The sequence below is a fragment of the Bactrocera tryoni genome, chromosome 5, assembly GCF_016617805.1.
Source record: "Bactrocera tryoni isolate S06 chromosome 5, CSIRO_BtryS06_freeze2, whole genome shotgun sequence".
Classification (NCBI taxonomy): Eukaryota; Metazoa; Arthropoda; class Insecta; order Diptera; family Tephritidae; genus Bactrocera; species Bactrocera tryoni.
In genome coordinates, this window is record NC_052503.1 from 3,260,987 (window position 1) to 3,333,075 (window position 72,089).

Consider the following 72,089-nt stretch of genomic DNA (forward strand, 5'->3'; position numbering starts at 1 on the left):
CTGCTGAAATCGTTACAAATGAGCATGGCAGTTTGCAACTATTTTGCCGCTGTTGCCACCAACCAAGCACAGCGCTTGCATGTATCACAGCAAAAGCAAAAAAAAACTACAACCGCAAATAGAGCGCAACTGCCAACAATGAGAACAAAACACGCAAAAACAAAAGGCAGAGGAAAAATAGAATGAAACACCGCCACCCAGTTGACAATAATTTGTACAAGTAAACTCGTTTACACTGATAATTTAATTTGCATAGTGCAAATTTATTGCGCTGTTATCCTTAAGTATCGCCTGGGCGATATCGCCAAAGTGCATGCCACCACCTCCCACCGCATACACACAGCATCCAACAGCGCCACGGTGCGCGCGGCATGTTGCATGTTGCACTATCGTACCTAGTGCCACAGATAGTTGCAAGTATCCGTATCTCTCACTACTCGGCGTATCAGCGCGCACGTATCTCTCAATTGCAACGCCGTCGCCGCGCCGCTTGCGATGATGACTGCTCACACACACACAAACGTGTATGCTTCGCTCATTCGAACGCGCTGACGTACAGATTGGCTAACACGACATGCCACCAGCAAATTGCGCACCAGCGGCAGCACTGGCTGGCTCGTTGCGCGCGTCCGCTTGTGTGCTGCGCGTCAGCGTCGCCGCGTGCTGCGCCTGTTGGCTGGCATTGCATGGCGCTTATCAATTTGCATCTACACTCGTGTTTATTTATGCACTATTTGTGTTTGTTTGATCGTTATCGCCGTCAACTTGTTCATCGTCGCTGCGTCGCCGTGCCGCATGCGCATGAGCCGTGCTACACAGGCGCTCACTTCCTCTTCTCACACACCCTCAATCGGCGCGCGCTGTCCGCCACAATCCAAGTGGGTTCAAGTTTATCTCCATTCATTGCGGACATAAAGTTCCAACTCGACGTCGTCGACAAATTACCTACACCTCGTCCTCGACTCTACTAGTTTACGAGTTTGTGTACAGTTAGCTGCCGCGTGCATATTGTGTGTTCTAGCGCAGCAATCGATCCGCTCTTCCATCACCACTTACTTTGTGTAATTTAATTGTTGTTGTTATCTGCGTCTATATTGTAGCTGATAAGAAGATTTGATTTGTTGTTGGATTTGCATAAATGCCACCAAAACAGCTGCTTTTGCTGTTCTTTGTAACGGTAATAATTTGTATAGTCATTGCGATGTTTTGATAAAGACAAAATTGTTTGTTATTGCATAATAATAAATAATCCGTTCATATTGATAAAGATTAGAGATAACGTTGATTTAGCAAATCACACTGAATAATTTAATTTTTTAAAAAAAGCACATATCAAGTTTTTTTGTAACATTGTGACCTCTCTCCTTGTTCTTTATTCATAACACCGAAATTTTCCGTACAAAAAGCGAGATGAGAGTTCAGCAATTATATTTTTAGAATAAAAGCAAAGCCTCATTTGCATTATACCAAATTGATCAATAAATTTTGTCGTATTATAAGAAAAACACAATTTTATGATTCAAAATACACTTTATTTTTCAGTTCATTAATACACTTGCTCCAACGTCCCTCCAATTTGTGGATCCCATCCCAGAAGTGAGAATCCGGAAGGAGCCGTTATCACCGTTTTATTTGATGAAAAACGCTCGCCACGCATACATTTTTGAGGTCTGGAAACAAATGGAAGACGCTGGTGGCTAAATCTACTGAATACGGTGGATGCTCCAACAATTCGAACTTTATTTCATGGATTTTAACCATTAAATGCTCTTGTGACACGATGCATTGTCCTGATGAAAAAGATTTTTTTCTTTAGCAAACCGGGTCTTTTTTTACGAATTTTTTCCTTCAACTGATCAGAAAGGTTGCAATAATATTCAGAATTAATTATTTTACCAGTTTGCAAACAAACCACAAACAAAATTTCTCTCGCATCCCAAAAAACTGATGCCATAACCTTCTTGGCCGATTTCCGGACACGCACTCGTTTCGAAGTCAAACAACCAGGTTCACACCACTCTTTACCTTTCGTTTTGATTCAGAATCATGGTGATAGACTCAAGTCTCATCCATAGTGATGAATCAATGCACAAAATCCACTTTATCCTTTTCAACACGCTCCAAATATTGCTGAGAAAGTCGCATTCGAATGTGTTTTTGTTCCATTGTTAGCGAATGCGGCACCCATTGTTCACACAGCTTTCTAAAACCCACTTCACTTAAAATATGGCTCTCACTGCTAAATGAGATTTGTAGAGCCTTAACTAAATCTCTCTCAGTCAATCGACGATCTTCCAAAACCATATCCTGTATTTTGGCTATGATTGTCTTCAAGGCTTATACGACCATGTTTAAATTCAGCAACCCATCTATCTACTGTTCCAAATGTAGGTGAACAATCGTTATACACTTTTAACATTCGTTCGTGAATTTCTTTTGGTGTTACACCTTCCAAAAATAAGAATTTTGTCACTGCACGATGTTCAATTTTTTCCATTATAAAAAAAATACTGTGACACGGCGTCACCAAATGGCTTGTAAGCAAAAAATTAATTGACAGATTGAAATGAAACTTCACATACGTTCATATGAAGAGTGTGCCAACAAAGCAATAACGTTTTGGCTAGTAGTAACGCCATCTCTTATCGACGGACAAAACTTATTGAACAACCTGGTAAGTTCGTGTATTAAGTCTTCGTTATTTTCAGATTTATGGCTTCCTAGAAAATGTTGGGCACCGTTAACAAAGAGCGGACAGGTTTTCTTGATCATTCAGTTTTACTTCACAGCTTTTATCCTTCAGAAGTTGGTAGGCCTAAAAATATTCTCTATTTACTATGTTTGGATGGGTCCGTTGGTCAAAGACAAGTTTGTATACTGGGTAGTGTGTTTACATTCGGGTTTTAAAGCATTTTGATTGAGTCAAACAAAAATTCCATGTTCCTTTGGTTCCCTCCATTCATACGTACTGAAAATGCCATATGGCCGCGTTCTTGTTTAACTCAATCTAATAGCAACCTCACGCACGTTGCACAATATTTATGTGAAACCCAGGATTGATCGTGATTAATTTAATAAATTGTCTCAAAACTGACCATTCAACCCACTTAAATTATTTCAATCACAAAAAACTTTTCGAGAATTTCTACAATTCTTCATTTTATATTATCTTTCACAATTTCATCCCAAACCTGAGACATTTCATTCAACTTTAACAAATTTTAAGACTTGATCCCTTCACCGCCTATGTCAATGCTCTCTTATATTCAATACTAGCTGACCCCGCAGCCGTTGCCCTGCGTGAAATTATGTGTTTTGAAATGAAAAAAAGTTGAAATTACATATATTCTGTCGAAAATGATTTATTTACGATTTTCTACATTTTTTTTATGTAGCGCAACTTAATAAACATAATTTTTTGATTTCTGTTCTGGTGCGTAAATGTATAGAGAAGATGGGTTTCCAACTCGTCAACACACCACATATATATGTGAAAAACATAGCATTTCCCGATTTCCTTGTGTCCTGTTGATTGTCAACGCAAGGGCAATTTTCCCTGGATACGTTTGAACTGAAATGGCTGTCCCTTGTATTCGATAACTACGTCATAATCATTCGGGTTCCATTACACAGTTTCGGCGCATGAAAATTGTGAAACATAATAATGATAGATCCAACTTTAAGACGCAAATGATGCTGGGGCAGGCTTGGTATGGTATTTGGAAATTCCACTTGATAATTTACGGTTTCGTCTTCCTTGTCAAGACGATTGATCGATTTATATGAGCGCAAACCTTCCGGAACTTGACTTTGAATCTTCCAGTTTAAATCATTAACATTGGTAATTTTGGCAGCTAAAATTGCTCGTGCACTCAAGCTATCGCAGTTACGATAATTTGGCCAATGTTCGGATAAACATTCGTGATGAGTTCATCTTCCGTTGAAGTGAATTGACAAAAGGGAGGTGAAATTGATATCAAACCACTGGAAGTATCAACCGAAATTTGCCCATTTCCAATTCTTAGCGAATACAATGTAAAATGTCATCGGCAATGTCATTTTTTCGTATCCCATAATTAACGCGAATTTAAAGGCGGATATGTCGAAATGATCTTCGCGAAAAGTGTATGCGAACTTCAGTGGCATGCGAAGTACTATCGCATTGTCCTTCGTCTGTTTCCAGTGATTATCATGTTCCAGCAAATGCTACTGCTGGCATGCTTCTCAAAATGTTGCACACACTGTACCATTCACAATACGCGATGACTTAAATGAAGTTGAACCGCCAGAAGCAAAACAGTCGGAAAACTTTCATGAATTGCAAAAGTAAATATCCTACAAAGCACTTTATTGCATATCGACCCATTTGATACTGCTGATCTCATATCGTTCAAGGCCAATAACAAAAGGGGCGAATATGGTACGACCCATGTGTTGTCAACTTCGATGTGTTGTTAACGTCGATATTCACGCCTCTAAATGCTAAATGTTCTGCCATTGTCGTCTGGTGAGTGACGCCGATACAGTTAATATCCATCATTTCCCATTCCCGTTTCCGAAAGAAAAGCACATGAGTAGTGTTTCGTGCATTTATTGTCAAACATACAAACCAAAGTGGAATTGTAAGGTTCGCAAGGTCCATGAATCATATTGGTTTTCATCACTTCGTATAATTCTGGATCTATCTCTGAATCAGGAATTTCCGCTGAAATGATTTTATCAATTTGATCTGGTGTAATCACCATCCGCATCCAAAGAAGAATGTGTGCGTGCGGCAAACCTCTTTTTTGCTACTCAACAGAACACATTCAGCATCTAACAGCATCATATATACCATAGGTTGCTTCAAGATGAAGACCATCAAACATCGCAGCTATTGTTTAAAAAGTCATGCTGTGATATCGTTACGATCGCTAGCTGATTGACCGCGATCCATAATTCCGCACGTCCATATGTCATCGCATTTTGGGAGGGGCTGCCATACGTTGATGGCAAAAAGAACGCCGACCAATATTAGCGCCACCTCTTCGTGGCTTCGTAACAAATTTCAATTGATCACATCGTCTCAAACATACATAAAGTTTTCACTGAATAATTTTCAATAATTTTTCCTTTGGATAGCCGGAATAAAAAAGTAAGCGACCGCAATTGAACGATTCAAATAATTTACAAATCAAAATATTGAAAAACAAAACAAACAAAAATTGAAAAAAATGTGTATGAAAAATGTTACTTTTTGGAATTTTCCAATTTTCCGACTTCTCCTCATGAAAAGTATAAGGTATTTTGTTTATAAACCTTTCCCGATCCAAAACAAACAACCTTTAAAAATTTCATTAAGATTGGTTCAACCGTTCTCTTAGTGTTACTAACAAACAAACATTCATATTTATTGTAACGATTGTATGGGGGAAAAGAAAAGGGCTGTTTTTAGGGGTTTTACGGAAACTATTCGAATTTTTCTCGCCGTAAAAACCATCCTTGAACTTCAACAAACATTTAAGAAAAAGAATTGGCCAAATTGGTCCAGGCGTTATTGAGTTATGCGCGTACATACATTTTTGGTATTCATTTTTATTTATATAGATTATTTAAATCATTGTAGAAATTAAATTAGGTTAAAAAAGAGAATATCCAAAAATGAAAAGAACAAAAGCCTACATATATAGAAGTCTTTGAGTTTTTTGTTGTCTTGACAAAAGGAGGAATAGAGAGCATGAGTTTCTAAATCGTGTATCACTCAGTCGTCTTCTCAATTCAAACCAGCGAAAACTTGACTTTAGTGCTAATAAAATTTGCTATTTTAATCCGTCAAAAACAGGTGAAATAATAAAAGGCTATATTGACAATTATCACTAAAGTTGGAGACAGGTGAGCATGTGTTAAGGCATATTTGATCACAGGTGAAAAGAAGTAATGTGTTCTTAATCCAAAAACTCTCTTGCTTCGCTTCCTAAATAAATGTAGAAAAAACTGAATTAACTCCAGCTTTGAGTGGTCGGTTTTTGTCCTTATACAACATTGTATAACCCAAATACTAAACACAGTTAATCTCGTTTACCTTCACAACTCATATGAAATCGATTTGCTGCCCTACAAAAGACTTAAGCAACGAACTCGTGGTGTAATAACCACCAAAATGACATTGTAATAAGTTCACTAACCATGCAACATAGCGAGGGTTACTAATGGCGCTGCACTACAATTTTCGCTACTTAATGCACACTAAGGCACCAGTGCAAGCACATATGCAACATAGTGATATAACTAATGAGGTTTAATTGCCATAACCGCTTGCTACCACGCTTCCTCGGCTAACTCTGCACTTCCTCAAAGCGCTGTGGCTACTTTGCCATTAATAGTGACATAAAGGACACATTAAAAATTTGACTGGAATTGCTCAGCTGCAGCACAGGCAAATGTATGCCATGAATACGAATATAAATGAACTGAAAGCACTGAATGAAGTGAATGAAGTGCTAAGTCGTTAACACCACACGTGCATAAATTACAATTTTTAATTACATTTTGCCGCTATTAAACTCGGCCAATATTTATTTGCCTTTTGGCTGATTTTGTGCACGCGACACCTCGGTTATTGTCTGCATTTGTGCAACACACACACATTAACACACACGAATAAGCGGTGTTGAATTTAATGTTTGCTGACAAAATGACACTTTCAGCAAATTTGTTGCATGCCTTACCGTAGCAGCGACAGCAAATAAAAATAACAACAACAATAGCAGCTCTGAGGTTGACCAAGCAACAGCCACCTGAACGGTGTGTAACTCGCATGAGTGGCTCCCGTTGCACTTAGACACTTGCTTGCAACATTTTGGTGCAATTGTGAAGTTGATTCTAGCAGCCGCTCAAGTAGACAACGCGCAAAGTCTAACATCCGAACAAATTGCAACATCATTCAGGCGCTTGGACACACATGTATCTAAGGCTGGAGGATGATCTTACTTTTGCACGGCAACGCTAATTAAAAAACACTCATTTCGTAACGATGCGCATTAATTATGACGTTTACGAGTGTTGACCCGTTCACACTCTCGCGCAGTCGCTGTGTAACCAAGGCGCTTGCGGCGCTGATGACTTCGAAAATACAAGTGTGTAGCTTGTATATAAATGTAAGTGTGTTCTTGTAATGTGCCTGTGTTGTCGTCATATTAAACGCAGTTGCTAATTGCCTCATAAAAGCCCTAGGTGACAAAATCTATTTAGGTGTAAACGAATTTTGTGGTGAAGAGATACACACGCGTCTTTAATTAACTGCAACTTTGTAGAGAGTTCAATGCACATGTCTTACAGAAGGACTGAAAACTTCGTGGACTGATACATAGATGGCACTAGAAACATTAAATCTATGGGAATTTTATTCAGCCAGTTCCTTTATAAGATACGTGTACAAATTTGACAGCTGTCGAACTATTAGTTTCGGAGAAATTGCATTTTTAGTGAAGCAACTTGTGTTAGTCAACAAAAAATGAATCAAAAGAAATTTCGTGTGTAAATAAAGCATTGCGTTTTGGAAGAAAAACATGCTGACTTTCTCTTCCGTTTGACTTAAAGAACATTATTTGGATTTTGCTCCAAAAAATCAACCATTGAGAAGCGGTTTATTAAGTTTAAACGTCCTAAAGAGGCATCTTACATCTTATAAACCTCATTACATGCTGTAGACGGAATTTCCGTTCTAGGTTATTACAAGCTTCCTCAACCATCGGATGAATTTCACGAGAAACAATAATGTTTGAGACAAAATCATAGAATACTTGGTGTTTGCGTTATCCATCGCTTTCAGTTTAAGGGGATTACATCAAAAGAGTGAAAATGTACTTGGAAATCTTCGGTCTTCGTAGCCTAGATGAGAAAGCAGAAATTCCCAAAATATATAATGGTAGGTACTCATCCAAAAGAGTTAGTTTGTTGAAACCAAAAGGCCAATAAAATCATTTTTCAAGCATTATTTATAATAGACTGGCATTCTAATGTCCCAGAAATCTAAACTCACTTTAAAAAACATCATTGAACGGAGAATTCATAACTTTCAATTTTTTCTTATTAGATATATTTATATAAGTTAAAGGTTGAATATTTCCAATAGAAATGCTAAGGTTATAGTCAAGTAATGTTATTCTCATAAAAAAGAAATGCTGGATACTGTTAAAAATATTCACTTCAATATAAAGTAATCGATTGAAACCCCATTCTAACGTAATTTTTTGCTTCAGAACTATATAAAAACACTGACCAAATGCAACTTACTAGCAAGAAATGAATACTGCAACAATAATTTCCTAACAACAATTGTAAAATACACTCACAAGCACAAGAAACTAAATTAACCATAATAGTAAAGCATTTAAATTTAGCTCAGAACCAATGATAATTTCGAATAATACACTTTTATTATATAAGCTCATTCGAGAAAAGGCATTATTCATACCCCAAACTGCATTGAGAGGCGCTAATTCTGCGCTACCAAGCCATTAATTTAGTAGCAAACATAAGATTATTTCATTATTATTAGAAATCCAGAAACTTAAACGGATCTGCGTGTGCGCCACACTCCATTCCGGCATGCACATAACTACTAGCACCCAGACACATTTATGAGTGGTGGTGCCGCAAAACCTTCAAACAGCGGCGTATCCCCTTCGGCGGGCAGCTGATTCTGATTTCGTGTTATTGACAATTTAATTGCAAACAAATAATAATAACTTTGCTGCGCTGTGCTTTACAAGCGGACAATAAAATTAAAAGCAAATAAATCAAGCATATAAATATCTCCGAAGCACAAAAACAACCATAAAAACAACAAAAACACGAAATAAACTACAATTATGCTTATCCACGGTCACCGATTGACAATTCTATTGTCTTGCAGCGAGATTATAATTGTGGCAATGTGGACAGACAGCTGAAGGTTTAATATAGTAGGAGGTTTTCAAGTCGACGGTTACTAGTAGTTTGAAAAGAATGAAAAATGCTTTATTTGCAACTGTTTAGTAGTTTTTCTTTTCTTTTTGATAGTGGTTAGCCCTCGATAGACTTAGATATGCACGCGTTCATATATCGGCTTCTCATCTAAACCTAATTCGACTTTTTCAAGTTAACGACAATGTGTTTGTGATTTACTGAAGGAAGTCATCTGCATCATTAGATCACGAATATAGTTTTTCTACACTTTCTGAGTTACTGTCATCTTTATATATATGATCCGTGCATACAGGAAAAATCTCCATTAGCACTAACATCTATAACACACAATATAACAATCTAGATCGTTCGATGCCCTTTGCAATGATACAAACAGCTTATCGATTCTCTTTTTGTACATACAGCGTCTACCAATAGGAATGGCGTAATTTTGACAGCTCGTGGTAACCGCGCCTGTTTACGGATTTGTGTCAAATTTCGTCAGTGTTCTGTTGTGTTCAGTAAGGTTAGTAAATTCATCATGTCACGTCTCATCTTCCCCATAAACACGGTCTCTTCAGATGAGGCCCCTTTCTGGCTTAATGACTTTGTTAATAAAAAAATAGTCGGGCTGAGTCAAATCCTGTCGCCAAGATCATGCGACTTAATGCATCTATATTGTTTTCTTTGAGTGTATGTTAAATTAAACACTTACACCAATCAACCAGCAATGCTCGAAGCGCTTTAAAGTCGAAACTCCAGCAGAGATATTGCACCGGGTCATCGAACATTTGCGTTTACTGGTGGAGAGTGGAGATGTACAAACTGCTTTGTCGTTCGGCCGACATTTCGACATTTTGTTCAAATCATAAGACTTGACTTGACAGCAAAAACAATTGAACTTAACAGTATTAATTCGAGGAACAATTTTTAACCCTTTCATGCCCGAATTGAAATGGGCGGAGCTAAAATAGAGAGTTCTCGTCTTATTTCTCTGGTATGATCACCGGGCTCAGAATAATCGCAAATGTTGGGTAAAACTTCTACAAACCGATGTTAATCGTGATAAAAATTTACAAGCACAATGGAACTGCTTCGATATGATCTGACTCTACTTTACTTAATTTATAAAGTCATTTATCTGCAGAGAATTCTATAAAACTAACACGTTCCCAGTGAGTATCCCTTCGAGCGCAAGTCGTTTGCTACACTCTAAATATATTTAAATAGCATTTAAAAACAAAATAGTGTGCCTGGCCAGACCCGAGGGTCTCGATGAGGGTTAACTATTAGCTTTAATTGATGTTTATAAATATATTTGCTATCCTTCTTGATATCATCCAGAAAAGGACCGGTTAGAAGCTCAGCCGGAACCTTCACGTTCACTACTGGATCGCATCCATGCAATCTCAAGGTCCTTTTTCCTAGAGTAAATAGCAAAAGATCTAAGGAGCTCTTCATCTGCAGTAAAGTTCTTCTTTCAATGGCTGCAGGAGTTCAAATAGAGCTGTTTTCGGTCTGGATTTACGGTGACAGCGGAAAGTTTAGCTTCTATTCTGCGTTTAACAGACTAAGGCTTAAATACTTTGGGGAATCACACACTTAACCTAAACAAACCACATATTATCAAATAAAAGTAATTTATGTTAAGTCTTAAATCATCCCCAAACTACTTACGGAGTTTGTTTAATACACTTTCGTATGAGAATTGTGAATGAGAAATACTGAAACTTATACCAGCCAAAATTTTAACCCACGAATAATAATAGTTGACGTCCGGTGGGCATTTTCAGTTTCAATAAGAGACACCCGCATCGCTTTGGTTACATTTTTCTTTAGAGAGGGTAGTTCTCCGAGTATTATTTATGATTCTTTGAAATATCATATCAGTCATGCACATAATTTTATTTGCCAGCCGCATTGAGATTGCGATTTTTTGGATTTGTCTTTTCTTGTTTCCAGCGCCCGCAACAACAGCGCTTATCGCAAAATTACAATGCAATGCAGTCAGCGCGGCCACGAGCAGAAACCGAAGTATTAATGGACAATTTGTTGTTGTAATATTGAATTGACGTGCCGCCAAGGAATAATAGCTGCGAACCTGGTTTTTTGCACGCGGCAGCAGCTACCGTTGCATTATTGTTGCACTGCGGCCGCTGTTGCGCGCTGTTGCTACTGGCGTCGCCGTGCAGCGCTTTCGCTGTTCTTGCTGCGTGGGTGTAAAGCCAATGGTTTTTGTTGTTGGCCAGCAGCACATGTTCCGACACCATTGTTGTGGCACTTACCAAATGAATTTATGGGTTATGTACGTTGCTAAACGTTATATAACATTTAATGTGCAGCATTTAAACGCGCTTGCCACAACATGGTTGTGTGTGTGTGTGTGTGTGCTTTGTACTGCTCGGTTTTTTTCTTGACGCACGAAGTTTCACGCGCTCGAAAGCGTCACGCTTAAGTCATTTCGACTAAACATCAGCGGCCAAGCGTTGCTGCGCACTCGCCAACTGAGCGTTCGACACCAGAGAGTGCCAAATGGCGACGCATGCGCACAGCATGACAAGTGCGCGCTTTACGTCGGTATTTATGATGTGTGGCATGCAATTGTTTGCGGCATGTTCTACATGCAACAATCAAATATAATTAAATGCTTAATTTCTTAATGTGCCAGCAGTTGCTGACAGGTCGCCGAACGGTTGCATTACACGCTGCTCACTTAAGTGCATGACAACAACAACGCGCACGCTGAAAATACTTTGAACTGCGAAGTGACATTGTGCCAGTTATGAAATCGAGGCAATATATGACACAACAACATTTCACAAGAAAAATTGTCCGCCTTTTTGTGTGTTCTTTTTGCTTTTGCCTTGATTAGTTGTCGTGCAAATATGCCGCTTATCGATTAGTAGCGATCGCTTACGTAATTTGTTGTAATTTTCACGCTGCAAATTTATGCATAACTCCGTTCGACCGCTCACCCACTCACATCGCCGGCAAATGTCACTTGGCGAACATTTTCCAATTCACCTCAATATATTTTATGTGTTTATTTATTTCGTTTTTGGCCAGCGTTCATGCCACTTGGCCAATAAATTTCTTTTATTTTGCCACATTTTTGCCGAGCGATGAAATATTTTGGTTAGAAAAATGGAAATTCCGCTTGCAAATATTGTAATTGCGACCTGTTGCCGAGGTGAACTGCTGCGCCAGCCATCACCGCCACCGCCACTCCGGCCGGTGCTTTCCACCTCCCTGGCACTGTCGTGGTTATGCAACACATACACACACAGCAGTGATGCTAAGCAGTTTGGTTGCGCCGGCGGCTGCACATCAACCAAAGCAAACACCGAGAGAAGCACACACACACACATTCGCGTGCCACGTTACCATCGAGGTTGCCAACGCAAAAATCGATTTAGGCGACGACCGCATCAACTGTAGTTAAACGAATGAACGAAAGTGAAATTACATAAGCTTTGCTGCAGCCCAAATTTGTTTTGCATTATTTATGTCTGTGTTGCAACAACACTTTTCCACCAACGGCCGGCATGTAAACAGCAGTCCCAGCAACGGCAGTGGCAGCGCTAACAACAGCAGCACCCACAATGCCCTCGCCAAGGCAACAGTCTCTACAGCAAGCGTTCGGCAATATTTTGGCACCGGCAGCAACATGCTTGCAACTGCCACCACGAACACGCTCACCGTCGTCCTCGTCACCACATAACAATTGCAATCATAGCGAATTGATCGCAAATGGAGTTCAAAGTGCGCATAGACAAAATATTCTGTAGCAACAGTTGGTAATATGGTGAATAATTTGGTGAACTGCAGGCGGCAGCAAGTGAGATGAGAGCGTTGTGGACCCCGTCGGGAACTTGGGATTTATTTGGTAAACTGTATTTAATTATTTATTTTTAATATTTGGGTTAAATAGAATCAATTGCATTTTAGCTTCCTACTTTGTTGATTTTCCAGCAGTTGGATCGCAAGCACGTTATCATGGTTCTACAAGCGAGAGAGGTAACGACTGCTTAATTCTTCTATAGTGTGTTTTACAGTAGATATTTTTAGATCTCGATAGAGGACCACTATTTTTCGAAAAATTTTATTTTGAAAGACATGATGATTAACTTTAAAATTACGACCTGATCGGGATGAATATTGTTTTATATATGAGTAACTTGTTCTTTAAACTGAATGGGGATCTTGCCTTAAGAGCCAGTAAAAATGCGCAAAACTTACTCTCAGCTTGCTTATTTCAATTTTTTCGTAGTCACTCTATGTACGCCGTTTAGCACTTGAGTGTAATGGGAGGAGTGTCAAAATTCACAAATAAGGCACAACAACCCAAAAGCGCATTCTTAATGAGAAATTTCGTCGAAACTTTGTTTCCAAAACACCACAGTATTTCTTATGCTAAGCCTCGAACCGAAGTCATAGAGCCACCACTGCTAGTTAGTGAAGAAGAAATATTGGCCATGGGCGGAAAAATTAAAAGCAGCAAAGCGCCTGGATTAGATGGCATTCCAAACAGAGCCCTAAAGGAAGCCATGACTCTGAAACCTAAATTTTTCGTAAAAATGTACAATGCATGCTTAAAAGAATAAATATTTCCCGACCCATGGAAAGTCCAGCGATTGGTTCTACTACCTAAACCAAAAAAGCTTCCTGAGGAAGCATCTTCATATCGACCTGTGTGCATGCCTGAATGCCTGACACTATTGGCAAAGTATATGAAAGCATAATTAGAAACCGCTTGGAGTTAGCAATCCAGAAAGCCGACGGATTATCAGAAAGACAATACGGCTTTATGAAAAAGAGTTCCACCATTGACGCACTATACGATGTCGTTGACACCGCGAAATGAGCAGTAAGTGGCAAGCGATGCAAAGGCGAAACAAAAAATATTGTGCGCTGGTCACCCTGTATGTGAAGAATGCCTTTAACTCAGCAAAGTGGGCAAACATAATCAAGGCTCTGTCTGACATAAGAGCTCCTCAATATCTGATGGAAATTGTTATAAGTTATTTCGAAAACAGGCGACTTTTATTCGATACAGATAAAGGCACCAAGAGCTACTCGATTTCGAGTGGAGTACAGCGAGGCTCGGTACTAGGCCCCCTTCTATGGAACATAATGTATGATGGAGTGCTAAGGAAACACCAACCGAAAGCTATTAAGTTATTTGCATACGCAGACGACCTTATTGTGGTAGCAGTGGCTAAACACCTCCACGACCTCCGGAGCAAATGCAATGAGTGCATAAACGGCCAATGGTTCTCGTCAATGAGTTTAGAACTGGCTGAGCAAATAGAAGTCTTGCTCATAAGTACAAGAAAAGTGGAAGAAAAAATATGTCACACCATTGGAGAGTGCGAAATTCATTCACAGCCTCAACTAAAATATCTAAGAGTAATAGTAGACTCACGGCTCAAATTTAAGAATCACCTAGAATACACTGCAGGTAAAGCGAATAAAATCCTGAATACCTTATCAAGAATGAAGGCAAATAAAGGCTGCGTGCGTTCCAACCTGCGTTTTTTACTCGCAAAGGTAATGAGATCGGTTATGTTATATGCGGCTCCAATATGGATCCAGGCGCTAGGCATCAAAGCATATACCAGACAAATAAAAACGGTGCACAGGTTGTCGGCACTAAGAGTTTCAAGTGACGCTGCTGAAGTAAGAGCCAGTATGAAGCCCATTGACATTCAGGGTGACGAATACGAATACTAATTACATATACAAATGAAGCGGCGGCTTCAGTCATGACCAAACTTAGACATATAGAGCAGAATAGGCGTCCGTCAGTCCGTGTCATAGAGGAGACTTAAATGTCTTATCACTCCCACGAAGTAATACCTAATCAGGTGGTTCCATGGGAGAGTCTGGAGTTGGGAGTAGGTTAGGTTTAACCTAAGTTAAAGTTCCGCACTTGGCTTTTGATGCTTCCCCCTACTTATAAAAAAAAATTATAATAATAACAAAAAAGGCCACTTGTGAACATTTTCCGTGGTTTAATGCCAATGTTCCATTTGGTGCGCCACGGTTCTAGGACGATGAATTGCGTTTTAGGTTGCTACTTTACGCCATCGGTGCTTTGTTATCGACATAAGTGAGGACCCCAGCGCATATGGCCTCTTAGACCCGACTCAGCATTACGACCCCTAACGTAAAATGACGGATTATGTAAGAAAAACTTTACCAGCAGAGACATGGGCAAATGCTTGACAGTCATCAAAGAAAACTTCAGAACAGAATTGATTCTCCTCCAAATCAAATATTTCTCAAATAATACTCTCTAGGCTAATTGGTCGACATGAATTAAAATAATTCAATTTGGGGTACTATGAGGTAAACGGACTTGGCACAGGATATTTTTCGAAAAATTTACCACAATATGAAATTTAGAGAAAATATATACTTGCCTCTGTGAAAAAAAATCGCGTTGGATCGGATAATTAGACACTGAAATGAAGCCCCACCGTTGAGAAAATAAACTGGTAACATAGAGGATACAGGTTCAGAATTTAATTAAATGAGAATATTAATTTCATTTCCTGCTGGTAAGCTCACACTCAAACACTAAATATTGGTTTGCATATTAATACAAAAACGACGATGGCAGTTGGTGTTGAAAGGAAAGAGCCTCCAATAAATCGTTGCTTACTTTATTTATAAATGTTTATTGGAAAATCGCCAATAAAACTAAGCATTTGCCTCTGCTACAGGTAGTACCGTTTTGTAGGTTTTCTCAATTTGCTCAAATGAGCAGTGGACGCGCGCGTCACAGGCAACGTGACAAGTGTGACCTAATGCTCCAGTCTACACGCTCCACGCTTTAAACTGTAAGCATGCACAGCCTGCTCCAACACATACTAATATACACACACACACACACACAAATTAAACAATATTTAAGTTGCAAATGTAAGCTTGTAGTCACAGATAAAAGCCACTTGGAGTAGCGCAAATCAGCCGAAGCGTGCACAGATGCCACTCACCACAAGCGATGCTCTTAACCTCTGTGCCCGGTACTCGACTAAGCTGAGTAATCGGTATTGGCAGTTGGTTTATCGGTGGTTTTGACGTAAGACCACTTATACAAGTTTAGTTGTATTTTAATTTAGCTTTTGAGCGTGCACATCTGCCATAACTGCGACGGACTATTGTACGTATATGTATATATTAAATATATGTATATATACATATATAAATCAGGTGGTACGAAATTTTAACTTGAAATTATAAATTAATTACTAATTTGAATTCTGAATCTCTCTTTCTAAATAATCCATTTATTAAGATAACAATTGCCGACTATATGATCATCAATCATATTTCCCATTTTGTGAAGTTAGTTTTTACAGTAACCATGCCCGAATAATAGCCGACGTAAAAATTTACAGTTTTTCCATAGTCTATATCTTTCATTAGCCTGGCCGTCCATATGCCGCGACTTTCATTCTCCCATCTTTGTTGTCATGCTGTTATTGCGTGTATCTTTCTTTATTTGTTGGCGCTTTTGTTATTATCGGATGTTTTCTTTAGCTCTCACAGCTTTTTCCTTACATATGCTAGAAGGTCGGTTAGGGCATTGCCGCTTATAACTAATATTGCATTGCCTGACACAGTTCGGCAGGCTGATGAAACTCTGAGGGCTGCGGTGCACTCTCCCACTACCTTACGTCGGTTTTCCTTTTTAAGCACGTCTGCCCAGATCTCAGCTCTGCATACATAATAAGGCACTGATTGTCGTCGCCATTAGAAGCTTTTTCTTTTCTTGACTGGGGCCTCCTGTGTTGGCTATTAGTTGGTTCAGTTGGGAGATGATCTTCGTTGCCTTTTCTACGGCGTGCTGGATTTGTACCCAGAAGGTTAGTCAGAGGTCCACTCTTACGCCTAGATAGTTTACTGCTTTTTGTGTCCTCAGAATATCCGTAGTCATTTGCATGGTTATCTCGAGGGGTATGTGCCCAGTAGTAGCTCTGTTTTTTCCGAAGAGAGCTGAAGGTTGTATGAGTCGAACCATGCTTGCGTCCGTATCATGACTTGATCAAGCTTTCTTCGCGCTGCTTCTGCATCTCTTGCTGTAATTACTGCTGCAATGTAGTCCGCTTAGCCAATTATGTACGATTCGTCTGGCGACGTGACCGCTATCTGTCGCGATCCCTCTCTAGTTTGGTAAAGCAGTGCTAATCCGCACCACAGCTCTGGGGTAGTCAGGGATCTTAAATCCACCCATCTTTAGCTGTTGAAGGCGTTTCAAACATCTAGTGTCACCAGCACCACTATTCTTTTGTATTTATGCCATCTACGCTACGCAGCTTCTACGCTATCAATGACTCATTTTATAGTTCCTTTAGTTGATCTGCCTGGGCTAAACCCGTGTTGTCTAGGGGACAGTCCTCCAGCTTCGTTGATAGCCGCTTCGAGTCTGGGCTTAAGTAGTATTTTAAAGAGCTTTACCGCTGTGTCAAGCATGCATAGTGGACGGTATGTTGACGGTATGTTGCGGCAAGTTTTGGCTCCTTTTTCCTATCTTATTAGCACTATTCAGCTTCGAAGCAGGCGTTGTACATACTTTTCCAGTAGTACTGTCGGCTCTGCAGTGATCATTTTGAAAATTTCTACTGAGATCCCGTCAAGACCGGGTGGTTTGTTGGCCTTGAGCTTACCAGTGGCTAGTTTCATCTCTTCAAGAGTAAACTTTCATTGGAGCCATTTAGAATGCCAAAATTTTTCTAAATCTATAGAACAAATCTAGTTAGTAGCTATACATACTCCTTTATTATATTGGGCTAGCCGCACAATTTCAAATTTTTCTACTTTTCTTCAGTTAATTTCATGACACCGATTTGAATACCATCTATACTTAAAATATCATATCCCATATTTCATTCAGCATGGCTTTGTGGTTCCAAGGATTTCAAAATATACTTATACTTGGTTTTCAACATCTAATAAACTTCTTAAAATACTTGTATATATATACATACATTTTTTAGTTTCTACAAACTTTTCATTACTTACAAAAACTCAACATAAAATTTAAATAAGCCTCATCTAAACACTCATAACTGTAAATAATCTAATTAAATGACAAATTTATTACTCGAATGCATTTGTAAATGGAATAATCGGACAGTTGTCGATAGATTTTATTGCTCGCAATTAAAGAGGTGAAAAGCGCAAGCTCAAAGGGACCTGTCTCATAAAAAGCGTACTTACAAGCCAGAGTGAGTCTATCACACACGCGCAGGTCAGTGGTAATGAGACTGCAACAGGTTAATTGCGCTGCAATAAATTTTCGCTTAAACAATCGAAGGCAATAAAATGATCGATACAGCATGTAGTGGTAATTGCAGCGTAATCGCATTGTCATGAACTCGATTAACATTCCAACAACCGCATTCATGCTGCAGCAACCGATTGGACTGCGACAATTTGAGTTTAAATTTGAAATAAAAATTAGAAGAAATAAATAAAATAGAATAACAATGTTTGAGCTACATTGTAAGCAGAGACAACCCTTTGCACGGCGATAAATATTAATAAATTTAATTTATTATGTGTGTAAAATGTCACACGAACAATGCGACATGTGCAGCAAACGAGGCAAACCAACTGCGGCACAAACTATAAAAATGCATGAAGCGAGCAACGCGCCGCGGGCAATATGCAATAGAAAAATGTCAACTGCTTTGACATATGCAGCACAACAACAACAACAGCAACAGCGGCAGTAACGATTGCCGCCAATCACCCACCCAAAGCCGCCATAAATGGGCAAACGCGCAGCGGCAGCGGCAGCGTCGCTTTTATGCATATGAACCGGTGACAGCGGTGCCGCTGACAGCTATCCACATATGCATGTGCGTGTGTGTGTGTTTATGCCTGCATGTGCATGCGTGAGCTTGTGTCAGTGTGTCAGCGCGCCGAAGGCGTGACCGAAAACCCATTGATAAGATCGGCAGCCACGGCGAATTTGAGAATTGAATGACAAATGTAACAGAAGTGACAAAAGCCGTGAATTTTATCGCTCAATTGGTGCGGCACAGCCGCTGCATGCACAAACACACATACGCAGAGCAAATGCCAGCGAAATTCATGCAAATCAGTGACTGAAGTGTGTTAGCGCTGAAAGCCATCTTGCGGCAGAAAATGGCGCTTTTAATCAGTGCCTTAAAATCAAAGCCGTATCTTCAGCCGATTGCGCAATATGCATTTCGAATATGGCAATTATGCATCTAATTGAACGTGGGAAAACCAACCGTCAACCAACGCCACATTGTGGCACACACACAGCACTAAAGCAGAGCCCGACAACGACAGCCGGCGTGCTCACTCGCTAAACGACAACATCTCGGCAATCAAACGTCATCGCATGCTGTCAACGCGTTGCCAAAGAACCGTCAACGGTCTGTCAACAGCATCGGCAGCATTCGCGGCTAGAACGAAAATGTGTGCCACCAAATGCTGTGGTCTGACTCATCTGGTGGCAATGCGCGAGTTTTGTCTATTTTTGCCTACGAATGTTTGTACAAATGCACGTTTAGCAAAACAATGACAAGAAGCCAAGGTGACGGCATCCAGAGTCAACAAGCTTAACCCAATTCTTGCGGTTATAAAAATAGACACAAATACATTTGCAGAGTTCTAGGCAGCTAAGGTGTGTGGTGTGGTAACCTACAGTGGATTTCATAATGTTTGCTAGAAAAGTCAAAAAAACAGTAAGCTATATCGGAATATGTAGGATGAAAAAAGCTATATGGATACAATTTATATTAGAAAAATGTGTTGCAAATTTCGTTAGGATATACATATGCATATTGAAATTTCTGATAGATCATTAGTTTTTTCACAAATAAGACTGACAGTGTTTATTAACTAGTGAAAATATTTTTCATTTCCATAACTTTGAATTACGAGGCTTGTCATTCACATTCTTTCAGATAATTAGTTGGTTCAAATGTCTGAAAAGGCTGACAGACGAGATGGAATGCCTTAAGGAGATGCAGGATCGCCAAGATAATATAGAGAATGCGCATAAGTAACGACGATGCATGCAGATAGTCAAGGGAAGTAGGCATAAGAGAAGCGCTGAAATACCTTCTATGTTTCTACCCAGCCTTATGTATAACTCGTCTTAGGAGCTTTGCAGTTCAAGGGAATAGATAGAATTATCAATTAGATATCAAACCGCTCTTAAAGTTGGCAAGAAAAGTTGGCGTTCTGTATGACGAGTACTTCTTTAGAAATTAAGCTAAATGTCCAAATGACATTACTAAGGACCAGTGGGTCTTCTGAATGGCCTAACCTAACGTACTATTATTGGAAATATCAACGAAACTAGCTGATATTTGGTCACGTCGTGGTCTGATAATCGAATATACGTAATTTATTACATTTGCTCTAGTTCGCTAAATTTATGTATTTCTTTCCAGACATGGAATTCAAAAAAAAAAAAACAAAAAACCTTTCTAATAGTTTTATATTGCACATAATTTCATGCTTTTTATAAAGTCCACCAGATCTTTCCTTTAATTTCGATTCTACAGGCATAATATTAAGTCTGAAAAACTAATGGAATTTTTGAGAACCTTTATCACTCCATAAATTCGTACCGAAAATTAAGATTATCGCCTAGAGACCGCTATTAGAAAAAAAACCGATTCTGTAATTATGGAGCTGGAGGTATCGTTAACTCAGGGACTTATATCCACTTACTAGCCAGAAAAAAATTAAATTTTTATAATTAATTTTTTTTTTTGAGTAAGTATTTTAGTTAATAATTCCATAAAAATATTAATTTACAAAATTTAATGTACTTTGGAAATAGATGATTTATTTCTAAAAATTGTAGATTATCTTGTTCCCTAAGTCGATCTAGAGGAAGACCTCAGAAATCCGGTTTCTGGCAGTAAGCATGCGAGTCTGCTTGAAAATTTTTGGAATCAAAAAAACTTGTACATTATTTGTATAGCTAAATAATAATCTAAGGCCTAGTCAAGATTTATACTTTCGACAAAATAGCGGCTTCTCGAAAACAAATAATTTTTTTGATAAAAGCTGCGCTTAGAGTGGATTAAAAAATTAAGTCAAATTCTTATTTTTTCTATCATTATCTTACAAATATATACAAAATGTCTTGCGAAAATTTTATATCTTTCAGTTTAGCCGTTTTGGTGAAATTTTGCTCACTGGCATTGAAAATATCGTTCGAAGAAAAAACACTTTTTAAATTTTTTGAAGCCGATTGCACTAATTTAAAAAGTCTTACAAATTTACTTCTCTGAACCCATTTACCGGATCAATTTCTCATTTTCGGAGAATATTTTCAAATATACATACATATGTACATTCGATATATACATAGTATTCAATAGGTAATTAATCATATATTTTCTTATTATCCTTTTTATATGATTATTTTCTTCGGCCAAAACAATTTTTTCTTAAATCAAATCGTAATATGTTATTATCAATAATTAATTGTGCAAAAATTGGTAAAGAAGCTTATAAATCACTTAATCAAAAATTAGAAATCCTTTCCGACGGCATATTACCAGGTTAAATAACTAAATAGAGCGACTATATGAATCGCTTACCACATTCACTATAACACGTCCAATGAGAAATTAAGTGAGGACCACTAAGCCGATTTTAATGAACAACATTGCTTACAAGTGAGTGGGCCTGAGTGGCCACTGGAAACATTTATATCTTAATCTAAGATTTGCATACAGTAGGGTTTTTAGAAACTAAAAAAAATAGAAAATTTAGTTCTTCGAAGAAATTTGAACTCTCTCAAGTACTTTTGGAAAAGACAATACATAAGTAGGTTACTATATAAGAATCAGACATTGCAAAACTATCGGATTAATATAGATATAAATGTTTCTACTCATCGTTAAAACCAATCTTCTGTCTTCTTTATTGGAGTAGACACCGCTTACGCGATAACCGAGTTAACAACAGCGGCCCAGTCGTTTCTTCTTTTCGCTACGTGGCGCCAATTTTAAATTCCAAGCCAGGTCCTTTTCCACTTGGTCCTTCCAACGCAGTGGAGGTCTCATCTTCCTCTGCTTCCCCCGACGGGTATTGCGTCGAATACTTTCAGAGCTGGAGTATATGAATATCATAATATCATAGTCAAGAGAAAAATGTAACAAATATTTAACTGAAACTAGTTCAGAAATAACCTCACTTCAAGCACTACTCACATATACATTTATGAAATTAAACTTCTTCAAATTTTCAAAAACTCCTTTCGGATATTTTATATTTCACATAAACTAAAAACATAATATATTTACTTAAACTCCGAATCAAAACAGATTAAAATTGTTACAACGAAATCATGTGTTCAACCAAAACAATAACTCAAAATTATGCGCAGGCGTTGCATTTACTCAACGCCCCAACGCAACAACAAAGTTGAACACAAAATGAAAAGACACGCTGCTGTTGCGCAAATGAGTTCACACGCTGCCACACTGTGACACTACGGCGGCTGTCCGCACTTAAGACCTCGCTCACTGGAACAACGGATGCGGCAGCATTGAAAGCAACTGTCGGCGACGCCGAGAAAAACCAACAAGCGGAAGTTCTAAATGTTGCTACTGCGCAACAGCAATGCAAAGGAATACAAACAATTCAACCAAAACAACAACATTCATAATTGCCAACACAGTACGAACGTGGCAAATTCGATGGAGGAAACGAAATGAAGAAGCAGCAACATCAACAGCAACATAAAACAATTACCAACACCTCATCTGCGTTTATATAGTAGCCGCGTGTAGTGAGCGCGCGCACCAACTAATAGCGACAATAACATTAGCAACAACAATAACAACAATGGATATCTCAGGCGATTAGTTGGCGGAAAAACAATTGTGCGCCTGCGCATTAAGCACAACAACAAGAGCAAAAACGAAAACAAAAACAAAAGACAAAAAAACGATCATAAATGAGAATCGAGATCGCTTGCACAACTGATGAATGCAGTCAAAGCAATAGCAACAACAAAAACAACCAGTGACTCACAATGTGTTTTTGGCACAGCGGTGGGCGCAAGGAGCGTCCAACTGGTGGCAACAATTGACGTTGCTCCAACTACTGCTAACTGCCATGTTATTGTTGGTATTGCTTTTCCTGCCGTCGCCGCTGTTGCCACTGCTGCAGCGCCGCTTGGCGATGCTCGTCTTTGCGCACGCTGATAGCCAAACAAGGCAAATGAAAATTGATGGAAAACACACGCGTGGGATGTCCTCCTCCGCCTGCTGCACATTTATTACAACTCCAAACACATATATTAATAAACAAACAAACTGTACACATGTGAACATAATGTTGAAGCTCGCTTTTGCCGCGGCTCGTTGCACGCTCCTTAAAGTGTTGCTGTGAGAAATTACAGAAGTCACATTTGACGCTTCGAGCCACAACAAACACATTTTCCGCTACAACAACACTACATTTTGGTTATATTGATGGTTACAGACAGCTGCCAACGGCATTTTGCATAGATTTCGCAAGCTCTTTGCTTTGAATCGGTTTTATTTTTGGGTATTGGCTGCCATTGCGTAAGAGTTGCGCAAAGTTATGACCTGAAGGTTAGGCAGCGACACTTTTATAACTGCAAAGCTGCAAACACTAATACCATTCGTATAAATATATGAATAACGCATAACTATTTTATTAGTTTTGTACATTAACTCTTGATATTTAGTATAATATATTATATATTTCCTGCCAATAAATTTTCTTAGTTTAATTATTTCAATGAAAATATAAGAAGGAAGTTTAGAGCTACGGCAAATATGTATATCTATAGTATATAAAATTACAAACGCATGTTAATGCAACAGCAATTATTGAGTTTTCCGACAACTAGGTGATTATCATTTGCTAATGATATTTACATATATATGATTTGGTGATAATATCCAAAATCATTTGAGAAATAATATATCGACGTAATCCCCAGATCGTTTTCAGTTCTACAAACACCTCTTAGACGAATCATTAGTAACTCCCCTTTGCTTTTGTTTGTTTCTGACTCTGCAATACACATTCGTGCACTGCCCAAATCTCTGGAATCATTTTAAGGTACCTCTTTACATATCTAACTCTTTTCTTCATATGTGTACATAGGTACATTTCCTTAGCAACTAAAAAAGCATTTTCACATATCCGTAAGTCTCTCTGACAAATCTTAAATGTGATAGTAATTAATAAATTGTATGGGAAACAGACCAAGTAATCCAACAAAATTATAATGTTTGATAATTTCATTATTCTTACTTGTCTGGATGTTTGCCCAAACTATACAGTCAGTTTTATTTCTACTTTCCCCGAACCTTTACTGTCTGAAATAAGTAAAATTATAATGGCAATGTCCTACAAAGACTATAATATACTCTTTTAAGGAAAGCCTTAACTTAAAGTTTCTTGAGGTAAATAGAGGCAACTTGCAGGGTGGAACTCTAGCTCTCTTGCTCTGAATCCTTGTGGTGAACACACTATTTAAGGAACTGGAGGAAGGAAATGCTCGAGCCTATGCGGACGACACAGTTCTTTTAGTGTATGGAAAATCCAAAACACTGTCTAAGATCTTACCCAAGGGTACTAGAATGAGGTAACCAAATAAGCAGATAGCATTTTTGTTAGATCTCATACCAAAAAAAACTTGAGCCAGGCGCCCAATGCAATTCTACATGTAGCAGTTGTGAACATAACTGGCAGGTGAAGGCTACTATAAGACTCAGGGAAGCCGGGTATATGAGGGACTCTCTGAAACCCTCAGCTACTTCGATAGCATCGCTGATAACTTTGCTCACTGCGTCCGAAAGCTTCGCCTGGCAATTTATTCTCTTTTCCCGTACTGGGCTGGAGGGTCTTACAGCTTCGGTGCAAACTAATTAGCATTTTTTCTTGTCTTCTTATATTGTTTTTTTTATAATATTTTAGGTTTTAAAAACTGCAGTATTATTTAACCGTTGTGCCTAGCAAATAGTCGAGAACACCAAGTAACTCTTAAGCCAGCACATACGTCACAAAAGCTTAGTCAATTAACAACATTTTGAGCATTCATCCTGCATTAACGGCTTTAACGAGCAGCGGAATGACAAACAGCGAACAGAAATATGTTCAATATTTAGTGATTTATTGACACATTAAATGCGCATGCTTAATGCGATATGTGTTGACTGCCTGCTTATTAAATCATTTGCGGCCAGCACCGAAATCTCAAAAGCACGCGTGCACTATTCGCCATTACAAATACAAGAAAATCACCACGCGTGCTTGCCACGCTGAGGCACATGCATATTTTATCTCGTTTATGATTTGTATTTTAAGCGTGGTGGGGCTGAGCGCTGAGCGTTGAAAGCATTTGCTGTAACGGCAAATTAAGCGTAATTAAAATTTTTGAAAAACTCTGCGCGCCACACACTCGCAGTTCAGCAGGAGCCCACAGGTGACCGGGTGTAAACACTGCAAGGAATTGCTTGTTGTTGTTTTTATTTTATGTTAATAAACGAGATATGACTCGTAGCAATAATAACTCGTTAAATGCTGACAAAACGATTTTAAAAATTTATTAACCAATTGCTGCTTCCATTAAAAGGCGTCCGAAACTCGGACGGACCACGGCAAGCAGCCCCTATGGAATGTCAAAAAGAAGTTATGCATTACACACACACACATACACGCGCGCAGACAGACATCAGCTGCAATTGCATTGCTCTTGGCTTCTGCTCAGCTGACCATTCGAGGCACTGTGCCAAGCGCTTCGTCACTTGTTTGTAATACGTTTTTAATAACTTAATCAATGGTTCACGGCAATGCAAACGCCCCGCGCTCCCTTACCCACCATCTGTCATCCACACACATACACACGCACACAGTCACAACAAGTTTAAGCAGGAAAACTAAATGTCTGCTCCGCACTTCAATTTATGTATGAAACCAGTTTGCAGTTTCAATTTGTTGTTGCCCAGTCGGTTGGCCACACGCCATTACCTTGTAGTCCTGCGGCTACCGCGTGCGTTGTGCAGGAACTGCCCGTGCCGCAGCGCCAGCCGGGTCATTAAAAATTCTTTATGCATTATTGATTTTTTCTATTGAGAAATGCATTAATTTATAATCGCGATTTTTTCGAGAAATCTGTATTATTTCTCCGCCTTGGCCTGGCAATTAATTCTGCTCTTAATTTGACGGCTTAAAAACTGGCTGACTGGCTGTCAGCATTGACGAGATCGTTGTCGTCATCGGCGCAGCTGACATGGCATGCAATCGCTGATTGAATTGCTTCTGTTTGATTTGGTTTTGAGATCTTGACATGTTGCCAACATGCCGTGATTGCTGATTGCAAATTCTTTGCGTGCAACACTTGCAACACTTGCAACACATACACACGATGTTGCTTTGAATGTTTAGCTGCCATAATTAATTTGTTATGTACCGGTATTCTTCTACTTGATTTCAATATATGGAAATTTTACCGTTGATTATCCGAAAATAGCACTGTTCGGTAAATCGTCGAACAATAAAGTACTCTTTGTATTTTGGGTGAGGCATCGAGAATTTGCATAGCTTGATATTAAGTGTGTCACGAAATTTTTAACATCCAGAATGAAACGTCAGAGAACCGGTCGGGGAACCTGTACACTATAAACATTAAGGTAGGTCGTTCGCTTTTTTAATTCGTACTATGGAAAAATGGTTGATAGACACCCCTAAATAAGACTTTCCCAAAACGAACTTTTAATTATAATAAGAAGATCCCCCGCATAACGTTTCTCTATTTATCAGATCATTTAGAAACATCCACATCTCGCTTTCAACTACTTCAAAAAATATCTCGGTTCCTAGATTTTCTAAGAAATTTAAGGATCAATAAAATGGTAACGTACGGCCTTTTGTAAATCCAATCGTTCAAAAGTTATTTTCGGTTGAAGTTTGGCTACTTTAATGCAAATTGGCTTTTTCCTTTGAATTTTGTAACCCAATCAAAAAAATATGATTATAAATGCTATTCTTATAGTCTGGTAGGTAATTTAGTTCACTAATAAAAATACACAAATGATCATGTGATAAACTGAGTCGTTTACTCATGCCGATCTGGTTTTTCGTCTGTGTATTTGCGAACTTGCCTCTAAGCTTTTGAGATATCGATCTGACACAGGTACTTTTCTCCCAAAGAAGCTGCTCATTTGTCGGACCCGCTGATATTGGATAGATTAGGATAGACCAGGCCAACCAGACTAAGCTAATAAGCCACGTATAGACCAGTTTTGATCCTTCTCGATGTCAGATGGAGAATATACTATACGTAAATGATCCATTGTTTCCCTGGTGCCTTGCTCGTGACATTTCTTACAGCCTTATCCATCTATCAGCCTAATTCTGCGATCACTGAGTATGCTAATTATATTCCCTTCTATCAAATGCCACCGGTTTACACTTAATATTGCAGTTTTGTATATGTATATTGTATGTAGATTTTAGTATTAAGTAAATTTAATTTAAATTAACAGTCGTTCGAAACACATCTCAAAAAGCATAATACGTATAAAATTGATAACTCAAAGAAAAATTATCCAACTCTCATAGCTGTTGAAAAGCCGAATCACCCGATCACCATTCGATAGAGTTTAGTCCGACGCGCACTAGTGGTAACTTCTCATATGATGATGCTTTGACTTCTCCAAGATGACACCCAGAATTCTCCATAATTACTTTCGATAATTGAGTTTGCTTACCCAGCATCGAGAAAAAGGAAAGGCTTCGTCGAAATGTAAGACTTTTTCGAGAAACATCGTTCCGTATTGTTTCGCTGCGTACTATTATAAGCCAAAACTATATGATCCGATTTAGTTATTTATTGAACAATGCAAGCGAAGGACGTCAAGGCTTTGTGGAAACTTCAGATAACTATGAACTTTCGTTTTGTTAGCTCGACGGCGAGATAATGCTACAAAGGTTAAGCCAAAATAACTGCAGTTTTGGATTATTGTTGGTGAAGCAGGCCTAGTGGTGCTAAAGCATATTATAAACTCTGCGATCATTTTGTCTAATTAAAATAAATCATTTCATAAACTTTAATTAAAGTTTAGCGTGGAAGAAGCTTTATATTGAAAGCAACAAAATGCGAAAAAATGCTTCATAAAGCTAAACAATTCTTCTTTTATGGTTCGATATTTAAATATAGTGTTTGAAACGATATATTTGCATAAAATGACTAGTAAAGTAATCAACTGCTCTATGTCCATACTAATCCACACAAAAATAAATACGAGTATTATGCTAAAAAATCACAAAATTACACAGTTTTATAAGTAGTTGCTTGCATTCTTACTTTCATTAGTATGTTTCTACAGCTGACGATGCTCACTGTAATTGCTGTTGTTCCAAAAATGTATGGGAAGATATTGAAGCTACTACCAAACAGCAACCAAGTTTGTGTCTTAAGGCTTTGGTGCTTCGCTGGCAATTCACATCGGCAGCTGGCCATTGCTCTCATCCAAGCGCCGCAAGATGTCCATAAAAGGCTTTGCATGTGTTAGCGTTCATGTTAAATGCAGCGATTGCTACAAATTAATTAAATATCAATTGCTAGTCAAGTGGCTGGCGCTTCTGTGGCGGCAACACAAATCTCTTGCCGTACACATTGCGAGCACATGAATCGCAGCACATTTTCGTTGGCGAAAACAACACAAAAGTTCGCTATGTTAGCTGATTTAAAAAAGTTTTGATTTTTTCGCTCTTTGCTGTTGTTGTTTTTTTGTCTTTTCAGTTTTGTTGCAGAGTGGCGCATATGAATCACAATGCGCTGCACGTTCGCTACATTTCATGTCCGCTGTCAATTCAAAAATGTACCTTTGGACAATTTATTTCACTTCATAGCGGTTAAACTAGAGTGTATTACAAGATATCGATACATATGTAGCTGCAAACACATGCATATCTTTATGTGTGAGTAGTTAATTTATATAGTGTTTGGTCAGTATGTTGCATGTGTCAGTGCACATTTATTTAGAGCTAGAGCACTGTCCGCGGCAGCGCCACATGCGCTTATTAAAAGAATTATGTTGTTGAAAATATTAATACAAAATATTTATGAAAAATCGAAATCTTTTGAAATCAAGTCAAGAACGCTCCGAACGGACAACAATCATAGCACGCTGCTGCAACACGCTTCACCATTAGCCCACTTAGTTAGATCCGCCTGCAGCGCCGCACACCACCGTGTTTGTGCGGTATATGTGGTGGCGGGCGTGCGTGGTGTCCGTCAGAAAATGCTTGAGCTATGATTGCATAGACTTTTTCGCCTTCTGTCTCAGCTGGTGGTGCAAATAGAAATCCATTTATCTTCCTCTGCCGGCATTGATGCAGTAAATTAATTAAATCATTTATTATAAATTGGCTCAGTTAGATCGAAATCAGTGCGCAATTCATAGTCTGTGACATATACTTATGCATGCATGTGAATGTGCTGTGCGAAGCTGCGCCTGCGCCTGTGCTTGTACCTGCATTTGGGATGATAAATGGCGCAACAGTAGCACCTACAACCCTCAGCTCTGATAAGTGCGTCTCTGCTTATGGCTGGAAAGTAAAACCTGTAAATATATATGTATGTATATATAAATATATGTATGTAAAGTATACTATAGAAATGTAATGAGCGATCGAAAAATTAACTATTTTTAAATTTTTTTCTTTGACAGTTTTAATTTTTTAAACAACAACTTTTTCTAGTTATTAAATTATTAAAATTTTTAAATTTGGTGTGGTGCTGTTCGTGAGACAAAACGACAAAATCAACGCAAAAATTTCCAAAGACGCAAAAATGTTATTTTCAGGGTTCACCTAGGTCACCATATACTGCTGTAATAGTTTGGTAGGGTGTCTGCTTTACAAACTTCAATACTATCAGAAAAAGGTTAAACTGGGACAAAAGTGTAATAGAAGGATGTTTGAGAGGGCTAAGAATAGATCTTCCAGTAAGTTTTTGTACAGCACATAAGACATAAGTCACCGAGCAGTGGCTTAAAAGCAATATTCCTAAGGTCAAAGCTGCAGAGAATTGGTCAACTGGAAGCTCAAATTTAAATCTATTACACTACAGTTTGTGCTCATTGTTCGAGCACCTGGCCTTCCAAATAAACCATAGAAATTTGGAGAGTCTCAAAAAATATTAAAACTAAGTAGCGTCGTCAAAATCAATAAAAATTAAGCGTACTATTGATAAATAACCGAATCGTTTGAGAGCTTGTGGAAAAGCAAAAGTCATATTTTGTACATAGCTCATTTAATATATCCATTATTAAATAAAATTAATACCAATAAAAAATGTATGATAGTTTCAATTTGCAACAGAGTTTATGGCATATTTAAATATGAACAGGGTCTTCCAATAAGAGTGATATGATTTCTTAAAAAACAATACAAAAAGTACAATCGATACAATTAAGTCCTGAATATAACATCATTCAAATGGCCTCTACTACACTTTTTTCAGGATTTCGATGAACCGGATTTTCGAGTATTTTTTCCACTCAACCAAGTCGTATGTCATGAATGCACGTTTAGTATTATTCGTAGTTAAATCGCATCGTCTTGTAGGCCATTCACAATTTCTGGAAATAATCGAATCTCCAAAATTTTCTCGTAATAATTTCGTTGTTGTAGGTGCTGTGTGGCACGTTTTGTTGGAAGAAGATGTTGTCAAGGGCAACAACTTCCGATTCCGGCCGTAAAAAGCGGGTATGATCGATCTATATTTTTCTCTATTGACAGTAACAGTGCCGCCAGCTTCATTTCGAAAGACGTACTGACCGATGATTCCACACTAGATCAAAAACCACAACAAACTGTCAATTTAGGTGAATGTAATGGTTGTTCATGAATTAGAAGCGACAGCTTTGTTCACTTACCGCACTACTCAGATGAAAGTAAGCCACATCCGAGATTATGATTTTCTTAAAAAGATGGTCATCCTTTCCATATTGTTCCAAAGCAGAACCAGCAAATTCACGACTTTTATGGTGATCCAGTGGCTTCTTTTCTTGGATGAGAACAATTTTATACGGATGCAATCCCAAGTTCTTTCTCAAAATCCGCCAGGTTGTCATTTGAGTCAATCCCAATTCTTAAGATTGTCTTGGAATCGAGCGGTCTTCTGCAACACTTGACTAAACGGCAGCAATATTTTCATTACTTCGAGAAGTTCTTCGTTTTAGTGGCACTTGAATGTTATGCAAAGAAAATGTTAGCTCGAAATTTTCAACAATTCCAATCCAAAGGGTTTTTATATTAAAATTAAAAATGGCCGAAACGATGCTTACAGATCATATCTTCTCTATTGAAAAACCCGGTATAATGACTGTTTAAAGTATCAACAATTTTCCTTAAATGCTTAATATTTTGAAGTCTCTATAATTTATTTCATGACATTACATTAGCATTGCAAAAATTATTAAAATATCTCCACGTATGTTCAGTGTATATTCCGTCACGAAAAATTCAAAAACAATAATTTGAGTCAACCGATCACTCGGAATCGCTACATTTCCTAAATGATGGATCCCTCGCTCTTTAAAATCCTGCCAACGGCAATTATATTAATATGTTCTGCCAATAAAATACATGTGACTACAATAGCGCACAACCCACGATAAGCAGCAGCCATATACAACCAATCAACCAGCGACCAGACCGATCAACCACGAAACAGTGACAAGTGTATGACAAGATTACTGCTGCAAGAGAAAAAACGTTAAATTAATCCAAAGAATTCGATATTAATCACTGTAATGCATTGTGACAGAAATAATTTCACAGGAAATCATAATCACTTATGAAATAAAGACACGCTGCAGTCCTGCTTCCTGCCACGCAGCGCTAAGCAAGCTGAAACGCAAACGCCCGCGCAGAATCACAGTAGAGCACGGACTATCTGAAAACACTGCCCACACCAATGGAATGTATTGCGCGGTGAGCGTGGCATGCTGCATGCAAGTGCGAGTACATAAAATAATGGAATTATCAGCGAGCCATCACACGAACTGCCAACCACACAGGCACGGGTAACATATGTGAAGATTGAGCACGCGCACCACGCACTTGCCGCAATACCACGTGAGCAATCACATCCAACAGCCTGACAGGTACTTCATTACACCACTACTAGCTATGCATGTATATATGTGTGTGTGGTAACTGGCATCAGTGCAGGCGGTAAGTGCCAACAAATCTATCAATCTCAATTAAATCGCTTTCCGAAGCAAACATCCTCCATCATTTTGGGTGACAAAAAGTGCTTCACTACCACCAATCGGCTATCGCTCAGCTGCACCGCACAACTGCGGTGGCAAGCGGCTGCAGCTCGCACAAAAAATGCCTTACGCATGCGCACTTTTTTCATATGAACCATTCGGTTTTTGTAGAAGTCTTTCGTTGCATTTTTTCTTCATTTTTTTGTTTTTGTAACGGTTGTTGCAATGCACTCCTCGTGCTTCACGCTGTTTGCGGAACGCATTTAATGCACGCACTATGCATGGAGGCGCATGCCTGCCTCGTGAGTTTTTAAGCCACACAGCGTGCAATCAGAGCAAACTGCAGCATTTAGTTATCGCTGCAATAAGACTTGTTAAGCCGGATCGTGGGCACTCACGAGTTGACAGCGACGGAATTATACCCATAAAATATGTATTAATCATAATCTAAGCGTTTAAATTTGGGATTATGTTTTAATTTGTATAAAAAAATGGTTACAAAATGTCGAATGGGCACTAAAATTGTTATTGCTAAATTTATAAAATGTAGATTGCAATTAATTGTGTGCTCTTTCAATGCCTCAGCAAAGCAAAAGCTGCAACAGTGCACTCACAAGCTGGTAAAGAAATGAATTATCCACATAACTTTTACACTATTTTCACCAAAGCGCTTGTAAAACAGCAGAAACAAACAAGCAGTAGTAAAACAACAACAAAAGCAAAACGTACTCATAACAATGCTAACAGACGCCTGCTAAGCGCAAAGCCCCACTCACACACGCACGCTGTGTCTGACATCTGCCGCGTTCGGCGCTTAAGTCTTTTGTTCAGTTCACACTTAACAGCGCATGCAAGCGGCGGAGCACGTTTTCCAGCGTATTTATGCAACGTTTACTACTGCTTTGCCGCGGCTGACGTATGTATGCAGCTATCTAAGTAGATTTCCCACGATTTAGTAATTTAAAGAACAAAAACTATAATGGCTTATTATATGCATTACATGCTAACCGCGCGTTTTTGTTGTACTTTATCATATTGCGATTCGTTTCGGTCTTGCCAAGGTTTTGTGTGGAAATATATATCTATAAATATAGCTTTATTTTTATCCATTGCTTTTGCGTGTGGCAATACAAATAATTCTCCTTATTATAATATGCAAAAAGTTGCTTGCATTTGCTGGCGGCTGGCGGCGAGCAATGTGTTCGCATGTAAAATAATCATTAAAATTGCGGCAATCACAAAAGCAACTACAACCAACTGGACAGAATAGCAATGCACAAGCAATAGTAATAGCAATAATAACAATAATCATAATAGATGAATGAAATATGGGAAATAAAAAATGTGGGTTTCTAGCAAATAACAAATAGAAAAGTTTGTGCAATGGCAAATGATATTCGCAAATGTGAAATGTGTTCAATTTTTTTTTTTTTTATATTTTAGAGATTGCAGTTTCTTAGAAGAAAAGAGGGCATTATAGCTGAGGAGTGAGTTAAAAGCCAAGTTTTGTTTATATGATAAAATTAGGTAATAATAATAAATAACTGATTTTGGTATACTTTTTTTCGTTACCTACTTTTGGCATGTTTCACATTTTTTTTTCATAAAACATACTGAAGTTACATTTTTGAAACACAGAAACTGTAATTTCTTACCAAAATAAGCGACTCTTCTAATAAAATAGCAATTAAATTTAGACATATCGTCTCAGGATTATTTAAAATCTTAAAGCTGACTTACAGAGACTAATTAGGAAAAATAGTGAAAATGCAAATACTGAAAATCGTGAATATGAAGTTTTTTGAGATTTCAATAAAAAATTTAACTTGACATGGAAAGGAGAAAAACACTGTTACAACTTCATAACACATTTGACAAAGAACAAACAGATGGAACTTAGAATAAAAGCATCTATTATTGTTGGCAAAAAATAGTAAGACTTTTTAACTTAAATTTCGCGCGAAAACCAATTCGTCGAAATATTTTGTTCTTGGTTGATATGACCAGAACTGATTCTTGAGAACTGTCAGTTAACAATCAGAGAATTTACTGACAACGTTTGAATATCGGAAGGATCAGTGAAAATCCTTTTTAAATATCATTTGAGCCTAAGAGAGGGGAAGCTAAGATTGGTTCCAATATTACTCAATATTTTTGGAAAGCAGAGTCATATTAACCTCTGTCAAACAATGCTTTTCGACTACCAGGATGTCATGAGTCGAAGCCAAAAAACCACGTCAAAGCGAGCAAAATCAAGAATATGTTTACAGTTTTCTTCGATTATCGAGGTGTGGTTCACTCCGAATTCCTTCCGCCTGACCAAACCGTCAGCAAGGAATTCTATTTGAGTGTTATGGGCCATTTGCGCGAAGTTATTCGTAAGATTAGATCGGAATTATAAGCAAACATTTGTTGGCTTTGAGTCAATTGAAATCATTAAACGTGAATTGATATATGTATAAGTACATTGAAGGCTATTCCAGAAATTTACTTTAACAACTGTTTCTAGGTTTGGCAAAAGCGTGGGGACTAGTGTATTGGGGCTACTCTTTTAGTATACTGAGATGATCAATTTATCTCTATTTCCTGTTAAATCAGTATACTCTTTGTTTGATCTCCCTCTGTTAGTTTCATATTAAAAAGTACAGATGTTTCTTCGAATTTTTTACTTGTTGTTCTTTATTGCATCCTATCTGGCAATAAAAAGTTCTACTCATGACTATAAATTTTGATTTAATGGAAAAAATTTTAACAACGACATAGCTATAGCATAGTATTTGAGTGGCAGAAAGTATCAGTGAAGGTCGTGAAGTCATCAAGTCACCTGCTAGTCGTCCATCCACCTCCCTTAATGTAGATAATATTGAAAAAGTTTAAGAAAATGTGCTTAGAACTAGAACTGGTAAAGGATATCAACATCTCATATAGATTCACCCAACACATTTTAGATAGTATTGTATTTTAAATATGAAGCAAGTGAATACCAGAATAGTAATAAAAGACCTAAGAGTTTTGCAAAAGCGACGCCGAATTGAGGTCACAAAGGAGAAGCTCAACCACATAACTGAGGACCGTACATTTATCAAATGCATATTTGCTGGCGGGACGTAGCTTTATGAATATGACTTCGAAATTGTAAATTAATCTTGCGAATGGCGCTCCAAAAATAAGCCGTAAAGTAAAAATCCAAAATTGACTGAAAGCTATCTCAGGCGAGCTTGGCATGTTTGGAGCAAATATTTATATTAAAATATATGCAATTGTAGTTGTTTTGTCAATCTGGATTTAATTTGATCAGAAAGTTTATAGTAAAAACAAATTGAAACTGAGGTGTGAAACTTTAAGTAGAACTCTATAGAATAAGTCCATTCCAGCAATAATGGGCAATCGAAAGTTGCCAATAACAGAAAGTAATAAAGTCGTGTCTGCCAGGGGTTCTCATCAAACTGTTGAGGGGAGCACAAACTTAGGTAGAGTTTGATCTGCTCAAATCTTCGCGAAATATATTGCTTTTCGGCCGAGCTGTTAACTTCTAAATTACAATGTAACTCCTACTTCAAAAATAATTTTTCACTAATTTTCTGCATTATCTTTACAAATTTGCAAAAAACCTCTTTCATATCCGCTCGTCTTTATCGTTTCTTGATCACCCTGGTTCAATCGTCACTTGGATGGCTCTGTAAGTAACACCTCCACTCTTGAGCCATTCTTGAATTAAAATGATGGAATGCCCAGTGGCTTATTCTAAGTAGCTCAACAGCCATTAACATTGAAAAGAACAGGCAACAAACAGAATTGCAACAAATTAACGCTTGTTATATGCGCCATAAGCACCAAAAGCAACAACAACAACAGCCAAGTGAGGCGGCGCGCAGCCATCTCAATAACAGCAGGCAATGGTATATTCTTGTCGGCCGTTAATGACCACCAACGAACTCATTGGACGGCGCTTGATTATGGTAACTCGCGTGTTGTTGTTGCTGTTTTATGCAGTGCAGCTGCACACAAAAGCCATGAGTGGCGCACAGCAACACAAGCGGCAATGTTGCAATCGGTGGTAATTTATTTTTGTAGGTGTTGTATTAAAAATGCAACATGCCGTGGAGCTAAAAACGAGCACAACAACAACAACACAACAATAACAACGAGAATTAAATAAATTTTTGAAAAAATATAATTTGTGCAATTTTCAAAATGCAACTTGCCACTTCTGTGCAAACGCTGGCAGCTTGTTTTCGCTGACCGTTATAAATAATAAAAGAAAAGACGTTGTTGGTGTTGGTGTGGCGTAGTTGCAGCAGCGCTGGTGGAAAAAAATCAGAAAAAAAAGAATGGCAAATTGCACATGCAAACCGGCGGCGCTGAGTTCAAAGTCAAAATCTCGCAAATGTGTGTATTTTCCATCACCAGTGGCAAGCGCCGCCATGTTAACGGTTTCTTTTTGGCTTGGGCCCGCTCGTAGGTTCTTTCGATTTTAACAAAATACAAATTCAAATTTCAATACATACTGTTTGTTATTGTTGTTGCTTTTTTTTGTTGGCTTGCTTTGTGCAACAAAAGTTCATTGCTAACTGGTCAGCCTCGCTGGGCTCTTGGGCGCTGAGTAATTGAGCCTCTGCGCAACCGCTTGTTAACCAGTCGCCGGTTTGAGCCTAACTTGAACGCTGCGCCCCCGATTGCCGCCGCCACAACGGTATTCATTACGACTGCGCTAGCCACAATGTAGGTGGCAACATTGACCGCCCGCTTGTTGCTACCAACAGCCGTGGCGGTGGCAACGTTGCAACGCTTTCTGCGTGTTGCGCGCCCCAAAATCAACACAATTAAAAACCGAACGCGGCAAAATGGGACTTCGCCGCTTTATATGCGCGCAGCTGATTGCGGCTGATAAGGATTTATTAATTCATTGCTGGGTGCGATTGCGCGCACGTTGGGGGGGTGGTGCGGCGCGCACTTTTGACACCTTAAAAAGTGTTTGGCTGCCACATTGCTGTTGTTCTACAATTTTTTGTTGTTCTTGTTGTTGCTGGCAATTGCTTGTGCAAGAAAACATGAGTTATTAGTGCGCGCTTACAACTCATACAGGAAAGTTTGTTTGCGCTGCCGTTGTTAAGGCCGCAAGCCGTGGTAAGCATGCAGACAAATATGTCTGTGTGTGCGTGTGTGTCAGTGTGCCGCGTTGCTGTTAATTAAATTTCTCAATTGTAATGCCACTGGCCATATTAATTTATGCATATGCCAGAAAAAATCAACAACAACAAGAAAACAAGCACAAAACTAAAAACTCACCTCCCTTGCCTCTAACACTTTGCTCTGTTTCTTGTCTTCTTTGTCATTTTTGGCATTTATGTTAGTTTGTAACCGTTATCTGAGATTTTCCTTTTTTCAGCTCCCAAAATACTGGCCGGCGCAGTGCAACAGCGCAAAAATAACGGCGGGCAAGTGCATGCCACTTTGATATGATTTATCAATTACTCGCCACTGACATTTAATTTGTTTAAGTTTTGTATTTTGTTATTTGGATTATTTTGCATTAGTTCGCGCTTGCTTGGGAGTTCGTGTATTTTACTTGTTGTTGTTTATTGTTTGTTGTTGTTGAACACGCGCTATAAAATAGGTTAATTAAAAATGCAAACCTTTTGACCTGCAAATTGTGTTGCACTCAACTGTCTTGAGGACTGCCAGTGGGTGAAGTGGCCATGTGGCAGGCAGTTTTGGTGACTAAAATGTTTTGTAGACTAAAATGAAATTTAGTTTTGCTTGGCTGATGTCCAAGAAATAGAGTCAAAAATAAGAAATGTAGATTTGGCTTATATGAGTTCGATGTTTTTTTCTGGTCCAGAATAAAGAGAGGCAAAAACACAGTCACTTCATCTCTGCAAGGATACGTTGCTCCTTTAAAGGCTGTTTGAAGAAATTGATGTACGAGGGTCTAGAGAAACAAAGGGTTACAATTCTAGAAAAGAGTACATTGAGTAGTGCATAAGGCTTCATCGCAGCGCACTTAGATCTGAAAGGTAATTTTTAGAAAACTGGTGACTACTAAATCGACTTTTTTTGGATTAAAACAATTTCTAAAAGTTAAGTAAAAAGCAATCACCTCCGTTTTTCGAAGTTAGCCTCCAAACACGAAATATATGACTGCGAAATTGGTATATAACGTTTTTTGGTCAAGCTTATAATACAGATGTCATACAAGGTCGATTTTTCAACAAAAAACTAAACTTAACTTAAAAAAAAAACAGAAAAATGATACTTTTACTTCTGACTTTGTGACTCGAAAAAAATTGGTTTGGTTATATAGCTAGCCCAATGTCCTCAGTGTTATATCGCCAATTTATTGGATTCGAAAATTGTTAAAACTAACCGAGATATTTTGGGTCGTACACTATGTACTTACTTTTATTTGATGACAACCGCTGATCTTTCTCGCAGCCAATTATATATTGAACAACTGGTATAGAAATTGTCTATGAAAACAGTTCTTAAATTTTTTGGAATAAATTTTATTTGGTGTCCTGCCGAAGATCGAAACCGCATTTTCGGCATAATTTACTGTTTTACTATAAAAAAGGTAAAAATGCAGTTCATGCAATGCGAAAGTTATGTGATGTGTAAGGAGAATGTGCTCTGACCGAACGTCAATGCCAAAATTGATTTGCAAAATTTGGTTCAGATTTTTCAATTTTAAAGATGCTCCACGAACTCTTGAAATCAATGTGGATAAAATAAAATCGTTGGTCGATACAAATCATCGAAAAACAACTCGAGAGATCCATTCAAGCATTTTGACTGGTAACTGGCGAATGATACGCGTGTTTTGCTGTTTCGCTCCAAAGCCTGAATCGAACCGGGATTGTCCACATTAGACTTTACATATACCCACGGGGAAAAGTCTGACGGTGTGTTTTCACACGATCTGGGTGGCAACCGGCCAGCTCAAAACGTGAAATTATCTGCTCATCTGTTCTCTCAACAAATCCGTTGGCTGGTGCGATGTGCGGGAAGTGGCATCGTTTTGCTGAAACCAAATGTCACCAAGAGATTCAATTTCAAGCATCAAATGGCATCATTTTTGAAGAAATATGGAACGATGATTCCACCGGCCCACAAAACACCCGAGAACGTTATGTTTTACATATGCAATGGCAACTTCAATATCTTCAGGTTGCTTTTCACCCCAAATGCGGCAATTTTGTTTGATAACATGCCCATAAAGCCAGAAATGGGTTCCCAAAACAAATGTCTCGAAAACGACGGGTCTTCTTGGAACATTTCATGAGCCCACAGAGCGAAGCGATGTTGAATGGCTTCAGTTCTTGCACAAGCTGTACTTTGTACCCTTTCAATTTAAGATCTCCAAGTAAAATGCGCCAAGTTGTTTCATACGTCAGTCCGACTTGCTATGAACGGCGCCGAATCGACTCTCCACGTCTTTGTGTACACTCTCAGCTACGGCTGCTATATTTTCTTTACTGCGTGCTGGACGTGGTCTATTCGGTAGAATATTGTTCAATAATGAAAGCTGGGTCTCAACCTGGGTGATGGTGTTGCGAATAGTACGCTCCGTAAGCCAATTATGTTGACCAAAAGTTGAGCGAAGCGCGCGAAACACATTCTTTACAGAACGTGCATTTTTTTAATAAAGTTAAATGATTTTTGAGGCGTTAATAAATTAGCATGACACCTTGACACGACTCCCATATGATCTGTGCAAAAATGCTATGGAAAAGGTACCTCTACTTGGATCAGCCGTTAAAACATTCAGAGAACTTTTTTTGACTCAACTTTCTTTGAGCAAGCTTCAAATGGAGCCTTCACTAAAGGCGGAAATGCAAAAAAAAATCCCTCAAAATGTAAAAAGAAGTAATGGTACAGATACTGTAACAGCCAATCTCGGGCACCTTTGATTTCATCAATTGTCAATCGTAGAGCCTACACAAAAAGCTGTTTGAACACACTTTGATAAGATTGAATACTAAACGCGATTCCACACAAGTTAGTGAATGTAAAGTGAAGCGAATGATGACTACGGGTGAAAACTAGGTCACTTGGGACAGAGACCAGGGTTTCTCAAAACGTGGTGCTATGTAATTATCTTTAAAATGCCAACAAGTTTTGGAACAAAACCATACCAAATAACCTTCGATTCAACGCAAAAATAATGGATTTTTTTCTTCTACACCTTATCATTATACAAAATTCTACTTTGAGTCACAGCTTCAAATTAAATTCTCCAATCTGTAAAATATACAAATTCGTGGCACTTCGATCGCAGTTTCCTTATTAATTTTAACCCAATAAATGCCATTTTGCCACATTTCTGCATGAGTTCGAATCAATTTTCCGCTCTGACCTTCGATTTATTTATTTATTTCTCTGCGCAAATATTTTCAAACACATTATTTGTTCACAACAACAATAACCACAAAGATAGGCGAATGTTTCCAAGTAATAGCAGCCCTTGTGTAGCGATTTTATGGCCTACAAGTTCATTAATCATTGCACAATTACAGATCTGTGGCATATCTGCGGCGGAAAAAGTTCATGGCAACACGCAACACTCGTGAACCATTTATTTTTATGTTTATTTGTTGCCAGTTTTAAAGCCCACAATTTACATTTGATTTGTGCGCCGACGACGACGATGGCGATGACGATGACGCCAACACTCCAATGGAAATGAATCAACACTTGAGTACTTGGCGCTATGAAACCAAAATAAATAACTGTAACAAAAGCAGAAAAAACAAAAAGTAGTTGAACAAATGAAATGAACTTCACTGAACCGAATCGTTTTAGTACCTTTGCGAATTTGCAACTTTTTTGTAATTTTTATTGTGATATTGCGGTACCCGTATTCTCTAAGTAACTTGGTGCGCATTCTGCAATGCCGCAATTGGGTCAAGGCAAGGCCGGAGTGTCATAGCGGCACCAAAACATCGCGCACAAAGCGAAACTGGAGTGCGCTGGCAGCAGCAACTACGCTCGCTACGACAACTACGACAACTACAACAGCAAACACAGCTGCAATAACAAACAAATGAAATATGCCCTATTGCCGTGGCAATGTCGCAGAGGTTTACTTGCAACAAGCACCCCACACACACACATACACACCAATCGATTAAAAAGGGTGCAAACGCACTAAAGCGCTGGCGTTTACTTCAAATTTAGCGCTTAGATTTACGTCAATTGTCCAACTTCGAATCGCTGGCGGCTAACAAACGCGTCACTAACAAGATTAATCTAACCAAACAAATGTCAATTAAAAGCCTCATAAAAATCTAGACGTCAGCATAGCTCAGCGCCAATGCCAAGCGGTAAATACTGTAAAAAAAACAGTTGGAAAATGCATTACATATATGCTTATACAATTACCACAAGCTTAATTCTGAATGCATTATTCGAGTTCCAACTAAGGATTAGACTCTCTATATGCATGCACTACCTTAGTGGGAAACTAGTTTTTAAACAATATGATTAATTCTCTTTAATATTCCGTAATACTGATTTGAAACATACAAGCACTTTCTGCTTCACGTTTTGCAAGACTGAGATTGACACATCTCGGTAGTTATACTTCGGCAAACTTGGCAAAATATACCGGAATCGATATCAGCCACCTCAAAGAATTTGAGGCAAACTCAAAGCAGCTTTTCGATTTTTGAGAGACTTTTCGATCAATTTTTAGCTATTGGTGGCACAATGGACTGAAGTTCTCAGCTGTACAAGTAGAATACATTTTTTTGGTTAGTATTTATTCTACCAGCTTGGGACGTCCAGGAAGGCCGTCAACATCAACTGACGGTCAACACATCAATAAAATAAAAGAACGGTGCTTGGGAATTGTCGATTAACAGTCAGAGATCTTACGGACCTAAGAAAAATTAAAGTGCGATTGGTTCCAAAATCACTCAATTTTCTCGAAAAACAGCGTCGCGTTAACGTCTGTGAAATATGCCGACTATCAGGATGCCATGAAAGCTATGAGTCTTGGATATATGCCTAAGACGCGTAAACGGATGATGAATTCACCGAATATCTTGGCAAAGGTAAGCGGAAAATCAAAAATTAAGAATATGTTGACACCACTTTTTGTTTGGAGGGAAATATCTATGCGCCAAAGCTTATTTAACCAAATCGCTATAATGAAAAAAATCACTAAGATTAAGAAGGGTTGAATGCGCTCATTTAAAACCTGAGAACATTCATCAGCTTCACAGTTAGAGACCGGTACCAAGTTTTCAACAATATTTTTCTTGGTTATAATAACTAATGAGAAAACCGTCAGATCGATGAGTCGGTATTTAGTAAGAAGCTTCAAAGTGATGCTCACAGATCTTAAAAGGCGTGTTAAACTTCTATCAAAAACGTCATGAAAATAGATAAATATTCGAGGATAAAAATTTCACTCAATAAATTGAAGTCTAAAACATAACTGCTCTCATATATTTCTTTCACAATTGAATATGAAAAACACTCAAAGATTCATGGCGCTCAGTTGGAATTTTAATAAATTTAGGTGATTTTGGAACTGGAATTTTAGGTTACCCCGTAGCCCAGTATTTACGTTTTCTTCAAGAACAACCCATTCAAGAACCGCCCAGTATATCTCGGGCCCTAATATGAAATACCATAATTTACTTAAAGACTTAAAATTCGAGTAAAATTACTTAAGACTTGAGACCTTAAAAAATATTATGAGCTTATCATAAAGCTTCAAAACATATTTCAAACATGTGAAATTTATAAGATGACAGCAAGCAAAATTTATAAATACATACATAAAATCAAGATTATAATTGAACTCTGCTTAACTCTAAAAATGTCTCTAGTAATACTAGATCTACTATCAATAGCATCACATAGGTCTAATTCATCTGTGATATTTTCGACGTACCCAAAGCTTTCTGTTCGATATCAATTTTGATAATTCATATCCAAAATTTTATTTTATTAATTTCACAATCTTTTCACATTATAAAATTATCTGCACTTTTTTATCGCTACTCCATTACAGAAGTAAATAAATAAATAAATATAAACGTCAAAGATAAAGTGCATATTTATCAAGCTTTAATATTGTAATCGCTATTAGCAGCAACTACACGTACAGCCACTTATATATGTATATGCAAATGCAATATAGACTTCCATTAGTGCTGAGCTACACTAACAGCGCTACAACGCCCGATAGCAACAACGTGAGAGCGGCAACAGTCGACCGACGACATTTTCATCTAACTAATGATGTTTAGATTTTTATCTGTCATATGAAAATGTGAATATTTGCATAAAAATTTCGATATTTTATGCAAACTGAAAATCTTCGCAAGCTCGCCGAGTAGATAAAATAGTAATGGCAAACAGTTAGCGAGATTGCCACAACAGCAACAGCCTCGTGTAAGCCGCGTTGCTGAATCACTGCGAGATTTAGATGCAGTCTATTGCAACTGATAAAGCTGATGATCAGACGACTGCCTATGTGATGTTGATAAATCACACTTAATGCCGCTAATATGCAAATTTTTTTATTGATGTTGTTGTAAGTGCCTGTGCGCAATACTGAGTAGCAAACTGTATTTCGCAAAATTATTGTTGAGTGGATAAAAAAATTCAAAGTTGTAAGTGATTTTAGAATATGTAAAACGTGGAAAATATAGACGACAAATTGGATAGTGATTGTCTTTGATTTATAAATATTGAGACACAGAATTCGACATATATTTAGATTACGCAACTAGAATAAAATCTGGTTTAATTCTTAGCTAGCCCTAACCTTCAAAAGGCGCGTGTGCAAATTTGACAGCTGTCAGATCGTTTGTTTGTGAGAGATATTATTTTGAATGAAGCAACTTTTGTTATTGTGAAAAAATCGATCAAAATATGAATATTGCCTTCTGAAAGGAAAAACTTACCACCAAGGCAAGAAGCTGTTTAAGATAGCAGTCACTCTAAAGATAGAGTATTAACTGAACATATACAAGTAGGTACATCATATCATTCACGAATATTTGGGTATGAGAAAACTCTGTGCAAAGTTGATGCCACGCGAGCTCACTTTTGACCAAAAACCACGACAAGTTGATGATTAGGAGCAGTGTTTGGAGGTGTTAAAGCGTAATAAAACCGAACGTTTGCGAGGATATGTAACACTTTATGAAACGTGATTACATCATTTCACTCCGAAGTCTAATCAACAGTCATACGAGTAAACTGAACGCGATGAACCGAATTTTGGATAAAATGTGTTTTACTACGGTAGGCCGGAGACATTTCAACTGAAGCGTAAAATATGAAAGAGTATACATGAAAAATTAAATATCGAATACGAAAAGTAAAAACTGAAAAGTAAAATATGGAATATGAAAAGTGAAATATAAAATATGATGTATGAAAAATTTAATATAGAATATGAAATATGTGAGATGAAATATGAAATATGGAACATAAATTTGAATTATGAAAATATATGAAAGATATGAAACATCTGACAAATAAAATATGAAAAATGAAGTGTGAAATGTAAAGTCTTATACATATAAAGCAAATATGAAACGTGACGTGTGAAATGTGAAGTATCGAGCATAAAACAATATGAATAATACGAAATCTGAAATATATAATATAAGCACATGTTAAGACATCATTTTCAACACCCTGCATTTAAACTTCACTTGATGCGAAATATAAAAATCTATAAACGTCCATTAAAACAATTTTGCACCACATAATTTTAAGATTTATCGCACGTATTTGAGCAGGCCCAGCAAAATATCTTCTTTTCGCAAGATGGTGCCAATTGGAGATTCCAAGCGAAGCAAGGTCATTCTTCACCTAGTCCTTCCAACGGAGTGGAGGTCTTCTTCTACTTTCGTCGGCGGGTACTGCGTCGAATACTTTCAGAGCTGCAGTGCTTTCGTACATTCGGACGAGATGGCCTCGCCAGCGTAGCCGCTGTGTTTTAATTCGTTGAACTATGTCAATGTCGTCGTATATCTCATACAGCTCTTCGTTCCATCGAATGCGATATTCGTCGTGGTCAATGCGCACAGGAACATAAATCTTCCGCAGAACCTTTCTCTTGAAAACTCGTAACGTCGACTTATCAGTTGTTGTCATCGCCCATGCCTCTGCACCATATAACAAGACGGAAATAATGAGTGACTTATAGAGTTTGGTTTTTGTTCATCCAGAGAGGACTTTACTTCTCAATTGCCTACTCAGTCCAAAGTAACAACTATCGGAAAGAGGTAATCTGCGTTGGATTTCGAAGCTGACGTTGTTGGTGGTGTTAATGCTGGTTCCAAGATAGAAGAAATTATCTACGACTTCAAAATTATAGCTTTTAACAGTGGCGTGGAACCTCAATATCATCGGCGTACGCCTTCAGCAATACCTTCATATAGAAGAAAGTACCCTCTCTATTTAGTTCTGCAACTCAAATTGTTTTCTCCAAGAGTAGATTGAAGAAGTCGCACCTTAGGGAGACGCCTTCCCTGAAATCACATTTGGTATCGAACGGCTCAGAGAAGTATTTCCCGATCCTGACGGAACTTTCGAAATTGCTCAACGACAGTTTAGTCAGCCGTATTAGTTTTGCGGGAATACCAAATTCAGACATCGCGGCATAAAGGCAGCTCCTTTTCGTGCTGTCAAAAGCAGCTTTAAAATCGACGATGAGGTGGTGTGTGTGTGTTGGTCCTTCTTTCACGGTTCTTTTCCAAGATTTGCCGCATGGTGAATATCTGGTCATTTGTTGATTTGCCAGGCCTAACGTCATACTGATAAGGTCCAAACAGTTGGTGCTTTCTAACTTCTTCATTGCGTTGTCATCGTCGGTTGTGGAATCGGGTTCACCATCTCCTGGCGTTGTACTTTTACCGCCCTTCCGCAGGCTGGAGAAGTGTCCCATCCACAATTTTAGTAGAGTTTTCGAGCATTATCGAAGATGTAGTATTTATTATATCACAACTACACGATAAGTCCCGCTTTATGGCAAATAAATACATTATTTGCATTGGCTGAATTTATTATTCTAAACAAATAAAATATAGATTAATTTAAATATGTCAATACGTGACTAAATATGATTTCATAAAGAATGATAAATTAATGCGCATTAGAGTAAATATATAACTGTAGCATGTAACTTGGTTAGTGCACAAAACCTGTGCCTTTAGTAATCAGCTAATTGCTGGCATAAATTAACAGCAAATTACACAAAGCAACAACGATAAATCTAAATAAAATATAAAAATTAACTACACAGTAATTTATATTTATGTGTTTCTGCATTGCAATTTCATTTTGAATTAAACAGCACAGTATCGATTACTTTCATGTCATGTTGGATAGAGTTTTCATGTCATTTTCATAAATTTTAAAATGAAATTAGCAATAATTATTTAGATATTTTATACGCTGTACTAGCAATACATTCTATACTAACTAATATATGCATATGTTTGTGGCACTCTCTGTCGCATTCTCTAGGGCAAAGTGTGTGGGAAACCAAAGACTTAAGCGACGAACTCGTTTCGCTTGCACTGCCATCGCGCATGCAATTCTCCTTGCCGACTCAGTGTACAGCACATATTTGTATGAAATTAAAGCAAATTTATAAATTCTTGCACTGCTATCAATTGTAATTGTCTGCGGTGCTGATTGCTAGAACAATTTTCAATTGAGCGCAACAACAACAGCGGCGACGATGTGAGTGAATGCAATGTGAGTGTTATGCACTGGCAGCGCGGTGCGAAGGGCAACAGCACCCGCCTGCCGGCTGTGGGGCAACAACAAATGAAAAGCGTTGTCAAATGCCGCGTTTTTTCCTTAGATTACCGCTAAGTGATTGCCTGCCGTTGCCACATCGACACATCGATACCAACAATGCATGGCAGCAGAGTAAGAGCCGACCAGCGGCATAAAATAGCAATTTATATACAACGGGCTGTAACGGTGACAATGTGTCACATGCTGTCATGTCACAAGCGTTCGTTTTTCCTCGTTTTCTTCACTTCACTACTGTCAGCGGGCTGTGGCGCGCGCAGGTTTTTCCATTATTGCGGCGCTGCATTCGGACGCTTAAATTGTGCGCGCTGCCGCAACTGCCAGCTGTAAATGTGTAACTGTAACAAAGTGCTGTGTCGCAGTGTTATCGCATTGGCGCGCGCTTTTGGCGACAAAAACCATTGCCGATTGACGGCCAATGGCTGCTGTTGCCGCCGCGGCTGAAACGGTTTCCTTCCTAGCTGGTTGTTTTTCACAAAGTGTTTTCGCAGCAATTCTCGCTTTGACACTTTAACAGGGTTGTAGGCAGCAGCAGCAATATCTGGCGCACCGTTTTGCTGGTGCATTGCCACCGCCTGCCGCCGCGGCAGCTATTGTTACCACGCCATGCGGCACCAAGCCAACCGCGCTGACTAATGTTCGAAAATGAGTTGATACAGCGATTGACAAATTGTTGAAATGAGTGCAAACGTGTGTTGGACATATATCAATGTTGCATTGTGCCAAATTGCACACACACGCATACACACATACACAAATATGCAGAAATGCGCACAATCATGTTAGAACAATAAAGTAAACTATGTACTTTGCACACATTTTTCGGATGCCACATCGCGCGCCACAAACAGAAATAGCAACTGGCAACAACAACAATTCGTTTTATCCCCCAGCTTGGCTATCGTGTCCGGAACAGCAATTAGCTGCGTCGTAAACGTACATATCTACACACACGTATTTGACTTTCCATTTGAGTACGCAGGCAAAAATTTTCTGTTAAACTTTGTTGTTTAATTTTGAAGCATTTCTCTTATTTCTTATCACTGAAATCAGCAACACTTTCGGCACATTTTTAACGAAGCTAAAGTGGAAGCATAAAAGAGTTCGTTATTGTGGCGCATTGCTTTTGACAATCACCCGCTTTAGAGATATATTTTTAAGACGCACAGTGGCTGTGGTTGCATGTACTTTCTCGGGTAAAAATTAGACTTTTTTTAATTTTTTCCCATTTAAAAATTACATATTTTACTAGAGTTTTTATGTTACAAACATACACTTTTAACAAAAAAATTCTGAAATTTTTGGAAAAAATATTTTAAACTCGACCATTACGACGCCATTTCCGGTAGCCGCTCATAAAAAAGATGCGCCGGTGTTGGTAGGATAATTCCTTACAATATCATCTAAAGTAAAAAATACGTATTTTACCTAGTTAAAAAAAAAACTGAAACGTGGATTTTTGGCAGACATTTTACCAAACAACTGAAATTTCAGTGAAAATTTTGCGAATTTTCTTTCAAATATGTGTAAGCGAAAAAAATTCTTTGTTCAAGTCGTTAAGAATTGTACTTTAAAGACCTGTGTAAAATTTCATGAAAATCAGTTGAGTAGTTCTCGAGAAATCTTGCAAAACCGACTTCAAAAACACAGTTTCTAGGAAAACGCGTTTAAAGACGAAGCCCTTAGCCTAGCTAGTCTCTAGTGCACAAGTTCTCAAGACTGTATCTCCGAAACTATTACTCGGAATCTTGATCTTAAAAATATTCTCGAGGCGTTGTAGAATTTTATGCGATAATAAAATAATCGATTTTCTTTAAACCCGTAAACCCAAGTAACCCCTTAAGCACCAAAAATCACCCAATATTACACTGTCGTCCATTCAATTTATCAAAACATTATAACTAATTATTAAAAACCAATTTTTGATCACAAAATGTATATGAAAGGCTCTCCAGACAGTCTAACTTGAAAATACGAACCAAATTTCAAGTCAATCAGTAAAAAAACGAACAAATTATATTTTCAAAAAATTAAAAAACCTCGCCAAAATGTAGGCAACATTTTTTATAACGTTTGAGGTACCAAAAGGTTGTTAAACAAAAAAATATACCCTACACAAAATTGATCTCGCCATTAAAGACGACTATGTCAGAAAGGTTTTTTCGCTTATCGACTTCGTGAAGACACTTTTCCAATACAAGTTGGAGGTTATAAATTTTTCAAAAAATATTTCAAAAATTCGAAATATCAAAAATAAATATAACTATTGCTATTATTATTTTTTTACTTAGTCAACTTAATTTGAAAATTATTTTTCCTTCAAAACTTTTATTTCCCCATCTCTTGCTCAACACTGTTCCTATAAAGATAGTCATATGTAAATATGTATGTGTTAGTGTTTGACTTTTTGCACACATCTTTTTATTGCTTTGTTTACTTGACGCACTTCGACCATTTTTTTACTTCGCTCTGAACATTCACTTTGCTGTTGTACGGCTCATACAATTATGACTTGCTAATGTTATTGTTGTTGTTAGTGTTGTCGCTTTTCTCGTTGCGGGTAAAAACGCGTGTGCGTGCTGTCGATAGTGATCAGCTGGTAAAATGATTTATATCCTGGAGCAATTAAGTCGGCCCGATGTAACCAGAAATGAAATTATAAACATGAAAACAAATACTGGATAAAAACTAAAGGGTGTTATAAAAGCAAATTTCTAAGGAGTGTGAAACCGCTGAGTATAAAAAATTTGCTGAAAAAGTTATATTACCTTTTCTATATTCATAAAATGGCTCAAGGATTCAACCGCGTTCTACATTTTATTAAATTGGGACGAAAAAGCTAAAATTAAAATGGACATAATAACTATAAGAAATGCATAAACAATTCTTATATTCAAATCTAATTTTTTTTCATTCAATACTTTATCTAATGTTTCATCTTTCGGTTCCTCTTGCCTCACCCTGTATATGTTAATTTTCAATTGCACGTTGCTTTTTTATCGCTGTCATCGATACACCTAAATCATCCAATTAAGATGTTAAGAGCTGCCACAAGTACAAACCGTTAGATAAGCACGCACAGCATGGCACGGTCTGTCATAACGCAGCATAGCATAGCAAAACATAACATAAAAATTCCATACGCACATTCTACTTCATTATAATGCTGGTAAAAAAATGTGGACAGAAATAAACTAAAATGATAACACAATGTGATTTCTTCTGCCTTTGGATCTGAGTTGCTTCTAAGCTTTATTAGAACATGATAGAAGTGGAGCTGAAATTAAAGCAAATTAAAAAAAAATACTGTTTTCTATGGCAGCAGACACTCGGGAGTTCTTCTTTAGAAAGCACGCCTGCCACTAAAACCAGCCTTAAACTTGAGCAACCTACTTTTTTAACTCCAGAAATCGCCAGACAATCAGCAAAAATTTTTGATGTCTCTGTGGTTGGTACGATACACGTACAAAAATCTTCAACGCAACCCACGCAGATTCAACATCTGTAATTTTCTTTTTGTTGAAGACCTTCAATTAACCCACGCAAGCAGACAAAAAGAGGATTCTACATATCAAACAAAAAAAAAAACATAAAAAGAAAACAAAATAATTGAGGCAAAGGGTTATTACAGCCAATACGAATTCTACACTTTGATTACAGCCATACCATCTGATCATTCGGATCTACGGAATCGTTAAAAATGTTGTAGAAGCGTTTTGGATAGACTACTTTATCATCCATCCACTTCTGTTAGGAGCTATAACTTCGAAAAACTTAAAAAAATAGTACTCGAAAATAACATAACATTTGACGGATCGACTAAACCACTTTGGTTTTTGTTTTATTTTATGAAGGCGTGTCAATGGTAGAATCGTATCAAAAAACCTGTATCTTTTGCAAAAACGACGTTGAGTAGAAGTCGCAAAAAAGTTGCTTTACAACGTTGATGAAGACCTTACCTTCATTAAACGAATCATTACTGGTGATGAAACATGAATTCATGAATACTAACTCGAAACTCTTCCACAACCTAGCGAATGACGCTCCCAGAATGTGTTTAAACCTAAAATCTAAGTCAAAGTCAATCAAGAATTCAAGTTATGCTCATCGGTTTTTCATAAATTCATTCTACACGAATAAAAGATCAATGCTTGTGCTGAAGCATCTACGTGAAGCAATTCATCGTAACTGACGTCATTTATACATACAAAAATACATACTCAAAACATTTTACCTTGGGAGCGCTATTCGTGCTGTTTACAGTAACTTACAATATCGATGGGATGGTGAATTCTATTAAGGTCGTAGATCACTCCAAGGCGAATTTCATTATGATCGTCCATAATCAGTTGTTTTTCGCAACCATCCAACTAGAAATACGCAGAACAATAAATTCGGAGTGGTACCCAACCATTTTTCAGTTACTTTCAGAAAATCAGGAAAATCAACCGCCGATCCGACAATGCAAGCTCATGGCGACTGAAGCAGCTTCATTTTTCAGCGCCTAAAGCATCAATTTTATGAGACATCCCCCGTATAATCCAGATTTGGCACCGAATGACTTCTTTTTATTCTCATTCGTTAAAAATATACTAAAAGGTTGACGCTTTTAACCGTTAACTTCGAGCACGGTGATCGCAAAGTTCAGTTGAAAGAATAAAATTTATAGAAACACATCGAAAGCTGATCATCCAGTAGTAAGTATCTACCATTTCTTAAGCTTCAACATCCTCAGTACTAAATTACTTTAGCATGCGTACCTTTGCTATAAGCCAATAATCTAGGAACTGTATATATAATATAATAATCGATAATCAATGCTAGAAGTATATATGTATTATATTTATTTACTAATTAAATGCGTAAGCCAAACTGAGTGTGTGTAAACAGCAAGCTCGTTGCCACCAGCTCAGCTGATTACTTAGTTAGTTGCTTAGTTTCTAAAAACTCCTCTAAAGCGATCTCCTTTCCGCAAGCAGATAACTCACAAAATAGATGAAGAACTTTCCACAGGCATATATAGTTAATATTTCTCATTCGCACAATCTCTTGAACTCTTGGGAAAATAGTCAACTTCATTTCAGTGCAAACGACTGACAAATATTTCAAAAATCTTAATCAGCAACATGTGCAAGGCTAAAATCATAACACATGTCCCAACAACGTACGTGTACAAATGACATGTTTTTCAAACACATACGCAGACTCACACAGGTAAAGACATGCTCATAAATGCAATTATAGCGTTCGAGAATGATTCATTCATAAATTTTACTCGGCCATTCACACGTACCAAGGCGCTCTAGCACGTTCCTGCACTCCAACTAGGCAAGCGAGCTCACTCTTTAACTGACACGCTGACTGACTGACTGACTACCTGGTGTGAAGCTTGTTTGTCTAGTCCACCACACCACTCATAACTCATTCATACGCCTGTCAGCACCTTACCTAGCAGAACACACCAACAATTCTCACTCAATGCCACGACGACGGAAAACACCGGCTTTCAAGGAACTCCAACTTCATAATGAGCAATCAAATAACTCGCAGAATGCTGTGCAGAAGCTGGGTGAAAGAGGAAGTGCCGAAGCGCATAATTGCGAACAGCATCGTCTTTCTAAGCGATTACTCGCTGGTCATCATCGCATTCTCCGCATCGCTGGAAATGTTGTTGCACTGCTGTGCACCTCACGTGCGGCCATCTGCTTCTTGACGACGTCAAAACAAACACACACCCAAAGTCAGCTGCACTTGAAATCACAACCCCGTCCACAACTCATTGGCCACCTCCTTTCATGTTCCAGCGCAAAAACAACAAACAAGCTCAGGCTTGTTGTAGCACAGAATTATCAAAGCGCGAGATTCTAACAAATTCTTCCGCTTTCACCCGTCTATCCAGTGCTCACTCACACGCCAGTCAGCTTGGCAGTCAGCCAGGCGAGCGGGCCGCGGGAAGGCAAGCAGTCCGTCAGTCCACTTTAAGTGCTGTCAGCAGTCAACTGTAATCGGTTGCGCTTTTTGCTCTTCGTACTCATCTCACAGATGGCTACACGCTGATGCGGTCTTTATTTATGAGTGTTAGAGATGTCGTGGCATGTGCAACACTGAGCTTGTTATAAATTTCCTTTTCTGGTTTAGTTTGGTTCGGCAAAAAATGGGTTTTCATTGAAATTATGAGCACGTACGAAACTTACACAAAATAGCAATTAATATAACGAGAGTTTTTTCCCACTCCAATGATTCAGCTCACTCACTTATTTGTACAAGCGTTTCGCGACCTGCAAAGGAATATGTGCCCCTTACAGCCGATTGAGATTAGTAGAGTAGGTAAAGTTAGGCTCCAACAGCGTTGGCCTGGACTCTAAGGGAATATACAAACATATAGCAATTTGGAAGAGTTTCTTATTAACATATTCATAAAAACTTTCTTTCTTTGGAAAGAAATTGTGGTTCAATAACACCACTGCGCACTCTCTTTTGCGGATCGTTAAGTTGAATTAATTGAAACAAAGTTCCTTAATACTATTTTATTTAGCTCAAATAAAATTGAATCATGCCCGAAATACAATTGGGTCTATTGGGACTTTATCTAAGAAACTCATTTACAAAAGTATTAATCAAAGAATCATGGATTCCATGCCAAAAGAACTGCGCTGACTTGGCGGCCAAAAACGAAATTTGATGTGAACCGTATTCCGGTGAGAATGTTCTGCATGGAGCGGAACAAAGGGTAGTTAGAAGAGCAAAGTCTGAGTGTTTGAGTTTCGAATGAGAAAAAATTTCGGGTACGTTGTTTTCCAAATAGTTTCTAATCGGTCTTGCAACTTAAAAGACAGCATTGTCATAATGCAAATTATTGTCTCTTGTATATTCACCAATTCCGGTCGTGTTTCGGTAATCGCTCTCATCAATTTAGTGAGTTCGTGGTAACGCTTCCTTAATAGTTTAACCTGCTTTTAAGAGCCTATAATACTACACACTTTTTTGATCCCACCAAATATACTTAGTCTCATGAATATTCGGCTTGTCATTGATTTGACTTGATGGCTAGATTTTACAACGTTTTTTTCACATTCGGGTTGTCGTAGCGAATCCATTTTTTATAATCCAGTCACACCCCGTTAGAAAAATTACTTATTTTTGAAGCATTCAAGCTATATTTCAACATCGCTTGACTTCAATTCATATAGCACCTAATATTCTGGCATTTTAATGTATCTGGCAGCCATTCTTTCACATTGAGCCACTGATTTGGTTAAGCCTAAGCTTTTGATCCAAGCAAAAGGACGTATGACTGCACTTTCATCAAAACATGTTTATAACCTGGTCCAATATGTCTTCGGAACCGTTCCAGAAACTAAAACGCCAAATGAATGGACTGGTCCAATATTTTCATTCTCCTCATTTCCACTTGACATGTTTTAGGAGTTTTCGATGTAGCAGGTCAATTGAAAAGTCCCTGGCATATTATAGTAAAAAACATTTTTCTGACAAATTTCGTTTGTTTTATTCAACATTGTTCCCTTCAAGGAGGTACATACATATAACACACTGATTATAGCGAATCTCCAAATTTTCGTTACCATGAATGATCTGACATTCGCTTCAAAATAGTTTCGACAATCACATCTTAATTCGACGAAAGATTTTTTCCCAGCGATCAATCCTTGGATATCTGAAATAAGGAATTAGCCGCTGGGAACCAGATCTGGAGAATGCGGTGATTCGAAGCGCAATTCATGGATTTTTTCCAACGTTTTCAGCGGCTTGGGACATGGTATATTGTCTTGGTGACACAGAACTTTTTTTATCTTAAAATACGGCCATTTTTCGGCGGTTTCGCTTTATAGTCATAAACAATTATTTTGTTTGCTTCTTTTGATATTTTCGTCGGTAACAACCTTTTTTGAGCATCCACTGCGTTCGCCGTCTTCGGTGCTCATTTCACCACGTCTCTACTTAGCCTACCAGTACCATCCTCTTCATCAAGTCCAGTTTTTGCTTTAACTCTATTTCTTTCCTCTCGAAAAGCTATATTTTATCAACACACGAAACTCCTTTTGATCAATTATTTTCACAATAACAAAAATTCCTTCACTCAAAGTGAAATAATTCACAAACAAGTAATCTAACAGCTGTAAGGTTTTTACACGCACTTTTTAAAGGTTAGAGCTAACTAAGCATCACACTAGATGTAATTCTAATCCACTTTTCGATTGACCACTTACAATTTTTCAGTGATAGCAACGCTCAAAATTTTTACGGATTAAGCATTAAAACCCTGAAGCTTCGTAATTTCAACGCGACTAAGAATTTACTTTGAGAGATCAGATCTGCCTCCTAATTTTGTGAAATTGTAAACAAAAGTTCAGCAAATCATAAAAGTCTACGACATTTTTCTTAAAAAAAAAATACTTAAACAGACTTTGTGACTTCGTTTACCTAAAGAAATTAATTTACATAACAAAAGTATTTCAAAATTCCATTTTCCAGTTATGATGTAACATTGACTTCAAATTTTCTTTCCCTTAAAGTCTTCATTACTTTGTTTATGGTCTAAACATGTAATTCTGCTTATCTACAAATTGATCACTATATTTTCACCAATCTCCATGTTGCCGTAGAAATGTGCAACCGTTAGGCAATTCCGCACCACAACAACATCTTGATTAAATTATTTCGTCTTGCCTTTCACACAACCACCCACCGAAGAAACATGTTGATTTGGCACATATAATCATAATCCGCCGAAATGGTGTTGAACAATAACAAATGCAATTGTTTCAATTCCCAAAGCGCGCACCAGTGACCACAGAAGTGCCATGCAGCAGCGAAAACAACAGCAACACAAGCGGCCAGGCGCTGTTGCTGGCAGCCAAAATGCAATCGCAATGGTTCCTTATGCGACCACAACAATTGATAAAGCCACCGAAGGCGGTTAAATAGAAGCGGCAATGGCAACAACAACAACCACAACAATTGCAGCAGTTGCAGTAATGTGGCAAGCGGCCGAAATGGACACGGAGAGTTTGTTTCCCTTTCTCAGGTGTAAAAATTGAAATGTTGCGCTCAACGTTTATAACAATCGAGCAGTTGCAACAATGTGCTTTGTCAGCGTTTTGCTGGTTTTGGTCAAAAAATATTCTGAAATACAATAATCCACACCAATGCCGAGTGTAAACGACCGCCGCCGCCACCAGGAGCCTCGGTCAGTTCATGCAGATTGTCTCACAAAACACCGGCGCGGCGCAGCTCAGGTGCTTCTAGCAGTGCAATAGCAACAACAAACGAAATATGGCAGGCACTTGCAACACAATCGCCAACGCCTGACGGCGGCGGTGGCGGTGGCGGTGGTCCGCCACTATCAGCGTAAATCAATGCAAGCGCAAGTGCGGCGCGCTCGCCACAGCACCGAAAGCGCGCAGTTTCGTTACTATTCCTAAACACGCTCACCAAAATATATGTGTATGTATGTGTATGTGAGGATTTATTTCACTTATTTGCTTTGTGGCTTTTGTTATTTGCAACAACTTTCACAAGTCGCCACGGAAATGTTGTTGTACATTGTAAGTCTTTGACGGCGGATAAGAAAATGTGTCTTTGCTGTCGCCACAAAATAGCGGGCACTACACAGCAACAACAACAAAATGAAGTAGGCGATCGCGCGGTAGCAACGAAGGCAGCAGAAAATCACCGAGATCTTTTTATTTTTGTGTAACGGTATATATAATGTTGGAAAAGTGGCAAGGAAATGTAAATCTCTGCAGGCGTGTTGCACAATCGGCTGCAATTGATGCCACCGAAATAAAATTGAAAACATTTCTTGTGCAACACAAGGCATTGGTGGTCTTTGCACCACACATACACACACACATGCTCAAACATATGCACATCTCCAGCGCTGCACTTACTTGCAACTTGAAACAATGGTCAATAGTAGCTCCCAGCTGCCTTGGGCCCAATTGTTTTATTTGCATGTCTCCGTTGGTTATTTTGGTGAATAGCCTTTTATTGTTTTTCGATGCACAAATATATTCATGTTTGTCTATGTGTGTGTGAATGCAAATAGGAATATTGCTTACTACTATGAGAGTGATAATAATCAGCGAAACTAAAGTGCTCCCAGCGATTTGCTTCAAGTTACCGAAACTCCTCAAAAATTGCTTTACTTCCAGTGAAAAACAAAAACAAATTTAATTATTTGCAATTTTTAATAATTTCTAAGTTTTAAATGTTTAATGTGTGTAGTTATAATAAATCTAAATCTAATACAAAGAATTCTTATTTGAATTTGTATAATGTGTGATCAATTAAAAAAATTAAAATTACTTTTTCCTTTCCTTTCCTTTCCTTTCCTTTCCTTTCCTTTCCTTTCCTTTCCTTTCCTTTCCTTTCCTTTCCTTTCCTTTCCTTTCTTTACCTTTCCAACATTTACCAATAGCATTCGCCCTTCCAACAACATGATGGAAATAAGTTTTCGAACTGAACATTTACTGTCCAATACCTCACCGTTACTTTGAAATTTATGAAAAGTTCACAGAAAAAAGTGTCAACCCTAGTGTTGAAATCTTTCAACTCACAACTTTATCATAAAGTTTGAAATTTATCATATCCTACATACTCAGAACTTTTTGACATACGAGCTCTATTTTTGTTTTTTTACAGTACCTAAAAATATTCACATCGGTCAAAAATCGCAAACAGCAACAGTGTATCGACGAACATAATTCAACTTTTGGCGAGGAAGCTCCATCAAAGACCGGTGTTTATCGATGGTGTGGTGAATCCAATCGAGGTCGTAGACAATCTAAGCCGAATTTCGTGAAGGTCGTCTAAAATTAGTTGTTGGAACAGTAAATTCTAAGTAGTAAACAACCATTTGTTTGCCAATTCTCTCTCAAGAAAACAGGAAAACCAACCGCCAAAAAGGGATCACTTTTCCCAAAAATGCTAGCTCTCACACACCGACTAGAGAAATTTCATTTTTGAGCACTGAAAACATCGATTTGATGAGTCATCCTAGGTATAGTCCTGACAGGGTGCCGAATGACTTTTTTTATTCCCAGGCGTAAAAATAAAGTAAAAGTTCAACGGACACATGAAGATGCGTTTGATGCATACAGAACACATGTTATGGAGATACCTCAATCACAGTGGGAAAAGAGCTTCGAATATTGGCTCAAACTCATGCAAAAGTGTATAGATCTGACTGGAGAATGTTTTGAAAAACAATAAAAAGATTTTCGATTATGAATATTTTTTTTTCTAGCCCCGAGATATAAAAAAGGCATCTTCGTATACAACTTTAAAATTTATCCTAGCATTTTTTTGACAAAACATTTCTGGGCAAGAAGCTAATTTATGTGCTTTAAACAATATACATTTTTCTAAATACTACAAATTTACGGTTTCGATATAGGAACCTGGAAAACTATTATTGAGGAAAGTTATTATAAATGAATTAAAATGCATACCACATATCGTATAGTTAGAAAAGTATTTTCGTATTTTGTCCATAGATGTCGTTGCAGTCGTATATCCCCAGTACTCCCAATCACTTTGCGTCATACCATATAGTGTTGGAAAGATGAGCTTTATTTAAACAAAAAAAATTTAATTTGGGGAAGTTGAAAAAAAGTTACAGCTGTCCTAAAATGAATGAATATAATGAAGAAATTCGCTATATTTTGAAATTTTTGTATAAAAAGGAAGAATGCCACGCAAGTTCCCAATGAAATTTTACTGAGTTTACGGAGACGATTCTATATCAGTTCGTGTAGGACAACAATGGCTCGCTCGCTTCCGTTCTGGAATATTTGAAACTTCAATTTACACTGATGTACTACAAAATTTTTGAAAATTTTTTATTAGAAACAGTTATCACCAGTTGACTTATTCAAACTTTCTATGTAATCAAACTCACAAAAAGAAGCTTATAGCTTTTACATATGTATTCTAAACACAGCCTCATGTCGCATTACCCGAAAATTATAATTAAAATATCCGGGTAAATAATATTAAATTCGCCGAAGGAGCTGAAGACCATTCCAAAAAGTGCTTATGGAAAGTGTTTCGAGAACTGGAAAAATCGTTTTCATAAATATACGGCATCTGATGGGGTTATTTTGAAGCCGACAAAATTTATGAAAAAATAAATATTTCGTATTTTATTTACAATTGCCGGATATATTTTTGGATATTTCAATGTATATGTTACTACACGCGATGCAGTTGTAACTGGATACATGGAAAATATAGAATTGCGTACTTATTTTAATGACCATAAAATATGAATTACATTTATTAACCAAGATAGCCAAACCAAAGGGGAGGTGGATATGAAATGATAGATTAATTGTATTTCAAAATAATTCGATTGCCACTTATTTTTAGCTCAGCCCTCCATTTAAATCAGAAATATGCGATTGTCTATAAATCGACACCTTTCATGTCAACGAAGCAACTATGTAGCGTTCATTGTCTTGTCACCTTTTGAATTCATACGAGAAATACCTTTTAGTATTTAATAAGTTGGCTGTCATTGCGAAACAAAAGACTTCAGTAACGAACCTCATTTGCTCAATTAAATATCAACATGCATTTCCTTAACCACCAAATGTCGCATGCTTATCAGACGAATATTGACACTGCCACAACACACACACATTCACACGAACCTAAACATTACCACATAGTAGGAGCTTGCCACATGCCAAATGCTAGGCACTTGCATAAAAGGCAACCTAAAACTTGTCACATTAACACATGCAACCAAATTACAACACTCACACGTTGTACAACAACAATTGTTACAAGCAATTTTTAGAATGGACGCCCGCAGCCAAGATCTCAGGCGAAGTTCGCGCACACACACACATACATATGTATATTTATTTGTCTTTGTGTTTGTAACTGCATTTATGGTCGCTGGCGGCTGCGGCCGAGTCGAGGAGTTGAGCGGTATTTTTGGCCATTTTTGGTGGTGTCGCGCGAACAACAAGCCACAGCGCCTAATTGTGTTGCCATAACGCGCATAACAACAACATAATACCACAATAAAAGGAGCAATAAATTGATAGGCGAGCGTACAAGAAAAGCACCTCACCATCCACACCGCAGAAGTATGTAAGCACAAGCGCACACATACTGCCACAGGCACGCACACATGTTGCTAACGGGAAAATGAAAATGCCAACAATTGGAGAACGCGTAAAACGAAAAAGTTTGTGCAACAATTGGTGGCAAAAACGCTGCAAGCTGCAAGCTTTAATGTGTGAAAAAAGCGAAGCAAAAAGAGTGATCGGTTTTCTATATGAACACGTATGTATATGTATGTGTGGCAGTGTTTGTTGTGGTGGTCAGCTGTTAATCGCGCAACATTGTACTTGCAACTTAAAGTAGGCTTAAATTTATCATTGCATTAACCGGTAATGAACCGCTAAACAGTGCGAATTAATGTTAAGTGACAATTACCACCAATCCACGAACAAACGAGCACACTCACACATACATAATATAGCAGTAAACAAGCAAAAAATATGCAATAACCAAGCGGAGTGACACTTTTTATGGCTTCACTTACAAGCGTTGGCTTTTTGCCTGCCCAAACAGCAAGCTGCCTGCACCAAAAAAAGAACGGTAAATAATCCTTATAGAAAAAATGTAGCGATTTGGTAAACTTCGAACAGTTTATTACACTGCCACACACACACACACATGCACAGAAGCAATTCGCCTCACTCCGACACTCTAGAAATGGGTGTGTTTCGTCAAGTCAATTACGGCTGGCGTTGGTTTTTTACATAATTTTCTTTATTCGTAAAAAACGGACTTCTATATTTGTATATTGCTGCATACATACATATATACACATAAGTAGCTGCACATGCCACTCGCTGACTGATGGACTCACATCTTAGTGGAGTTGTACGGCAAAGCAAGTGGCAAGTAGCTGCGCCGCCAATTGCTGCTGCTCCTTTTTGTGAGTCGCACTTGTTGTTGTTGTGCTGTTGCCGACACTTGTTGCGGTTTTTGGTAGCCGATAAATTATCAATTTCCATTTGTGTTTTAATCAAATTGAAATCGTGCAGATTCTATTTTTTTGCATACCGTTAGAGTTGACTATTTAGTGAAAGGCCACAACAACAGCTGTTGAAGACCTCATTGAGGTGCAAAATAGAAGGGGAAAGGTTTGGCAACCATGTTGTGTGCATCAAAGTGAATTATACAACAAAACAATTAATTTTGTTTGAATTTACAAAGTTTAAAATATTTCAAAGCAATATAAGTTTTATAAATACATATGTATGTACATTTTACTTTTCGAAAATTATTTTTGACAAATTTTAATGTTATTATAGTTTAAGTGTTCTAACGGGTATCTTTTGACAAATAGATTTCAATGAAGCAATACTTTTTTCGGAATTGGTCTTTTTGACAGCTATAACCTGACTTATACTCAATTTGATTTTCCAATTCATAGTGAACGGACTTACTCCAGAAAAATGAGTGCAAGTCAGTTCAAGCTCACTTTTGGTTCAACGGTTACGCTAATAAATAGAATTGGACATCATTTTCTGTTCTAAAATAAGTTGTGAAGAACGCTATAGGAAAATTTTTATAAAACTAGAAACTAGACTATGGAACATTTAGCGAATTGTCGTAATTCTAAATTTTAGAATTTAATTTTCACTTTATATTAAAATTCAACCAAGAAACATAGTCTATCTATGGCCAAAAGGTTTCCTCTTTTCAGCATCCACAAGCTGGAAGGAATCCAACAAACACTTAAATAATTCAATCCAACTTTGCTCATTGCATCACCAGGAGAGTATCACGCGCCTGATAGACAAACGAAAACACTAAAACTGCCATCGTCATTGCCGTTACCTACTGCAACGCTATTACCTCATATAAATAATTCAACCAATACTAGATCCCCAAATAAGTAATGAGACGAAACTAATTTCCTTCGGAGTGTGATGAAGACAGTCAAATGCCAACAGCATACCGTTAACATTATGTCGCGCAATGAAAGCACGAAACAGTCACTATTCGTCGCCTATCGGTCGTTATCGATACGAAATGTGCACTCAGTCGCTTCATTAGAAACGGCGGATAGATTTCTTGTCACTGTTGTTGCTTGTGGCATGTTGACTATTGCCGGTTGCCGGTTGCCGGTCACAACAAGTGCAAAGACGGCACTCAGCTGAAAGAGAAATACGAAATTGCAGCCAACAACAGCAGCCCAACAATTTACACGCTGCCAGCCGTGACTTTAATTTTATTTCCTTCATCAAGCGATTTGGTGTAGTCGTTACAACAATCACTACCCGTAAATATGTATGCGCAGGTATCACAGATGTAAGTGTGTGTGTAAATACGTTTACTTTTAACTGTGATTGTTACGGTATTATGTTACAAGAAGACAATCAATGGCTACAGTACTACGATGAAAGCATCCTCATTGTTGTTGTATATTTTGTGATATTTTTCTGGTTTAATACGTTTTGGTTGTGATTTCATTGCTTAAAAGTCTTGTCAACAGTGATAGCCGTTTGAAGCTCAAGCCGGTACAAAAACTTTAAAAAGTGAAAGAAATGGAATATCAGAAATTGAGAAAAAGTATAAATCACAAGAGCAGTGCAAAAACGTAAGAGAGGAGAGGAGGGGAAAGGAAAGGAAAGGAAATTAAATGAAAATAAGAGAAATGAAATGAAAGAATATGAAAGGGAAGGAAACGAAATGAAAGACAAGGCATGGATAGGGAAGGTAAAAAGTTAAGTATGAAGGAAATCAAATCTAATAAAACAAAACTATGAAAGGTAGAGAAACAAACAGAAAAAACCATTTAATTCTGCCTCACTGAAGCTATAATAAACATTATTTTGATAGGTCGGTTTTTATGGCAGGTTTTTATATAGTGATCCGATCTGAACGATTGGTTCGGAAACTGTAGCTTTGTCTAAAACCATGATACATATATGTCATATTTCGTCACGACACTTTGTCATCTAAAAAGTCCATCGTTCAGTTCATTTAGTAGTTATATGTTAAAGTGATCCGATATCATTGGTTCTCATAAAAGTGTGCAAATTTTCAGATTAATATCTCAAAAACTGAAGGACTAGTTCGCGTATATACATAACTACAGACGTTCAAATAGAGAGGCATGGCTGAATCGACTCAGCTCGTCTCGCTGATCATTTATAACCAATTTTTAAAAGGTCTCCAACGTTTAGTTCAGGCTATTAAAAAATTCATGACAAATTAAAATAATCCTGTTAGGGTATAAAAAATATGGGAAGGGGGATAAACAAATTAGAAGAAAGCAAAATAAAACAAACCAGCTGCGACCACAATACAGAAGAAAGTAATTACAACTTTTTACCCCGCATTGGCTGTAGATGCTTTTCTTTACGCCCATCATTGACGTTTCCAGCTTTGCGCCCTCAATTATTGCACCTGTTTCACCATAGTTTTTCGTGCTTTTTATGAGCACTTGTTGCACTTGTCGTGTCTTTACTTAATTTAACATTTTTTCAACGCGCCAACGGTATTGTAAGATCTAGATTGGTTTTAATTTCCAGTAGACACTACGCGCCGCATGCTGCAGCACTCCCCTTTTGGCCGAGAGTGCTAGCAAAGCCGACGGCATAGCAACACCCGTCCTGTTGCTTGCAACAACGCCAAACTTCTGCCATTTGTTGTTGTATTTATTATGTCAGCACACAAATCGATTACCGTGCGCTGCCAAAAAATTGAATATTTTCTATAAATTCGCCAGCGTTGCATGCAGACAATCTGCAACAGCAATAAAATGTGGCAAGCTAAAACATAAATGCGCAACAACGAAACAGCTAATATACACACATGCATACATGGCGTCCTACGTATAAATGCAGGCGTTTAGTTTTGCAAAATTTTCCCGCAATGCCGCAATGCGATTAAAATTTTCTATTATTTCGGTAATTTATGGCATTTCGGCGCTCTTTGCAATATTATTGCCACCAACCGCTTGTAGCGCTTGTGGCACTTGTTGAACCAGCCTACCGGCCAATCGCCAGCGAGCCAAGTTGCATTAGTAATTATTTGTATACATACAGTTATATTTATAAATATATATTTCAAGCTCTAAAATGTTTTCGACATGCATGTTGCTGTTGTTTTTATTGTTGTGATTTATTGCTAATGAAAGTAATTAGCTGAAATTTAAAAAAATATCAGTTGCACGTTTTGGGTACACAAGCAACGTGAAGGACAGCAACAATGCCGCACAACAACAGCAAGAAGTACCAAGCCACCAGCCGAAAAGCCAACAGCTGATCCGCCACTCGGCCTACACACTGCGACAGAATGACACGAGAGATGCCGTTGCATGGCTGGTGTATTCACACACTCACAATCACAATATTTAGTAGATTTGAAATATGATTGTTATTTTTCCATGTGTAAGCCATTATTATTAGTTCATGATTTAAGTGACAGCAAATATATTAACTCGCTTACGTTTCTACATTTCTCACTAATATCAAGCACATACCCACAGATACCATATACTTAGTAGTGCTGCGCAGAGTCTGCCTCCGAGACAGGTGTCATTCGACCTTTGCTTCGGCTCTTCGCGCACGTAAACTTTTCGTTTCCATTTCAGTTGGATAGGTTTTGCTTTATTGCCTGGTGGGCGCCAGAAGTGGCGCACGACGTGTCACGATCTCGGTAATATGACGAATTTAGCGTGTATAATATGTGAATATGTCTGCAAGTAGGTAGTTTGCGACTTGGAGCTTGCCTCTTAATATATTTATTATATTTGTGTTTATTTTTTGTCAAACACTTGCATGGCTTTGGGTCTCAGTGGGAGGAGATAGGTATCCATTGCATGCCAGTTTTAAGCACATTATCTGTCTGTTTTGCGCCGAAAGGAGGTACTCTGTCAGCTAATGATGGCTTACCCACAAACATTTTGGCTGAAGTCTTTAGCATTTATTATACCAGCAAAGACATTCGTAGAGGGGAGTACAGAAATTTTTTCCAAAAATTACCTGAGTACTCGGGAATCTATTTAGGAAAAACATTTACCTAGTTCTTGCACTTTCCCTGGGTTTGAATAAAAATTACGCTCAGGTGTTCTTTTAACATACCGTAACTTAAGGTATAAAACAGTAGTTTTGTCCAGGTGATCACTGTGACCAAAATTCTTTAAAATTGTGCGTGGCTCCGCCCCCTAAATAGTTCAATGTACGTTTCTTCCAAGCAGATTAACTCAATTAACCACATTTGCTGAGAAGAAGTTCTGAATAAATGCGCCAGAATAATTCAATATCACATTCAAGATGTTAGGGAAAGGCTTTGTGAGAACAGTTGTCAAAATTGGACGATCGGCATGACACCACTCACCTTGAAATATACCTTAAAACTACTTAACCAATTTCAACCAAATAACCAAACTGATTTCACCTGATACTTTCACTTTACAGTATACAAATGAAAGGTCAATGTAGTTATCAGAATGAAATTTTGCACAAGTGATGCCCTTGAGACATCTTACGGCGATCAAGCTTACTTGCATATTTTAGACGAAATTGTTGAAAATAAGTAAGTTAATTCTCTCCAAGCTTCCAACACGCTTCAGATGCAATATGTAGTACTTAAAATATGTTTCCGGATAAATTGACGACACAAAATATAAACAAAAAGGTCAGTGACCCTAAATGAAAGCAAAGGTTGTTGACTTGGCTACACGTAAACTAAGCATTTGGACTTGGCTAAGTAACCTACCGCATCAAATTCAAACAATAGAGTCATTGACCTCATACAATGTAAACAAAGGTTTTTGACTTGGCTAAATATAACTAAAAGTTATGGACTTAGCTATATGTAAACATAACGGAAAATGACCTCATAAAATGTAAACAAAAGGGTCATTGAAGTAATAAAGACCAGACCTCTAGTGAAAGCCTACAAATTCGGAACTTTAAAAAGTATTAGTCGATTGAGTGATAGCTTAGGTATTGGAAACTATTGGATTTTTCAACAGCGCATGAAAATGCGCTTTAGCAGTCGTGAGCCGATAAACCATTTTTACACATTGTTCCTTTTTTGTGGTATTAGTTATTGGAATGAATAACTTTTTTTCCACAAATAAACTTTTTAAGAAAAGTCTTAAATATTGGCATAAAGACTATTTTGGTGGCTCAGTTAGAACGAGCTTAAAATCCACGCTGTTATCTCTTGCACCCATAATTGTTGTATATCATATACTTAAGTAAACACATTACTTCGTTTGCAGATTTCTAAGGTTGCTGGTGGATTGAAATAAATATTCCTGCGGATCTTTGCTTAAATTCAAAGCCTTAAAATTAATAAATCCGCTTCTTTGTAGATGATATCTTCTTTCTGCTCAACTCACTGTTTTAGAGAATATTAACAGAAGTAAATACACCCACTTCAAATGTTGTATAAAATTCAGAAATACATGAATTATTTTGAAAAATAATCTTTCATCTTACTAATGGAGTCAGAAAAGCTCAATTTCTTAGTAGAGACGAGAAAGAGAATATTTAGTTTAAAAATGTTCAATATTAATAAGTTCCAGCTGATAATTTCATTTCCAATTATATACCCTTAAAAAATTAATCCAACCTAATAACACCGTTTTAGAGCCACAGTTGGTGCACCCAAAATTCGGAGACCAATTACAATGCATTAGTCGCATTTTTATCCAGAGCCAGCGTCAATCAATAAAACTAATCAAATTAACTAGGTTGCGAAAGATAATCAAAAGCTTATTATGTATCTCTGTATGAGCACGTCCACCTGCCTGCCCGCCCGCTTATGTTCATGCCACATTCGATCTGTCTAGTTTGGCAATTTGAATGCCAATATTTTCACATATCGATCAATCTAAACTACGGCAGCACTCAACACGCCATTTTTCCATATAATTTAATATGTTATTATACAACCATAAAACCGCTAATCATTGCATACCTATTTTACCGCTACACACACTCGTACTCATAGCCATTTGAACCGATATGCTTCTGAAGTGCAAATATGGCCACGATGTGGCGCACATATGCAAATGAGCAATGGAAACGCTTGTCGATATGCAAATTCATGGCACATAGCGCGCCACAAATGTAAAGCAGGAGGCGTTTCAAAGCGCTGCAATGCATGCTAATAGCGGTAAAGCTGTAATTTTATTTCTTTTTGACTCTGTGACTACTTGAACCTTACAATATTTTTAATTTTCATGAACATTTGATAATTTCACGTTATAACTGAATATTTGACAGATAGGGGCTGGTCCACATGCAATTCTTATTCGACTTTTAGCGAAAACTATATTGCTTAGGTAATATAGTTCCAAGCCAATCTTTGGAGCGTCGGGAATCATAGAGAAGGTAAGATTGGTTAGATTGTTGAACAGTTTCGACGTTGTATTCATAAACTCTCGACTCGTCACCAATACAGATGTAATTTTTGCAAAAGGTTCAGGTCTTTTCGTAAAATCATAAGATTGACACGCCTCTTAGCCAAATGTGTTGGGTCGATCCACAACCGATGTTGAGATTCTCTGCTATCTCTTTAATTCCAAAAGTAATGCCAAAAAATCCAAAAATTTGTTTTTCGATTCGGTTTGTAACCACAGTTTGAGGGTTAATTCTAGTCTACAGGCATGAATTTCAAGTAATTTTTGAAGTGTCGTATAAAGGCAGTTAAAATTTTTACTATCCATTTTGTATGGGTTATGTATTTTTGACATTACAAGAATTTTGGAAAAAATCAAAAAATAAAAAAGTTGAAAATTTCAAAAACTAGCGACAGATAAAATGGCTTTACACACGATTTCAACCCTCCAATCAACCTGAAACCAAAAAACAATGTCTGGTTATACGGAAGAAAAACATTTTTTTCACGTAAAAAAAAACAATTTTTGGAACAATTTCTTTGACTATTTCGAACTTTTTAAAAAATATACAATTGTAATTGTATATGGAGGACTTGGATAATTCCGGACATAAATACGTTCCAAAAAACCTGAAACATCGTCCCTTTAGATCGGAAAAGACAGTTTCAAGAAAAACTCGTTTAAAATTTCGCTTATATCTCCGTTTACCTATATATTCAGTATAATACCTAAGTATGCTATATGTATCTCCAAAAATATATAAATCTTTTTTTTTTTATATCTATACTAAAGTACTCCTTTAATTAGATCAGTCAAGATCAAATTGGATTAGATGGAAAAAATGCATATAAATTTGTATTAATCAGCAAGTCCAAATGTAGATGCCATTCTTATCTTAATAACATTAATACGTATGAAAACATTACCTACACTTAGGGGTATTTTAACGAAGTCCCAAACCCTATTTGAAAGTGGTTTCTCTACTAATATTTCCTAATTCCAACTTAAATCTTAAAAAAACTAATTTTGGCTCTTCATCGCTCTCAATTTAAGTATTAAGAAAATTGTAATTTTCTGGCCACCCATTGCAAGCAACAATCAGTCTCAACTGCTCTAATTCCAAGCGCTGAATTGAATTCACTCATTTCAGCGGCGATAAAGACATCCAGCTGTGCGCATTGCTTTCATCTCGTGTATTTATGATTCGTATTCATTACCGCTTACACACAGCCTCACATACGCGAGCACCTGCCAGTACGGGCTGATAAAGGCGAGTGCCAATGAGTGTGTGCATGCGCGCTAATCAACAAGCAGCTCCACCAATCAGCGGCAGCCGAACAATAACTGACAACCAATACACCCCTCGCCATCGCAGTTAGATGCACAGTTGCCCACTCACTGGCTTGTACAGGCGCCCAAGCAAATATCCACAGACACACGCACACACATGCGCACGCACGGTCGGAGTCATTCATTGTTGGCGTAATTAGTGTTTGCGGTTATTGGTGCATGTTCAACGCTTTCATTGCTTCCATTAAGTCGGTTAATTATATTGTATTATGGAGGAAAGACGATAACGAAACAGCAATAAAAAGCAACAACACAAACAAAAGTAAACAGCAATAACAAATGTGACAACAACAACAGCAACAATAGCAACAGCAATACTGTTAGCCACAATTGTTGCAGCAATAAAAGCTTAACAATAACGTGCACAATAAAATCAGCATGTACAACAACAACAACAACAACAACAAAGCGCATTATGCGCACATTGGCTGCACATGCGCACCGCTGCAAATGGTGGCTGTTTAACGTATCGATTTCACGTTTTTAGCCACGTACACACACACATACACACATACATACATACATACGTACAGTGTTTTGGTTTCTCAAGTGTGTTGTGTGTGTTTGTTGTATTTGTTGCTTTTGTCGTTTGTGTTTGCTAGTTTTCCGCCGCTTTTGCCATTTTGCAATACACAATGCAAACTAATTTAATGCTTTCAATTATGAATTGCAAATTGTAAATTGCTTTTGCAAATGGTGTTCGCAATTTGCATATTTCACTGCATGTGTACTTATGTATGTATGTATTTTCCTATGTAGATAAGACAAATGATTGCGGCTACGAATAATCACATTTATATATTTATTTATGTATTATATATATATGTATGTACACATGTACATATGTATATGCCTTATGTTTATGTATTTCATATTTGTTAAACAATATTGCATATTTCGAGATAAATTAATTGAACTATTAATATAACTGACCGTGAGTGTTTCACATGCGTTGCTATGTACCCAAAAGCGGTACTTGTTTTCTCCATGAATGTACTGGCCTAACATCCGTTATTGCTTCAATAATAGCATCAATTCAAAAATAACCAATTGTAGGTGCAACTAAAAGTCTTTTAGAATAAAGTATTCGATTTTTGTAATTTCCAAGCAATTGGAACAGTGGGCCATCATCTCACCATAAAAAAAATTGTTTAAAGCTAACAGAGCTTTTAAAAAGGAAACTATAATTAAGAGCATTGTTACTTAGGCAAAACATTTCAAGGTTTTGAAATGCTGATAGACCAATAAAAGCAAGCCAATATTTAATCGAATTTCCTTTAGAGCGTTAATAAGTCTTCAATAGAATGGCATTCAGTGCTTTCAGGGATTTTTGATTACTTCAGTTTATGTCCGTTTCTGTCAACGTCATTCGGTGGTATAGAAAATGTTACTTAGTAATAGGAGAGTCTCAGTAGAAGAAACACATTCTCAAAAAGTAGATTATCGAAACCAAACTTAATAAGGAAAGAGCTATCTCATTATGATAAAACAGTGCGACTTCAATGATAGAAAGATGCAAATTTACAGCAGGAATCATTCTTGATAAGTTTGGTAATCAATTTCTATCAAATCGAAGCAGAGACTTACAACATCTCTTTTGAATCGACTCAATCCATTTCGTTGAATCTTCAATTATCTCGTTAGTCAAACTGCTTTTAAGAAAGTTACTAATTTATATATATCCGAAACCAAGTAGTTTCTGTTGAGAATATAGTGAAATCACAAAAAAGGCGCTGAAGCAAAAATGAATAGGAAGAAGTATTTTAGCCGTTTTTATAATTGTTCTACTCTGAAGAGGAAAATAAAGTTTTTTGTTCAAAGCCATATCAGATAGATAGATAATAAGACATGAGATAGATTTTTCTTACAGAATATTCCACCCAGTGTGTACTACAAATATCTATTTTCTGCACTGTTTACTTATGTTCAACTAAAATCTGAAGTTTTAAATAAAATTCACACAAAATACGGAAAACTGCATGAAACCTCTATTGGAATAGATAGAACCGTCGATGTAATTTAATATTTGAATATTATTTCATGCAAATATTGGTCGCCGTTGCACCTCAAACGCTCGGTTCGCTTAGTCATAATTTATACAACATTTCGGCCGAGATCTCAATAAATCAAAAAATCCTTCAATGTTGGCTTTCAGTGTGTCAATTGAAGCAGGCTTGTCGCTATAGACATTAGGCTTAACATAGCCTCACAAAAAATAGTAATAGGCGTTAAATTGCATGCTCTAGGTGGCGAATTGGCAGACCCCAAACGTGAAATAAGTCGCTCACGAAACTCGTCTCCCAATGGATCCATTTTTTCGCATGCATTGTGGTATGTGGCACTGTCTTATTGAAACCACGTGTCATGCAAGTCAAGCACTTCCATTTTGTGCAAAGTTTGATATCATTGATATCATGGTACAGTAGCGCTCTCCATCCACAGCAACGTTATGCCGCCGGCCTGAGATCGCATTCACATGCAGTTTTCGCTGAAGATTTTTTACAGTAACACAAAACACGAAACATACGTGGGAAGAAAATAGCTATAAAATCACCCTTTATTATTTTTATATACTTCATCGATCTGGCAACCCGTATATATGAAAAAAACCTTTTAAACTTTTACCTCACTGTTTTTGTAAAAAAAAATTTGCAATAAATAATTTGTAAGAGAAATATGCAAAACCTTAAGCACAGGAAGGGTTGGCAGTCGAGAATAAACCAAAAAAAAATAAAAAAAGTTTTTCAATCTAAATCACCGTCAACAGCAGCGGTCCCTAAAATGCATTGAGGCAGCACTTCTTACGGAAATAACACCAACCAGGCGCTGCCAGGGCTGTCCTACTTTTTGAAGAAAAGGACTAGAATTCTGTTCTTCCCAAAATACAGTTTCCTCATTATAAATGGCAATATGATATTGCCCGAAGCCAAAACAACATCCAACTGACTGAGCACCCCTGCTACGTAGTACATATTGTTTTCCCCGCTTGTGAGTGTTGTATTTATCCGGTACTTCGCTACAACACCCTTTTTCATTCGTTATCTGTTATTACATATTATTATTATTATTGTTCTTACCGTTATTTCGTGCAACATTTATCTAATAATTTCATGTTAACAAACCACACGAGTCATTTTACCCATTCCTACACACATATATTTTGCAATTGCAAACAAATTATTTGAGATTTTCTTGTTTTTTAGTGGAATTTATTTAAATTAATGTTATTGTTTGTGAGCTTTAGTGATTTTATGGCGGTCGCTTAGCTGTGGGCCAACGAATAAATGTAATTCTGCAACTTTGAAATTCATTTTATC